The sequence below is a fragment of the Zingiber officinale genome, chromosome 8B, assembly GCF_018446385.1.
Source record: "Zingiber officinale cultivar Zhangliang chromosome 8B, Zo_v1.1, whole genome shotgun sequence".
NCBI lineage: Eukaryota > Viridiplantae > Streptophyta > Magnoliopsida > Zingiberales > Zingiberaceae > Zingiber > Zingiber officinale.
The window spans coordinates 104,599,090-104,670,819 of record NC_056001.1 but is presented as its reverse complement, the minus strand read 5'-3'; the positions used below and the strand labels follow the sequence as shown (position 1 = coordinate 104,670,819).

Sequence of the window (71,730 nt, the reverse complement as noted above, 5' to 3'; positions counted from 1 at the left end):
TGAAAGCAAATTAATTGTTCTATAACATAAGTATAGGATTGTTATATCAAAAAATTCATGCTAAAAAAATTTAGTAAAAAATATTTATGGACTCAGTGCATCTTTTTTTAACTAATAAATTGTAAAATAGTTTCCTTGTTTCCCATTCTTTAGGTTATCCTTTGATTGTTACTGCTTCATGGCATCATGAATGTTTTGTTTGGTCTATTAAGTTGTTTGGCTGTGGTTAATTTCAGCTCCTGTTTGAAACAAGAAAATGGTTTTGGTGCTGAGTGAATAGGAGAAATACTAATATACATGTATCCTAATTATATTTGCCCCTTTCATGGAAATTACTATATATTTCTTGTTCCTATTTAACTTTTACAATTCATTTCTGATTATTTTTCATTGTGCGTTGTATTTGTTTGCCTAGTTCCTGTTTGCTACTTTGTAGACAAGTTTCAATTCTTAATCAGGATCGGACAGGATGTGCTGCATGATGTATTTAAAAGGATACTTCTTTCATAACTAGCATTTGGTTTCTAATTGAGTTTGGTTAGTTTTATTATATTTAGTATATCCCAACTGAGTTGCATTTAAATTATTTGTATAAAAGTTGATTTCCATTGATAATTAGCTAAAACATTTAAATAGTTTTTAAAATTATAATTAAAATAAATAATAATAATAATAATAAATTATATTGAACTAAATTTTAATTTGTCGTAAAAAATACAATAGCCTGGCTTCGTCACTGTTACATAATTGCTTCCTATTATGTACTTTGATTGGACAAGGAAAGTCTCCCATTTATAGTGTTTACTTAGAGGTACTTGGTTGCATGGTATGAAAAGAGCAATAGGAAAAAAAAATGGAATAACGGTGCTTGATTTGAGTAAGTAGTGATGGATCCAGCAGAATCAATCTTCCAAATATGGGATTACTTAGCAAAATGGGGTATAAAAATCTTTCTATTCTCATTTCACACTTCTATTATTCTTATTTTTATTACCATTCATATTCTTAGGACGGATTAACAGGGACACTGAGAATGAACATATTCATCTTTTACCATAATCATTTTCATTACCATTCATATTCCTTTCCAGAAAACAAGCGCACCCTTACCCTTCTCACAAATCATGGAAGCAACGTGATGTCAAATGGCATGGTTCAAATCCATTATTTAAAAGGCTCTCCATTGACTTGTTAAGGATCTGGTAAGTATTTTCTCGCCAATGGCATGTTGAGACCAGCTCGTCAAAATTGATGTCTAAGTTATTTACATCTCAATTCTATGCTTTTAATCTAAATGAAGAATTACGACAACATTTGGAGGTCAGTTAATAGTTATGGTGTTTGGCAACCATATTTATGATGATGATGATAGCATCTTGTTCTGCAGATTGATGCTCATATAGGCAGTGTTAATGACATTGCCTTTTCCTATCCCAAGATGACTCTCTCGATCATCACTTGCGGCGATGACAAGGCAATTAAAGTGAGTAAAACCATGTGGTTGATCAGTCAGAAGATTGTACAAGAAGAATTGTATGTTCTTAACAGGTTCCGTTGCATGATGAATTGGTGTGGGATGCTTCAACTGGACAGAAACAGTATACTGGACAGAAACATAATTATATATTTCTAGTGTTTCATTATTTCTATCTGTGAAGTTTTTCTTCTCAACTTCAACTGATGGTAAAATCAAAGCACTTGGTTCCAATGCAGTTTTTCTTCTGGATGCAGTTTACTAGCACTTGGTTCCAATGCAGTGCATAAACTCTGGCAGTGGCTGTGCGATGAACGAAATCCATCGGGCAAGGTCAGAAAGAAACAGTTGTAAGAAATTATCTATTTGCTATAAGCCTAGTGCTGATTGTTTGCTTTGCTTGTTCAGTCAACTGCATCTGTTGCTCCTCAGCTTCGTCAGCCACCAAATGGTATTCTTATGACCAATGAAAGGAGTGATAACAATCCAGAAGAAGCAATTGCTTGTATTGCTTTATCTAAGAATGACTCTTATGCAACGTCTGCATCAGGTGGAAAAGTTTCTCTGTTAAATATGAGGACTTTTAAGGTGCGTAGCCATGAATTGATTTTACTCTTGCTACCAAAAATGGAGAAACCAAACCGACTAAACCGACCAAATCGAAACATATCTTTCAGGTTATAACCACTTTTATGCCAACCCCACCGGCAGCCACGTCTTTAGCATTTCATCCTGAAGATAATAACATGATTGCTGCTGGAATGGAAGATTCTAGTATTTTGATCTATAATATTCGGATTGATGAGGTTCATAATCTCGTGCTTTCTATTTGTCAAACTATGTCGATTCATGATGCCTTCTATAGTTTGTATTGCTTTTGAAATTCAATAGGTAACTTCCTCTTTTGCATTACTTTGAAATCATTGTCTATAATGTCACTTTCTTTCAGATATTTTGAAGGTAAATGGATGTATTCAAGAACTCCAACTAAACAATTCAGGTATTGGAGATGAGGTTGTTTAATTTTACTTGTTGCAAGTTCCGGTTGTTTGTTTCTTGAGGAAGAAAATGATTCTTGATTCTGGTAAAGTCTGAATGCTAAATATGTTATGTAGGGTGCAAGGGTTATTGCAGATATGCTGAAAGAAAATCAAACTTTACGTGTACTGGAACTTAACAATAATATGATTGAATATTCTGTATGACCTTATTCTTGGGCAATCTTTCATGTTTTTTTATGAAATTCCTAGATCTTTTACACTTTGTTTCTGGTGTCCTTACTCCTTATTTCCATGTGAAATTTTATAGGGTTTTGCAAGTCTTGCTGGAGCACTAGTTGAGAATAAGGCAATTCGATCTATACATCTCAAGCTAATAAGACTTACACACACTTAGATTTTCTATCCATGCAGTTCTTTCTTGCAGATTTAATTTCTTCATCAGATCTGTTGGCTTTCCAGTATTTATTGATTGTACTACTTCTCAGCAATTATGTAAAACTATATTTCTTCTTGTTTAGGAAAAATAACACTTCTAGATATTGGCAACAATGAGATTGGTCCCAAAGGCGCCTTTAGCATCGCTGAGTTTGTTAAGAAAACTAAGTCCTTGCTATGGCTGAATCTTTACATGAATGACATTGGCGATGCGGTGTGGTTATTGACTATTGTTGCTTTATGCTCTGTTGCTTCACTTCTGAAACATAAATTATCATCTAAGATGCATATATATATCTCATTGGAAATCATATAAATGAATTGATGTTACTCATCTTTATTGCTACTGAGGAATTTATTTACTTTCCATGTACTCTTAGTGATAAAAGTGAATTTATTATTTGCAAACTAAAAGTGAATTTATTTACTTTTGATGTACTCTTAGTGGTAAACAGTTATGTCATTTGGGCCGACTACTAATGAATTGAATTTGAAAGATTAAATTACTGTTTATGTAGTTAGATTAAAATTTTTGGTTTGGATTATATTAAGTTCCCAGGAATGATAGATCTATCACTATATGATGTGGTTGAGATAAATGATGAATGTTTTTCTTTTTAAGCATTCCAATTAGTTATCTTGTTACCTGGTGCTCTTACTACTTTTTCAACTATGATTTTTAGTCTTGGTTTACTAATATATTATTTATGTGTTTTTACAGTTTACAAATCTCAAGTACTCCAGAGTTGAAATTGATGAAGTGCGGTTCGAGTGGGCTGAATGCATGCTAGATTACATTTGAAGTGCGGTTCTACCTTGATGTGTTATTAAAAGAATGTTCTACCTTGATTTTGATATCTATTAGCTAGCTTTTGATGTAAAAAGAATGTTTGGGTATTTTATGGATATTTTTGTAAGAAGATTATTTATATAATTTGTGAATATTTGTGTATTTTATGGATATTGTTGAATGAAGAATATTTGTATAATTTGTGAATATTTGTGTTTTTTTTATTATTGTCGGTTTTTCATTGTTTCGGAAATCAAATTTGTGCTGTTAAAAAATATACATATTACATCGGTTTTCCACCGCTGCAAAACTGATGTTATTAACTAATATTACATCGGTCATTTACCGCTGCCAAAACTGGTGTTATTAACATACAATATTACATCGGTTTTACACCGTTGATGAAACGGTGTCATTAAGTGATACTACACCGGTTAATAACCGATTCGAAGATCGGTGTCGTTAAGTGATACTACACCGGTTTTAACCCGATGTCTAAAATGGCAGACTTTTAACATCGGCTTCATAGACATCGGTCGAAAATGAAATAGACACCGGTGGAAAACCGATGTCTATGAAGGTTTTTGTTGTAGTGTTATCACAGCCTTGGATGGAACACGGTTGAGTATGAAGGCTGTTGTGTCCAGAGCATAGCCCCAAAGAGATATAGGAAGATCTGTGTGACTCATCATAGACCGTACCATATCTAATAGGGTACGATTCCTCCTTTCATATACACCATTCCACTGTGGTGTTCCAGGAGGAGTGCGCTGGGATAGAATCTCACACTCAGCTAGATAGTCACGAAACTCATGGCTAAGGTATTCTCCACCTCTATCTGATCGAAGCATCTTAATACTCTTGCCAAGCTAGTTTTGTACTTCATTCTTGAATGCTTTGAACTTTTCAAAGGATTCTGACTTATGTGTCATCAAATACACATAACCATATCTACTGAAGTCATCAGTAAATGTAATGAAGTACCTATAACCACCCCTGGCATCGACATTGCAAGGGTCACATACATCACTATGTATAAGTCCTAACAAGTCAGTCGTTCTCTCGCTGTGTCCACTAAAGGGAGTCTTGGTCATCTTGCCTAGTAGGCATGACTCGCATGTCTCATATGATGAAAATCAAATGAGTCCAGCAAACCATCTTTATGGAGCTGGGATAAGCGTTTGTCATTTATATGACCTAAGCGACAGTGCCAAAGATAGGTTTAGTTCATTTCATTTGATTTGAACCTTTTGGTATTTATGTTATAGATAGGGTTCTCTAAGTCTAGAATATAGAGTCCGTTCATCAGAGGTGCACTACAATAGAACATATCGTTTAAATTGACGGAACTGTAGGACCGTGAACGTTCGATAGAGGGGGGGTGAATATCGATTCGAGAATATCGAGTATAAGCACAGCGGAAAAGTAAAGTAGACACAGTGTTTTTTACTTCGTTCGGAGCCTGTGACGACTCCTACTCGAAGGCCCGTACTCCGTGAGTACTTTCGTTGGGCAATCACTATCAATTCGAATATTACAAAGTTAAGTACAAGAATTGACAGATAAAGAAAATACCGACAATAGAATTAAAACAGAACCAGCACTGAGTCGGAGAGCTTTTCGTGGCGTCGCAAGAGCACAGAGCAGCAGATCTTGGATTCTAAGTTCATATCGAAGCTCTACCCTTGCCCCTTCTTTTATATGAAGCTCAGGGTGCCCCGGATCCCTTCCAGGCGCCCTGGTGAGACGTGGCAGGTCCAACCAGTGAGCTCCACATGGCGACGCGCAATCAGGATAAAGTTTGCCTCCCGGGCGCCCGGACCTCCGGGCGCCTGGATTCCTTCCGGGCGCCCGGACCCTGTTTTCCCGCAGAATCCGTCCTGCAAGACAAACGTTAGTCCGGAGGCAAATATATATCCTGTAAAACAGATTGTTAGTACAATTAAAGTTCAACAAAGTAATAGCAAAAAGTATGACTTAGATTCCGTCTTTCCGAGACCGGAATCTAGTCACGATCTCGACTTAGATATCCGAAATAGATCTAAGCCGGATCGACGCCTAATGTTCCCTTCCCGGGAATGTGTCCTCGCAGTCACTCCCCTCCAGTGACTTACCTTACTTACCTGTCAGACGTCCGGTCAGCCCTTCGACCCGTCTGGACTTCTCGCCAGCTATCCGGTCAGCCCGTCGACCTAGCTGGACTTCTCGCCAAGGGTCCGGTCATCCCGTCGACCCGCTTGGACTTCTCGCCAGCTATCCGGTCAGCCCGTCGACCTAGCTGGACTTCTCACCAAGCGTCCGGTCAGCCCGTCGACCCGCTTGGACTTCTCGCCAGCTATCCGGTCAGCCCGTCGACCTAGCTGGGCTTCGTGCCAGACATCCGGTCAGCCCGTCGACCTGTCTGGACTTCTTCTGCACACTCGATCAGAGTGTTAGACAATAACAGACTAACTTAACCTGATTTGTCATTCATCAAAACCTGGGTTAAATCGTTAGTGCTAACCGCACCAACAATCTCCCCCTTTTTGATGGAATGACAACCTGGTTAAGTTAGTGAAAACATATGCAAGAGAAAAAAAAACAAGCATTTAAAGGGTTTTTAAGTTAGTTTGTATTTTCAATTCTGGTTTAGCTAACTTAACCACCTAACCCTCCCCCTTTGACATTCATCAAAAATAAGCATGGATTGAGTAAGCATAGACTTCAGACAAAGAAAAAATGTCAAGATAATCTGAGGGAGTTTAAACTTTTTGAAAACTTGTTTGAAGCATTAGCTTTTAGCTTTTAGAAAAACAACTTTCAAACATAAGTGTATAAGTTCTAAATTTCAAGATCAAGTTTTAAATTTTCAAGACACGTTTCAACTTTGAAACGCTTTTTAAACATAAGTTTTCAAAATCAAAATTCCAAAACTAAGTTTGAAAAATCCAGTTTTCAAAATTGATTGAAATTAATTTTTCAACACTAAGTTTGTAAAAGATTCAATTTTCAAAATTAAGGAAAATGATTTTGAACTTTACTTTTGGTTTTCAAAAATAATTTTGTAGAATTCTTTTTCCAAAATCAAATTTTCAAAGTTCAAAAGTACTAGTTTCAAAACCATGGTTTAAAATACTAGAAAAGTTCAGTTTTCAAGGACTAAGTAAAAAAGATAAAAAGTTTGTGATTTAAAACAAACAATTGTGAGTTGATTTAAGAAATTTTTCACAATTTTAAACAGGTTGATTTTGAAAATTAATTTTTAAACTTTGATTTTCAAAATTAAGTTTAAAATTCGATTTGAAAAACTGAATTAGTTTTATTTCTCCCCCTGAACCTGACATAAAATTTTAAAAATATTTGCTAAATGTATTCAAAGTAGAAAAAAATTGAGGTAGAATTTTCTAGAGAGATTTTAAAGAGAAGATTAAAAAATAACACTTAAGGAGATAATTAAAAACCTCCCCCTGAATTTGATACTCCTTTAATTTATTAATCCTCCTTATTTATTACTCCCCCTTAATATAAAATTTTACAACCGTAACATATTTTCGTACCTAAGTGTTTTAGGCGATTGTATAATTATCTTTATAAAATTGTTCATTTAAATTTGACTAAACGTAATTAACGTTAGATTCAATTGAAATGAGTTAACCTTTAGTGTAATGTTAAGTAAGATAAGTTGTTATTAATTTAATAATTAATCAATATTAATAATTTATTGATTAAATTTTTCTTGATTCAATAATTTAATATAATCTAAATTTTGTATTAAATTGATTAAATTTTGCTTGATTCAATAATTTAATATAATCTAAATTTTGTATTAATTGATGAAGGTGTTAGTTATAATTTAACTTTTCATTTACTTCCTTTTAAGTTGGATTAACTTAGTTTAAAGTTGGTAGTAATTTGAAGTTTAACTCGTTATTAAACAAGATTAAGTAAGGTTCAATTTAAGTCAAACTTTAATTATGTTTTCAAAAATAATTAATATTTTAAAGGTTGATAAAAAAATGACTTAGAGTAATTTTAATATTTTTACTAAGGTTAAACCTAGGTTCTAATCAAATCAAGCTTAGTTCTCGAATAAAGTTAAACTTAAATAGTTAAGTTCTACTTATTAATTACATAATTAAGTTTAAAGTTAAAGTTAAAGTTAACGGAATTTAAGTTTTTAAGTTAGGTGTCTAAGTTTTAAATGAATTTAAAAGAATTATAATTATTATTATTTTTAAGGGATTTCTAACAGGATTTTAAAATGATTTTGATAATTATTTAATGACAATTAATATACGTTCAATTCAGTTTTGATTTTAGATTAAAATTAATATCAGTGATTAATTTAGGTTTAAGTTTTAAGTTTAAGTTAAATTTTTAAGTTTTAATTTAAGTTTTAATTTTCAGTTACGTTAAATTAAGTTGAAAAGTAATGTTTAAATTAAGTTTTAATGAGTTTTAATTTAAGATCTAATTTTCAGTTAAGTTAAATTAAAAAATAGTTTTAAGGTTAAAATGATGTTTAAGATTAAAAATGAGTTTAAAGTCAAAATAATAATTTTTAAAGTGAAAATAGTCTATAGAAATAATTTATTATTATTACTATTTTTTTAAGTTAAAATAATTTTATTATAGTGGAAAAATAAGAAGAATTTTTCAAAATGATACATAATTTTTAAAATAGTTTTTTAAATGATTTTTAAAATAGTTTTTAAATGATTTTTAAAAGTTTTTAAAATAATTTTTAAGTTAAAATAAAAATATAATAAAAAATAATTTTTAAGTTAAAATAATTTTTAAAAGGTTTTAAAAGAATTTTTAAAGTTTTTAAATGATTTTTAAAAGAGTTTTTTTTTCAAAAAAAAAATAATTTTTAAAATGTTTTAAAATAATTTTTAAAAGAATTTTTTAAAGTTTTTAAAATGATTTTTAAAAGAGTTTTTAAAATAATTTTAAAATGTTTTAAAATAATTTTTAAAACAATTTTTTTTTAAAGTTTTTAAAATAATTTTTGAAAGAATTTTTAAAAGTTTTTAAAATGATTTTTAAAAGAGTTTTTAAAAAAAATTTAAAAGAAAAAAAATGATTTTTAAAAGAGTTTTTAAAATAATTTTTAAAAGAGTTTTTAAAATAATTTTTAAAAGAAATTTTTAAAGTTTTTAAAATGATTTTTAAAAGAGTTTTTAAAATAATTTTTAAAATGTTTTAAAATAATTTTTTAAAGTTTTTAAAATGATTTTTAAAAGAGTTTTTAAAAGAATTTTTTAAAGTTTTTAAAATGATTTTTAAAAGAGTTTTTAAAATAATTTTTAAAAGAAGATTTTAAAATGATTTTTAAAAGAGTTTTTAAAAGAAATTTTTAAAGTTTTTAAAATGATTTTTAAAAGAGTTTTTAAAATAATTTTTAAAAGAAGTTTTTAAAATGATTTTTAAAAGAGTTTTTAAAATAAATTTTTTGAAAAAATTTGAAAATAATTTTTAAGTTTAGAATAAAATTTTTAAGTTAAATTTAAAAATATTTTTTAAAGTTAATTTAATTTTTAAAGTTAATTTAATATTAATTTTTTTTTAAAATTAATTTAGTTTTAATTCGAAATTTAATTTTTAATTAATTCAAAATTTAATTTTAATTTGAAATTCAAATTTTGATTTTAATTAATTTAATTTAATTTAATTTAATTTTAATTTGAAATTCAATTTGAAATTTGAAATTTAATTTTAATTTGAAATTCAATTTAAAATTCGAAATCTAATTTTAATTAATTTTAATTAATTTTAATTTAATTTGAAAATTAATTTGATCCTTATTTATCTCACCCGATCTAGATTATCAATCAGGGAATTCTATAATTTTGTGAGATGAATTAGATTTAATTACATAGTTTGGTTTAACTTGTGTTAGATTCAGGTTTAGCTTTGATCTCAACAAATAGGCATTCTTCGGATAAACTTCTAAGCTTGGTGAGTCACATGGACGTCATTAGAAGTAACCAACCTTTCGAGATTTTCCGAATAGTCCTATCCACGGAGCTTAGTACTAAACCTTGGTCTAACTAGTTAGGATCCATTTAAAGGTAGCTTCGGTTGGTTCCACTTGGCCAAATGCACCAGATTGAAGCCATATCTTTCTAGACATGCGATGCCCAAGCTTCCCCAACGTACTATCATCAAAAAACTTCACCAGTACCATGATTCAAGTTAAACTTGAACCCTCTTTAACTAGTCCTAATTACCCTGTCGGGTAGGTTGGTTGGGGTTACCCTTTTCGGGTAGGTTGGTTATGGTTACCCTGTCGGGTAGGTTAGTTTTGGAGGTGCCAGCTATTCTGGAACCTCCCCCTGAATTATTGGCCATTAATTTAGTTTTTAGTTCTGGGTTTATTATAGTTAAGTTTTGGTTAAAATCTAATGTTTAATTTGTAATTTAGATTCAAGTTTTTAATTTTGAAATAATTAAATTAGTCAAATTATCTTTCTTTAAGAGAATGTATTTAATATTTAAATTTTCTTTCAATTTCACTTTTATTAGGTTAATTGAATTATCTTTCTTTAATAGCTTATTTTTAAAGTTTAAGTTTTTATTCATTTTTAACTTTGAATTAATTAAATTGTTTGAATTATGTTTCCTTAAAGGTTTATCTTTTAACCTTTTATTAATTGTTAATTTTGAATTTTTTGGATTATCTTTATTTAATATGTTATTTTTAACATTTAATTTTAATTTTGTTAAATTTAGTTTTGATTTTATCAAAGTGTTTGATTTTATTCTTATATTTTCTTTATTTTTTAAGTTGATATAATTAGTGGAATTTATTAGATTATTCTTATCGTTAAAATTTAATTTTTTATTAATTAAATTATCTTGGGTTTGGATAGGATTTTCTAGATTAATATTGTCTAGATTATTAAATAATTTATTAATTTTATCTAGATCAATATTGACTTTGTCATCTCTATCATTTGAGTTTTCAGATTTGTTTAGGTTTAAGTTTGAATTTTTTAAATTAATTGGATTTGTTTTATCAGATAATATCCTAGGGGTAATTTTGTAATTATTGTCAACTACATTATTTTCACATATATTTTCAGAAATAACCAGATCAATGCTCATATTTTTTAAACTACTATTAGTAGGGGTATTTTGGTAAATATCACTAACCTTTAGCGCAACCCCTAATTCAGTAGGCTTTTCGATTGGATCTAACCCGAGTTCGGATTCAATTTTTACTTGATCCTCGAGCTCCATCGGCTCCTCGTGAAGTTTGATCAATTGGGTCCAAAGCTCATGTGCATCTTTGTACTTTTCTAGTCTGCATAAAACATTGTTAGGTAAAACATTACAAATGATTTTACTTACATTTGTGTTTAGTTCTGAGTTCTGAGAAGGTTTTCTCAATATCAGCCAATAATCAAAATTTACGCTTCCTAAGAAACATTCCATTAATCGCTTCCAATAGTTGAAATCTTGATCGTATGGTGGTGGTTCATGGGGGTTCCGTCCTTCTTGAAGAGTCATTATTCTTGCACACAGAGAAACAGAAAAAAAATCCCAAGACTTGGTCTTGGATTAGCAGTGCTGGAAAAAATAATATTTCACTATTTTCGAAAAAAATAATAAAATATTATTAAAATATTAATAAAATATTTTAAAAAATATTATTTCAAAATTTTGAAAATGTAATATTTTTTAAATACTAAACAATGGTGAAAAGATGGCGATGTATTTTTCAAAAACCGTTTTGGAGGGAAAAAATGAAAGGCGTATAAGAGCAGTACCTGCTTGCCTGATTGGACAAACGATATCTAATTTTTCTTTAAAAAAGTCCCCCCTTTGCCTGATTGGTGGTTGCACCAAATCAGAGCGGTACCTGCTCTGATACCACTTGTAGGACCGTGAACGTTCGATAGAGGGGGGGTGAATATCGATTCGAGAATATCGAGTATAAGCGCAGCGGAAAAGTAAAGTAGACACAGTGTTTTTTACTTCGTTCGGAGCCTGTGACGACTCCTACTCGAAGGCCCGTACTCCGTGAGTACTTTCGTTGGGCAATCACTATCAATTCGAATATTACAAAGTTAAGTACAAGAATTGACAGATAAAGAAAATACCGACAATAGAATTAAAACAGAACCAGCACTGAGTCGGAGAGCTTTTCGTGGCGTCGCAAGAGCACAGAGCAGCAGATCTTGGATTCTAAGTTCATATCGAAGCTCTACCCTTGCCCCTTCTTTTATATGAAGCTCAGGGTGCCCCGGATCCCTTCCAGGCGCCCTGGTGAGACGTGGCAGGTCCAACTAGTGAGCTCCACGTGGCGACGCGCAATTAGGATAAAGTTTGCCTCCCGGGCGCCCGGATCCCTTCCGGGCGCCCGGACCTCCGGGCGCCTGGATTCCTTCCGGGCGCCCGGACCCTGTTTTCCCGCAGAATCCGTCCTGCAAGATAAACGTTAGTCCGGAGGCAAATATATATCCTGTAAAACAGATTGTTAGTACAATTAAAGTTCAACAAAGTAATAGCAAAGAGTATGACTTAGATTCCGTCTTTCCGAGACCGGAATCTAGTCACGATCTCGACTTAGATATCCGAAATGGATCTAAGCCGGATCGACGCCTAATGTTCCCTTCCCGGGAACGCGTCCTCGCAGTCACTCCCCTCCAGTGACTTACCTTACTCACCTGCCCGTCGACCTGTCTGGACTTCTCGTCAGCTATCCGGTCAGCCCGTCGACCTAGCTGGACTTCTCGCCAAACGTCCGGTCAGCCCGTCGACCCGCTTGGACTTCTCGCCAGCTATCCGGTCAGCCCGTCGACCTAGCTGGACTTCTCACCAATAGTCCGGTCAGCCCGTCGACCCGCTTGGACTTCTCGCCAGCTATCCGGTCAGCCCATCGACCTAGCTGGGCTTCGTGCCAGACATCCGGTCAGCCCGTCGACCTGTCTGGACTTCTTCTGCACACTCGATCAGAGTGTTAGACAACAACAGACTAACTTAACCTGATTTATCATTCATCAAAACATGGGTTAAATCGTTAGTGCTAACCGCACCAACAGGAACAACATTTGTTCTTTATGATAAACGAAAAGTCTTTCTTGTCCAAACAAGAAACTGAAATTATGTTCTTAGTAAGAGCAGGCACATAACAACATTCATCTAATTCTAGTACAAGCCCAGAGGGCAGAGATAGATAGTAAGTCCCTACAGCAACAGCAGGAACCCGTGCTCCATTGCCTACTCGTAGGTCCACCTCGCCCTTCGTCGATGCCCTGCTATTTCTCAATACCTGCACATTAGTACAAATGTGAGAATCACATCCGGTATCTAATATCCATGATGAAGAAATAGATAGATTGACTTCGATAACATATATACCTGAAGTAGAAGTCTCACTTCTCTTCTTCTTAAGATCTTCCAGGTAGACTTTGCAGTTCCTCTTCCAGTGCCCGGTCTGACCGCAGTAGAAGCAGGTAGCATCCTTGGCGACCCCTCCTTTGGGTTTCAGTGTCTTGCCTTTGCCCTTGGCTTGGGACTTTCCCTTACCTTTAGGCTTGCCCTTGCCTTTGCCCTTTTGCACCATCAAAATGGAGTTGGGCTTAACCTTCTTAAGGTTAAGCTCAACAGTTCTCAACATCCTAAGCAGCTCGGGCAGTGACTTGTCAATTTCGTTCATGTTGTAATTCATGGCAAATTGACTATAGCTCTCCGGCAAGGATTGCAAGATCAAGTCAGTGGTCAGCTCTTGGCCAAGGGGAAATCCCAACCTCTGTAGGTTTTCTATGTACCCAATCATCTTGAGTACATATGGACCTACGGGAGTCCTGTCTTGCATCTTGCACTAAAATAGTGCCTTAGAGATCTCGAATCTCTCGTGTCTAACTTGTCCTTGATATAGTTGACAAAGATGTTCAACCATATCATAAGTACCCATCAACTAGTGTTGCTTCTGAAGCTCAAAGTTCATGGTCGCGAGTATGAGACAGGACACATCTAATGCGTCATCTTGATGCTTCTTATAAGCATCACGATCAGCTCGCGTGGCAGTGGCAGAAGGTGCCTCGGGAATGGGCTGCTCCAGGACGTACAATTTTCGTTCCTGTGTGAGAACAATTCTCAAGTTCCTGTACCAGTCCAGGAAGTTAGCTCCATTGAGCTTGTCCTTATCAAGGACAGAACGCAGGGAGAAGGTGTTCGTGTTTGACGACATGACAATCTACAACAGAAAAATACAGAAAATAAATACCATATTCCATTTAATCATTTAATTAGGCATTTAACTAAATGATGCTCCCACTGAATTCTGTAATTCATGTGGGACAAGATTCACATCATACTACTCCTTGAGTTAGCTTTGGCTAAATCGCCCAAGACTTAGTATGATCGGTAGGTAACTAATTACCAATTACATCTCTATGCAACTCTTGTTTATAGGATCAAGATCCGCATGTATATTAAAACTTGAGTTAGCTTTGGCTAAATCACCTAAGAGTTAATATAAATGTGATTTTGACTTATCTACCAACTATTGGAAAATGTCTATAGTTAAACCCGATCCAATTGAGTTTAACTAGTTTTACTCAATCTGATTGAGTTTATACTCACCCAGGCGTTGATAGGCGGGACCAAAATTGTCCCTCCTCACCCTACCAAGATAATATGTGTTGCTCTGCTTTGGCAAATTCAACAACAACATGTAATCGAGGTAGTGATGGGTATCACGGCATGGTAGGCATTTTGAGTTGATGTGATTAAGATCTAATCTAATCGTTGATGTGTATCATATACACGATTTAGATCTAATCTAATCGTGGTGCATCATATACGCAGTTTAGATCTAATCTAATTGTTAAGGCACTAATTAATTACTCTACTCTAGCATGCATCACATACACACACAAGCAATTAATTAAATTATGATTAATCATGACCCTACTACGATCTTCTCAAGCCAATGAGAAGATCGGATGGTCAACCTAGGGTCAACAGCTTCTCCAAGCTACTCCTTTTGACCGCCATGTGTTGCTCGCACCCTCCTTGTAACTCCTCCTCGAGTGGACCTTCCACAGCTCCATTTTGTACATTACAAAGATGAAACTCAAGTTACATTCGAGTCTAAACTATTTTACAACAGGAAATAAAATAGAAAGGCACGACGCGCAGGTCGCGTATCAAATATACAACACGCACAATCACACAAAAATAGCGCGTAGGCCATATTATGAATTACAACACATGTATCCAATCCAATTGGGGTTTTTGGGCCATGACCATCACAAATACATACATAATTCTAAATTATGTATTTTATATAAATTTCTACAATTTTACTACTATTTTTACAATTTTATGAGTTACAATTTCCCGGTGGTCCCGTTTAGCGATTTTCGGGGGCGATCGCGGGACAATTCCCCTTGCGGGGTTAGGGGCAGCACCCCTTCTCGTGAAATGAGTCTCACGAGTGTCCCACGATCATCTTACAGCACCCTAAGCCGCTGTCCCAAAACAGTTTGGGCGAGACCTTGCCGTTTCGGAAGGTGTTTCTCGGTAGTCGAAGTCTACAAGTGACCAAACACTTGTTGCTTCGCTTCTACGAGAAAAATACCCATAAAATTCATAAAAACAGTAAAAATACAGAAACTTACAGATCTGTAGTTTTTCATAAAAACCAAAATAAAACACGTACATGCTTCGCACGTGGCTCTGATACCACTGTTGGGATTTTCGAGCCGCAAAAATCGCTTTTGCGTTACGAAAACCCCGAAATCCCATGCCACCAGATCCGTGAGAATATTAAATTTTACATGTACAAGTTTTCTAATCCTAGATCTACACTAGATCTACATGGTAGAGAAGTTATACCTTTGATGCGAAGCCCTTCGCTTATCTCGCTCGTCCAAGATTCGTCGGATCTCAAGGGTGTCAAGTGAACACCTCTCTATGTGTATCCACACGAACAAAATGATGGAGAAGAAACCTTAGAGTGTGCTAGCACTCTTGAAGGTTTCGGCCAAGGTGGAGGAGAGGGAGAGAAGAAGAAACAAGGAGGAAGAAGATGAAGCCTTGAATGAGTTCTCACAATTGTAACTCATGGAATCATGTGGCCGGCCACTTTAGAGGTTTTTAAACTCTATGGAATACCAAGAGTCACAACTCTTGATCTCCCTCATGAGGTGACACATACATGTACTATCCTTGATGATGTGGAACATCATCATTAGCCCACTCTATGCCAACTCACAAATGAGGTGGCATTGGTCAAGTCAAACTTGACCTTTCATCTTCCCTTCTCAAGTCAAGTCAAACTTGACCTCTTCTCTCCCATGGTTGATCAAATCTAACCATTTGATTCAAATCAATTTAATTTAATGAATCTATATCCATTGAATTAAATTGACTCAATGAATCCAAATCTAATTAGACTCATTTAAACCATGAACCAAATTGAGTCCAACTCAATTAGCTTAATTAGGATTACTCTTAATCCAATTTGGTTCATCATATGAACCTAATCCTCTTGGTTCATCATATGAACCTAATCTCCATCTAATTGCTCTTTGTGTGTGACCCTATAGGTTCTTGTAACGTTGGCAATGCTCCTAAACCCATTTAGAAGCATAAGTAATGAGCGGTATCTAGCAACACATCACTACTACCCAAATTACAAGAATGTTGAGATCCAATATCACCTTGTGACTACTAATTGTGACTCTTCACAATATATGATAATGTCCTTCTATCCTTGACATCTAGATTGATCAATTTGAGGCATAAACGGTGTCATCCTCTGATCAATTTAAATCTTGAACTCCAAGTAGACTCACTATAATCAAATGAGCTCAATATCTCATATTGGCTTATTTGGGCATGACCATGCACTTAGTGGTCTCACTCTATCAAGAATAACGATGTTACTCCCGTTATATAGGAGGGATAGATCTCATCTACATCACTCACATCGCTCTGCATAATTTGTTACATACCCAGTAATCGCCTTTATAGTCCACTCAGTTACGGGTGAAGTTTGACGAAGTCAAAGTATGCAACTCCTTACACTCACATCCCTCTGCATAATTTGTTACATACCCAGTAATCGCCTTTATAGTCCACCCAGTTACGGGTAACGTTTGACGAAGCCAAAGTATGCAACTCCTTATGTAGGGAACCATGGTGACTTCAGGTCCAAGGACTAATAGTCATACTAATAGCACATGAGAAAGTATATGACACTCATATAACGATCCATGATACTTTCTCATGGCGGGTCATTCAGTATACATTCTCCAATGCATACCCATGTGTCAACTTGATATCTCTATATCCATGACTTGTGAGATCAAGTCATCGAGTTGACCTACATGCTAGTCTCATCGCATTAACATTGTCCCTGAATGTTAATACTTGATTAGGAATGATTAAGAGTAGTGTTCTCTATATCATCTCACTATCGATTCAACTAATCGATGATATAGATAAGAACCTTCTACTCAAAGATATTATTATACTTAGTTATTTGTCACCAATACAAGTAAGTATAATAACCAAAAAAGAAATGTCTTTATATACATAGGAATATGATACAATGAATTCATACAACAATCATCATATGATTGACTCTAGGGCTCTAACTAACAGACTTTACTGCTCATCAATCGTGTAGTTAAATAATGTGAAAGGACACCTACTTCGATGCGCCAGGTCTCAGCACAAGGAATTGATGAATGTCCATTTTCTTGTGATAAACAAGTCAATACCGACTACCATATCATTTCCCATTCAGATTGCCGCAAGGAAGGTAATATACAATGCCACCGACAAAACTCCTTTCCACTCTATTTGATTGTTTCAGGATGCAATTAAGGTATTTCCCACTACACTTCCTCGTATAAGAATAGCTCATATCGTAGTGTCTGCTAGACCAAGAATTCTCGAAAAATAGAACAATGTGCTCCTATCACAAGGAAACTTAACAAATGATATAACATTATTGAGCACCCACCTATGGTTGGCCTCGGACCAGGAATGCAACGAACATAGTGGAATTGGTTTATTTATTTATTTATTTCAGTAAATTACTTAACCTCATAATCAAAGTTGTCCAATATTTAAATCATGTAGGTAATTTTGAAATTATCAAATCACATATCAAATTCCAATTTTATCCCTCCGCATTCACTCATGCCTACTCAAAGTATAGCAATCGATTCCGATATTATTCATCAGCACAATAATCTCCTAAATTGATTGCTATACAGTAGCAATCGATTTAAAAAAATTTGATTCATGTTTAAAAATTATTATTCTCAATATAGTGTATTGAAATGATATTTAAGAATATAAATATAAACAGAAAAATTAGATAAAAAAATAAAATCTGATTCTATATCATTCTGAGTTCTCTATATTCATCTACTAATTTTTAATTATATTTATATCCTTAAATATTATTTTTACAAGTCATTTGAGAGTAGTAATTGTTTAAACATAAATGTGTTCGAAAAATATAATTACCGTTTAAAAAATTATTGCTCTCAATATGAAGTATAGAAATGATGTTTGGAGTCAAAATCAACTAATAAACCTAAAGAGTTCAGAATGATTTTAATTTATTCGTCTAGTTCTTATGATTATATACTTATATGCATGTCCTTTATAGGAACCAATTCAGAATATTACTGTGCTTATGAACGGTGTCTAAATAGATTGTTATCATAGGGCAAAAGCAAAATTAGATATGTAATTTAATAATTTTAAAATATATCTACATAATTTGGATATTCAACAACTTTAGTTAGATGGTTCATTAGTTTGTCGATATTTTTTTTTTATTTTAGTTGTTTGATTAGTGGAAGAAAATGAGATGATTGATTCTTATTTCTATGCTTGATTTATCCAAGTCCTGTGGATAATAAACAAAGAATGATTTGCAAAACTAAAACATTCATCGAAATAGCATTTTGTTCAGCCTGGTTGCTCTGCCAGGTTCAGTACACTTATCTCGAACCATTTAGCTTGCATGGTTCGTCAAGTTTTATTTGGCTCATTCAACTTGCTCTATTCATTAGTTTAAGTTTCCCAAAAATTGAAAATCTAAACATTGAAAATAATAAATAAATATTTCTTGCTTATAACTAAAAAATAAATATACAAAGGATTTGTAAATTAATAAATTATAATTAAATAATGATATCATAAATATGCACTATTTTTTAGCTAATCAAGATCTACAAGTGTAGTTTGGATTGAAAATTTTAACGAAACAATTACGTTTTCAAATTTTTCCTGATGATAAAAAAAAATTTAAGATCAAATTGATCTTCTTCAAAATTAATCGATTCGAAAAAAACTTATACAAATTTGAAAGGAAAAAATACCAAAATTATGAACAAAATATGAATAATCAAAATTTCCTCTTCCCTCCCCTGCAAACAGACCGCAATTCTTTGCTTCAGAAAAACAAGTCATCAACGGCCAAAAAGCAGTAATGCAACATACATGAACTTTTTAATAGCACAAACTTCCAGTCTTCCATCAACACTTACCAATCTGCACAAAATATTAGCTTACTCCATTCCGTACTCAAAGCAGCTAAGAAATCAACACGCAAATACGAATTAAAAACGCAAGACATTCATCACAAACTTTTATTATTATTTTACGAATAGCATTCATACAAACTAGATCAACACGATTAATGTGCAATCAATCTTCAGCACTTCGACTATCTTTCAATCAATCAACATGCAAGTAATGGAAAAGGAAGATGCAACACGCACGAGTCTAAGAGATTTACATCTTACGCATTGAGAAGCTCCTTGATCTGCATCTCAAGCTTGTCCTTCTGCACGCCAACGATCCTGCCAACCTCCTTCCCACCTTTCACTAAAACGAACGTTGGCATTGCCAGCACCTTCCACTGCTTTGACACTTCCTATAACATTATTTTTTTTTTTTTCTGGATCAGTATTCCGAGGCTAAAATCCCTAAATCAGGAACTGCATATATAATGAGCAATAAATTCCACACAGAAAAAAAAAATGATCCAAGTGCCTGTCCAATTGGCAGGTGAACATTTCCAGGAAAAGTAGAATATTCAGGAGGCCAGCAGAAACCGTTAGTCATTCAGGTTCGAGAATCCAACATGAATATTTCTAAATATGTTTTACCAATCATCAATAGGATATCAGATGCCACCCAATTGCCTTGCTAGGACCAACATCTCCGAGTAAAATGTAACCCAGAACATTATTATCATCATCGTCAAAACTATTCACTTTAATTTTGATTACTGGTAACTGACTCAAACAAGGATGCCGTGATGTAAGGGGCACTACCTCTTATTTTCACCTCAAACGACAACTAGCCTAGACAGGAAGCAAGCTTCATGTCAACTTTACCAGTTTTTGCTGTAATGCGAGATTTGTTACATGTCAGCTTTAGGACAATTGCCCCAACGAATGATGCTAAAGTTATGTTAAAAAATCTAAAGCTTTATAAAGCTTTATAATTAGGGCCAACCATTTGTCACATGACACACTATCTTTACCCACTCCAGCTCCTCAAGAGTCTTCTCACCCTTTATGAGCCTTTATAGGCATAAAGCATATAAATCAAGTTCAGTCTCAACGAGTCAAAAACTTGATTTCAGTACTTAAGACATTTATTCAGTTGGCGATGATCTTAATGGCTAAACTTCCACACACCTCACTCCTGGATCCAACTTTGCTTAGGAAATCAAGCATGACAACACCAGAAGCCTTCATCAGGATATCCTGGTAAATGTGGCCTTCAACAATTGTCAGACTTCCTCCACCTCACCAATGATGAAATCTTGGTAACCCTAAGAGAACCTCATGACACTACACTGAGGGCTAGTCAAAGCCTAAACTTCAATCAAGGGATGGAAGTACATGGCACTCATCCACTAACACTTACCTCAACTATGTTGGCCACACCAACCACCAATGGCACAACAACCTAACTGACTATAAACCTGATGATGTGGAGGAATCCTAATCCTACAACAAGCCAAAAATAGTCAAACAAGAACAATGTGTCACAAACAAGAAATTATAAAAAGATAGTTAAACAGTTCAAGTCAATAAAAACACCAAACTGCTCTACCCACGTGTCAGAACTTTTTACTCTAGACAGAGGGAAGGAGAGCCCATACTAATCATCTTCTCAATGTCCATGGTACAATCTTAAAATGGAACAATGAATCACTGATCATATAGAAGCCCTACATAGTTGAAACGTCCCTCTTCAAATTCTGCTCAAGTCTCCATCCCCACATTTGATACTTGGAGTTTCACTAGAAAATTGAGTTTTGCAAATCGGATAACTCAGTGTCGTAACTAGTCTAAAGCCAGCAATAAAAAAGGAAGGATTGAGCTACCAATCCCTGGTAAAAATGGCAACAAGGTCCAAGTGTCCAAAAGATGCCATACATACTCACTTCAATCTCTGAACAAGGGTGCAATTGAGATTGAAAAGAATGGATTCCTCAAGACACTGCACCCAAGGAAAACACTGAGAACACTAAACATAAAGGACAAGACAAATTACTCCCTTGGAAAGTTGTGACCACAACACTGAAAAATGTTTAGGATTAACAAAACAAATATAATAATTCACTAAGAGAAGTCCAATCTCCCTCCAATACCCTCAATCCATGCTATGAACTAATGAACACAAACTAGCCTAGAAAGGGGAGCAGATGCAGTAGGATCATAAATAGAACCACATTCTGCAAGGTCAACACCACAAGGAACAAAATACCCAAGCGAAGGAAAATTATATTCAAATCGTTTATTCAATTTAGCATCACGGAGAAAATACCCAAAAATGAGGTGTATAACCCCAAAAGTGATTTTTTTTTCAACAAAATTAGCATCAGGGAACACAATTTACAAACAAAAAACTATCGAAACCTCGAATCGGATTATTTCATCCAATTTAGGAAGGACTGGTAGACAAACAAATTTAAAAAATAAAAATAAAAAAAAAGTACCACGAGACCGGAAAAATGAAGAGAACAGAAGGGGAAAAAAAGGAGGAACAAGAAGATGCATCACCGGCAGTTCGTCAACATCGATCTTAAGGAAGACAGCGTCAGTATACTGGTTGGACATCTCCCGGAATACCGGCTCAATCATGCGGCACGGTCCGCACCAGGACGCCGAAAAGTCGATCACCATCTATCATCGAGACAGGAAACAAAACAGCATCCGGGGAATAATCAACCTCGGTCAAAGGATACTATCGATGAATCCATAGATCAGCTAAAGAAAGCGATTGACGATTTAGGGCCATTTACCAGTTTGTTGGTTTGGGAGTGGGCTTGCCAGTTCTGGGTCCATTCGCCAGCAGAGTGGACGGCAACAACAGCGGATTCGCCTTCTTCGGAGGCAGCGGCCGCCGGGACAGAGAAGAGAGAGCCCATTCCTTTTTCTCCTGGCTGAGCTTTTGCTTGACAAACGTTTAGCAGATATAAAGACGAAGAAGGGGGCAGGGCTGGGTTGGTACGTTTTCACTTGCTTAAAAAGTTGAGTAAATTACCATTAATGCCTCGATAAATTTCCTTACAATATTTTGAAATAGGTATTCGTGTGGTAAAAGGATTTTTCATCTTAGTGCACCCGCTAATTCATCAATAAGTCAATAAAAAAAAAATCATAAATGGTTACTGACCATAAACGGCTACTAGTCATTAGTATATATATTTATTTTAAATTATTTTAAATAGATCAAAATCATTTTAAAATAATTATATATGCCCTTAGAATTGATCCCATTAATATAGAGAAAGATAAATTTAGGTACACATATATGGAAGGTAGACTATCATAGATAGTTACGAGATTGACCCCTACTCAATTCGGACATACTATTATATAAGGGTGCAAACGAATTGAATCGAGTCGAATATACAGAAAAATCTAAAGCTCGAATTCGGTTCGAAATAGGTATATTCGAGTTCGAACTCGATTCATAGTTCGAAAAATTTAAAATTTTTAGTTCGAGTTTGGTCCAAATTAGGACTCGGGTTCGAGTTCAATTCAAAAGATTCAAACATGTTTACGAACTATTCGAATCATTACTCCAAAATAACTACTTGAAAGACTCAAAATTTATTTATTTAATATATATTTAATTTATATTAATAAAATATTAAAATTCGCCAAACAATATAATTTGAGTTCGAGTTTGGCTCGAAAAAGTTTGAACGTGTTCGAGTTCAGTTCGAATTCGATAAATTCGAACACGAATCAAATATTTTTTAACTAATTTGAAAAGTGCACGAACCGACTCGATTCGTTTACATCCCTACTACTGTAAACTCATCATTTGTGCTACACCTAAGGACTATTGTATAATTATAAACGCCTTATACGATTGAAGAAATTACTTAGGCAAGATAGTTGATATATAATTATTATTAAACTCAAAACTTTAAAAACCTTAAATATTACCTTCTAAACTAAAATTATTTTAAATTTTTCAAAATTATTTTAAATTAATTATAATATAAAAGTACTTAATTATTGTTATAATATTATAATAGTATTGTATTAATTGTAGAGGCTACAATAACACTAAAAATATATTATGAAACAACGTTATAGTAATTATGACTAACTACTAATAATATATAACTACTTTACAACTACTATAATGACATTGAAAGTAGTCTCCTCGAGACGATCTAATAATTAGCATATAAGGTATTATCATCATGAGATTTGATATTCGAATCTTGACCCTGAGACAAATTGACGGAGATATTGAGACGAACGTAGTCACCTTTTGCCACCATAATTGCATTAAAAGTAAAATAAGTATGGCAATTTACCAAAAGACGTATCCAAGTTTTTGAATTTACCAAAAGGCACATGTTACTTTGTTATTTACTAAAGAATGTACCTTTTGATAGTGTTTTCCCCATTCTACCCTCCCGATTACTTTTCTTTTTATTTTTTCTATCATTTCTCTCTCTTTTCTCTTTCCTTCTATGCATAATGTTTCTTCTCTTTCCTCTCCCCTTTTTTCTTCTCTTTTACACGTCGATTCTTCTAAAAATATTTAACACCTCTGAGAAATCGAAATAAACAATAGATAGCATATTTAAACTCTTTGCAACCCCAGATATCCACAGGAACTGAAATGGGTGCAATTGGAGCTCTCTAGGTCCATCAGTGAATTTTAGTCGAAACCCACTGATAGACCTAAAGAACTTCGATTTCATTCATTTCAGTTCCTGTAGATTTCTGGGTTATAAGGAGTTCAAATATACTATCTATTGTTTATTTCAACTTCTCAGAGGTGTTAAAATGTAATAAGGAAGAATCGTCAAAGTTCTTCACGTTGGACATGATATGGAATCATATCGAGCCCAACGTGGGGAATTTTGGCGATTCTTTTTTATTTCATTTTAACACCTCTGAGAAGTCGAAATAAACAATGGATAGCATATTTGAACTCCTTGCAACCTCAGAAATCCACCAAAACTGAAATGGGTGCAATCGGAACTCTCTAGGTCCATCAATGGATTTTGGTTGAAACCACGGATGGACCTCAAGAGTTCCGATTGCACCCATTTCAGTTTCTATGAATTTCTGAGGTTGCAAAGAGTTCAAATATGCTATCCATTGTTTATTTTGACTTCTCATAGGTGTTAAAATGCAATAAGGAAGAATCGTCAAAATTCTCCACATTTGGCCTGATATCATTCTATATCAGAGCCATATTGGGCCTTATCCGATTCCCTATCTGGCCTAACGTGGAGAATTTTGGTGGTTCTTACTTATTACATTTTAACACCTCTGAGAAGTTAAAATAAACAATGGATAACATATTTGAACTCCTTCCAACCCCAGAAATCCACAGGAACTGAAATAGGTACAATCGAAGCTCTCTAGGTCCATAAGTAAGTTTTGGTCAAAACTCATTGATGGACCTAAAGAGCTCCGATTGCACCCATTTCAGTTCCTTTGGATTTCTGAGGTTACAAGGAGTTCAAATATGCTATCAATTATTTATTTTGGTTTCTCAAATTTGTTAAAATATTTTTAGAAGAATTGACGTAGAAAAGAAAAAAAAAAAAAAAAAGGAAAGAGAAAAATATTACATGCATAGAAGGAAAGAGATGAGAGAGAGAAATGACCATATAAAAAAGTGCATTCTTTAGTAAATGTAGGTGTCTTTTAATAAATTTGAAAATCTGAATATGTCTTTGGTAAATTGTTGAAAAAAAGTATTCTGTAGAATAAAACATTCAATTGAGGGCCTTTTGATTTAAAATATATATATTTTTTAATGATTTACATGATTTAGGTGAGCCTTTGATCATAATCAATAGCTCAATATACTACCATTTTTAATATTTTTTTTGAAAAAAAAATGATTTCTAATTGGTATTGATCATGTCCGAGAGTCGAAATGACGGACGCTGGGATGTGGCGCTCCTGCTGACCGTGTGGGGACCTCCGATGAGACTAACTTACAAGCACCAGAGCGTCAGTGCCAAGCCAGGGAATGGTTCCCCGGCGATGACCCTCCGACGCTCAAGTTAGATCTCTAGAGAAAGCAACAAGCAAGCAAAGAAATAAAAGTGGCAGCGTAACTGTAGCTACAGTAGAATGAGCATACCTTCGTCGAAGCTTGGGGTCCTTTATATAAGGCTCCCACGGGTGCACGTGCATGCTCCTCGAGGCGTGCACGCATCTCAAAGCTTTCCCTGATAGGACATGTCAGGAAAGTGTACCTGACACCATACCTCAACAGCCTGAGCATATTCTGACAAGACAGTGGAAACTTCCGTCATACGATTCTCTGTCTGACCATGTCGCCGACCATGCTGTCTGTCTACGGCACGGGTCTCAAGGAGGATATCAGTCGATCCTGCCTTTGTCTACTAGTGGGTCGAGCGAGTGGGCCGCTCGACCAGCTTTTGTCTACTAGTGGGCCTAGCGGGGTGGCTGCTCGACTACTTCCACTGTCTAGGCTTGTTGGGTCATGTTTCCGTTTCGTTGGTTGTGATATGATCTTTGGCCGATTGGGATGTCCGCCTGGCACATGTCCCGCCGCTCGGCACATGACTTACCGGTCGGCGCCTACTTTGGTGATAGTCTTTTGAAGGTTGGAAGCTCGGTGCGAGACCGAACTGTAATAACGTCGGACCGGCCATTCTTTAGTTCGACCGGCTGATGGGGTCGCCCGGTCGAACGCTAACCTGGGGGCATTGACCATCTTGACTTTGACCTTCCACGTGGCGCTGACCTCCTGCGGGGTGGGGCCCTACCTTACCACCGAATCACGTGCCTCCCCCTCGAGTCTAGTCGAAGAAAGCTGCAAGTCCAACTAACTGAACAAGGTAATCTGGTGATTGGTTGGCCGATCGGCCAGTATGCTGGTTGGACCCCGACCAGTCTATGTAGGACCGATATTCAAGGCCGCTCGGCGTTATGAGGGTTTGCACTTGGAAGATTCTTCCTTCAGCGTCTTTGGATGAGTGCGAGACGCGCGGTCAATGTTGACATAATCTGAATCTCTTCGGGATTTGTGCAAATCATTCCCATTAAGGTCGAGCGCGCGCCCATGTCTAATGATGGCACCCATTAAATGCCGCCTTATGAGAGCGTGCTACGTATCGCCGCCACAGTCGCCACACATCTGAGGCAACAGACGCCGATGTCACGTTTGGTGATTTGAATTCAACGGCTAGATCTGTACTCCGATTCCCGTGACCTAGATCGGACAGCTCTGATCGCCCGAGCCCAACCCTTATAAGGCCGCGACACCGCCTTTGTCCCCCACTTTGCGTCTCCTTTCCCGACGGTTGTCGACGACCTCGGGTGCCTAGTGCTCCGGCGATCCTGTGCTCCTCAGCGGCAATCCACTGTTCTCTGCGTCCCCCTTTCTCTTCCCTGTAAGCCTCCCCACACCTTTCTGTCGTTGGTCTTTCACTATTCTTTCTCCGCCACGCCATTGTTCCGGCAATCGTTTTGCGCTTTTCCTTCCTTCCTCCGTCGAGCTTTCTGTCTTTCGATTTTTCGACGATGGCGAGCTCTTCTCAACGGTCCGACCCTGCTCCCGGTCTCTGGTACCACACCATGGAGACTAGGTTCGATGCGGGCGACGCTGCGAGCCTCGTAAATGCCTTTGACCTTCCTTCTAGCCACGAGCTAATCCTGGCCTCCCCGTCCGATTAGCCCCATGACCCGTCAATCGACACTGTCTGTTTTTTCCGAGACCAGTTCGTGGCCGGTCTTCGATTCCCCATCCATCCTTTTATAATTAAGGTTTGTAACTATTTTCGCGTCCCTTTAGTGCAGCTCGTCCCCAATTCCTTTCGCCTCTTGTGCGGCGTGGTCGTGTTGTTCAAGGTGCACCTTCTTGGGTATGGGATCATCCATCACTTCCTAGACAAAGTCTTTCAAAGAAATCGAATATTTAACTTCTTACTGTAAACTAGGTTTAACTACAGAGAACTCAATAGAAGCACAATATCGAAACATGAAATCGAAAAATAAAATCGATAACAAAACGATAACTTAAAATCGATAGCCTCTTGTGTTTGGTTTTTCAAGATCTATACATTATCCCAAGCAATCCGAGTTGGGCACCTACTTATTCCAGTCTCAGGTCGGTTTGGTCTTTTTCGACAAAATGTCATCTTCCAATAAACATTGGAAAGATTATTTTTTCTACTTGTGACTCCCCGAGCGGCCGAGCTTCCGCACCAGGTGGCAGGTCGGACTCCCACCTCAACTAGACTTGAAAAAGTATCGGGGCCGGCCAGACTACCTTCACACGGCTAACATGCTAGCCGGCCAAAAGTTCGACATTCACAAACTACTGCTAGAGGGGGTGCTATATATGTTCGGGTTGAGCCCCATCCGAACAAAGCTCCCGAGCAGCCTAGGTATGGAATTTCTTAGCCTTCTTCTCTTGAGTCTAACTGATTGATTCTTTCTTTTGCAGCTGACATAATGATGCGTGCTCGGGCAGCCGGTCTGATGAAGCTGAAAAATGCTGAGATAGAGGCGGCAGCAGCGAAAGAGATGGCGAGCCTCAGCCTGACTCCGGTCGGCTCTCACGAGGGTGAGAGCGAGGCAATGCCGACCGGACACCCCATACCGAACCAATGGCGGACCCACTCCTACCTGAGACACAGGCTGCCACCTCGCCCGAAGACTCGGGGTCCTCTGGCGATGAAGTTCCCCTCTTCAAGTGCAACAAGCGTCGCATGACCATCTCGTCACGTTCCGCTGCCTCGGTCGTACGTTCTTCCGAGTGGGGAGGCACTTCCTCTCCGACTGCTCCTGAGACAGTGAAGCCATTTCTTCCGATCGGACCCCCTCGCTGGCTAATCTACCGTCGGGCCCGATCGCAGCCCAGCCGATCGCGTCTCTTCATCCAGCTCGGCGCAAGATTCTGCGATCCAGCATTCTTCCGGTTTCAGCCGATCAGTCCTTTGGTCCCACGGCGTCGGCTCAATCGGCCCTGAGCGGCCGCCAATCCGTGATAGCCATTCTCCACCTCCCAACGGAGGAGTTCTTGGCGGTCGACGATCAACCGCTAACTCCCAAACATCAGATACTCATTTGCGGACTGCTTGCTAAGGTTTGGGAGGAGGCCAGAGCACGCGCCGCAACAATGCCCCCGGGGCTGCTCGCCAACAGCCACCTGCAAATGTCCACCGGGGTATGTATGCAATGATCAATTCGTTGTTTTACCTTTGTTCAGTATTAACGTTTTTCAGTATGGCAGCAGTACTAGGTTGAGAGCGTGGTGATGTGCCGGCGCCTGGCGCTTATGGAAGATGAGCTCAAGAAGCTCAAGATTTTTGGTGGGGCATCATCATCCCAGGGGCCCTCGATTGCTGAACTGCAGGCTGATCTGGAGAAGGCCAATAAACTTCTGGAGGCCGAGCGGAAGAAGTTTGTCGATCATCATGTTGGGTAGGCTCGAGACTCAGGAGAAAACCTACGACAAGAAGATCGAGCATGCTACCAACAGGAAGAACCGAGCCATAGCTGACCTGGAGTTGAAGAATCAGGAGGCTCGAAAGTTAGATGCGAAGCTCAAGGAGGCGGAAAACTTTCTGATCGCCGAACGGGACATCCGTTCGACTAGGGAGGTAGATCTTCAAGGGAAAGTGAGGACCCTTGAAGATGCTCTGAAGTCTTCCAGCGCTACCCTGAAGACTTACCAGGACGCCGAACCGAGCCGCTTCGAGACCATGAAGCAAGAATACCTCCGCTCGAAGAAATTTACTGACAAAGTTGTTAATCGGGTCGTCCGGAGTTTCGAGCTAGCCATAACTGGGGCGTTCAACCAGTTGCAAGCAAAACGGACATATCTCAGGCTCTCTGATTGACGGCGCCATCGATCGGGCTCAGCTAAATGACTCGATCCCGGATGAAGTCTTTAACTATCTTGAGTGAGGAAGGATTTTGTAACCTTTGAATGTTTGACTGCCACTCGGTAGCTTTTGGCTTGTTATTAATGAAATTATCATGCAGTTCTTCCTCACATGTTTACTTGTCTATGACAAAGCTCTTGACTATATAGCCCTGAACTACCGTCATGTTTGCATTTTAATGATAAATTCATCGGCGTATGTCGCCTCGGACGTGCGGCGACTACGGCGACAACATGTGGCATGCTCTCAAAGGGCGACATTTAATGGGTGCCATCATTAGACGTGGGCGCACGCTCGACCTTAATGGGGATGATTTACACGAATCCCGAAGAGATTCGGATTATGTCAGCATTGACCGCGCGACTCACACTCATCCAAAGGCGCCGAAGGAAGAATCTTCCAGGTGCAAACCCTCAGAACGTCAAGCAGCCTTGAATATCGGTCCTACATAGATTGGTCGGGGTCCAACCAGCACACTGACCGATCGGCCAACCAATCACCAAACTACCTTGTCCAGTCAGTCGGACTTGCAGCCTCCTTCGACTAGACTCGAGGGGGAGGCACGTGATCCGGTGATAAGGTAGGGCCCCGCCCCGCAGGAGGTCAGTGCCACATAGAAGGTCAAAGTCAAGGCGGTCAATGCCCCCAGGTTAGCGTCCAACGGGGCGACCCCATCAGCCGATCGGACTAAGGAATGGTCGGTCCGACGTTATTACAACTCGGTCTCACACCGAGCTTCCGACGTTCAAAAGACTATCACCAAAGCAGACGTCGACCGACAAGTCATGTGCCGAGCAGCAGGACATGTGCCAGACGGACATCCCGATCGCCCAAAGATCATATCACAACCAACGAAACGAAAACACTACCTGGCAAGCCTAGACAGTGGAAGTACCCGAGCGACCACCCCGCTCGGCCCACTAGCAAACAAAAGCTGGCCGAGCGACCCACTCACTTGACCCACTAGTAGACAAAGACAGGATCGACTGATATCCTCCTCGAGACCCGTGTCGTAGACATACAGCATGGTCGGCGGCATGGTTAGGCAGAGAATCGTACGATGAAAGTTTTCACTGTCTTGTCAGGATATGCTCGGGCTGTTGAGGTATGGTGTCAGGTACACTTTTCTAACACGTCCTATCAGGGAAAGCTTTGAAATGCATGCATATCTCGAGGAGCGTGCACGTGCACTCTTGGGAGCCATTTATAAAGGACCCCAAGATTCGATGAAGGTATGCTCATTCCACTGTAGTTACAGTTACGCTGTTACTTTCATTTCTTTGCTTGCTTGCTTGCTGCTTTCTCCGGAGATTTGACTTGAACGTCGGAGGACCAGTGTCGGGGAACCACTCCCTGGCTCGACACTGACGCTTTAGTGCTTGCAGGCTAGTCTCATCGGAGGTCCCCGAACGATTAACAGGAGCACCACATCCTCAGCGTCCGTCACCTCGACTCTCAGACAGATCAGGTATAACATTTTAATATTATATTAAATGATCATCGTACTACTGTAATAATTCGAAGATAATTAATTTTTTAAAAGTAATTTTAATTAAATTTAATAATATTGATCAAATTAATATATATATATATATATATATATATATATATATATATATATATATATATATATATAGATAATATTTTATATATACATATTTTTGATTAAGTTTAATTGGTTTATTTAAATTTCAATATATTTTTTTTATAAAAGAGGTGTTATTTTAACTATTTAAAAAAGACAGGCATCGTGTTCACTAATTAGGATTATTTTATTTTTTATTTCCTAAATTATATCTACTAAAATTATACACAAATGTTATAATTTAGATCCTTTTATTCTAACCCTCATGTTTAAGTCATCGTTAACAAAGCAACCTCCCCAATTAAATCCAATTTAATTTTTCAAACGACTGAATTTCGTAGAGAGAGAGAGAGAGAGAGAGAGAGAGTGGTGGCTTAGTTTCCAGATCCGGCGATGAAGGCGGCCTTCAACTCCGTGCACGGCCGGCAGGCGGCGGTGGCGGCGGACCGGAAGTGGATCGCCCCGCTGGCCATTGGCGCCACCGTCTCCCTGGTGCTTCTCCTCTTCCTCACCACACTCTCCTCCCCGGACTTCCCGCTCGCCCTCCTCCCCCTCTCGCTCCTCCCCTCCGCTCTACTCTCCCACCCATCTAACCCTTTCGCCGCCCTCTACGCCCCCGTGTTTGTCGAGTCCAAGCTCCGTCCCGCCCCTCCCGCGTCCCTCCTTGGCAACGACCGGCCACCGCCCCGCCTCGCATACCTTATCTCTGGCACCGTCGGCGACGGAAACATGATCAGACGCGTCCTCCTCGCCCTCTACCACCCCGCCAATCGCTACGTGGTCCACCTCGATCTGGAGGCTTCCGCCGAGGAACGCGATAAATTAAGGGATTACGTTGCTAGCCATCCGCTCTTTGCATCCGTGGGGAACGTCAGGATGATCACAAAGGCCAATCTTGTCACGTACCGGGGGCCGACCATGGTGGCGAATACTCTCCATGCCGCGGCTATATTGCTAAAGGAGGGTGGGGATTGGGATTGGTTCATCAATCTCAGTGCTTCAGATTACCCCCTTGTCACCCAGGATGGTAATCGAGTTTCTTTGTCATTTTATTGTATTGAATAATTTTCTCTCTTTTCATGGATTATGAAGTGAAGGCTGATATTTTTGTGTTTGATTAGATCTGTTGCATACATTTTCATATTTGCCGAGGGATCTCAACTTCATCGATCATACAAGTAACATTGGGTGGAAGGAGTACGCTATTTTCTATTGCATGTCTTCTAACTTGTTAGGATCGCAAGATGTTCAGAGCAATTTTGTTCATTTTCTATAGGTTCCAGAGGGCGAAACCAGTAATTATAGATCCAGGGTTGTATTTGACTAAGAAAGCTGATGTCTTTTGGATTCCACAGAGGAGGAGTGTGCCCACTGCCTTCAAACTATTCACAGGTAAATGTCTCAAACCATTTGTTATTATTTCTGATTGTATTCTACAAGGACTATTCAGATTCAGAGGGAATCGACTCCAAGCTTAAAATTTTGAGCCAGATGTGAATCTAGAAAATGACCTTCTAGACTAACTATACATCTTCAGCTCCTCGCCACATGTAGAGTTTCACACCGTTTATAGACATCATGAACAAACTAGATGTGAAAAATACATGGTTCAATAATTTTCTGTAGTTGATTAACTAGGGATCCATTGAACCACTTGAATTTCTATTATGACCTCTGTTGTGCCTTGTTCTGAGAGGTAAATATTTATTGTAATGGACACCATCTTGTCTATAAGAACTCAAATGTTCTTATTATACCTTCAGTTTTTGTTATAGCCAAACAGTTGTTCTTGACATATGTTAGATTTGCACGTTTTAGGTAGGTTGGTTAGTATAATTTGCTATGGCTTGTTAAACGCTGATGATTAAATCCTTTTGGTTACTTCAGTTGTCATTTGCTGGAGAACTTGCTACGGATTTTTAAATACTGAGTTTTACTTATGGTGGCGTTTGTGTACATGATGGGATAGTCATGTTGATTTGGAACCAAGGATGACAGAACTATCATTCACCATGGTGATTCAATTTTAATCGTGTGATTAGTAGGTGCCAAAATCCTTCAGGTGGGAATTTAGGTTCAAATCCATCTAGGTCTTTGCCTCAACTTAGGCAATAGGTAACTAGGCTTTCGCTTAGTAGGAATTAATTGTTAATGGAATAATGAAAGCGAAAAATCAAGAAAAAGGGGAAAGAGAGGCTATAAGTTCATAACCCAGTTGGTGCCAGCTAAGAAAGCAAAAAAAAAATGTTCATTGTTTCCTGCTGTAGCTTGGAAGATCTACCTAAAGGGTAAGATAGCATTGAATACCACAGACTGGGATTGTTTCCACTGCAATTTGATTATTCTCATCATCTCTACCAATAGAGACAACAGAGCGAAGCATCCCATAGTTGCAAGGAGAGAAAGGTGTGCTACTACTACTTGATGTTGCGGCGTCTTCACTCTACCTTCACTACTGAAATAGAAGAGGTAAGTAGCAAGCGATACTTGGTGATTACAAGAAGATTAGGTTAAATAATCGCTATGATTTTTTTTTTTGATATTAGTCTATATCAATCGTTATGCTTTTTGCAAGAGGTTGTTTCCAGGATTTGAACCCGTGACCTTTTGGTAAAGTTGTTGCTTTGTGGCCAAAAGGTCACGGGTTCAAATCCTGGAAACAACCTCTTGCAAAAAGCAGGGTAAGGCTGCGTACAATGTGTTTGTGCAATATCCGTTAGGTCAAGGTTGACTTAGTTGACCAAGCTTGAGTCTTGGTCAGTGTTTCGATGTTTGACAATACAGGTAGACACATGGACAATGCAGTTGGTCATGTGGGGGAAATTCTGATCAGGGATTGATCAGTGTGGATGAAGAAGAGTCAAGTACGTCAAGGTTGACTGGATACTTGACGGGGAAAGTCCTAGTGAGTGAAGCTAGGTGAAAATCCTGGTGAGTGAAGCCAGGCAGAAGAAAAGTACTGGTGAGTGAAGCCAGGCAGTTAGAAGTCCTAGTGAGTGAAGCTAGGCAGTATGAAAGTCCTGGTGAGTGAAGTCAGGCAAGGGAAATCCAGATGGGTCAAGGTTGACCAGACATTTGGTGAAAAGTCCAAGTAGGTCAAAGAGATTGACCGGATACTCGACATAAGGAGAGAAGTCCAAGTAGGTCAAAGGAAGTGACCGGATACTTGGCACGAAGAGAAAAGTCCAAGTGGGTCAAAGGGATTGACCGGACACTTGGTGAGAGAGTCCTAGCTGGTCAAGGGTGACCGGATGCTAGGTTTTATATACCAACAAGTCATGGTTGACCGGATGTTGGTTTGGGAGATTTGGGACTTGGTTTTGGGTAAAAACCAAGAGCTGGATCGATCAGTGGATCGATCCAGGCTTTTCCCAGTGAACAGAAAGCCTCTGGATCGATCAGTGGATCGATCCAGGCTTTTCCCAGCGAACAGAAAGCCTCTGGATCGATCAGTGGATCGATTGGGACGCTGCTGCTTCGCACGATAAGAGCTGGATCGATCCAGACATTTTTCCAGAGCACAGAGGCGCTCTGGATCGATCCGTGGATCGATCCAAAGCCTCCCCGATCGATTGGGAACAATCGAATCGATTGGGATCTGACCGTTGCGTCGTATTTAGCTGCAGGCGAGCATCTCCTTCAGTAACAACTTCACAGATTCTTCTCCAGCGAGCACAGCATCTTCACAGCAACTTCTCCACCACTCTCACGCCAGTTCTTGAAGGTTCTTGGAGGCACATCCAAGTCAAGAGGCGAGGTACAACAAGAAGAAGAAGCTAGGGTTAGGGTTTTCTTGTGTAAATCTAGTAAGCTTTCCCTTGTATTTGCTTCTCCTTGTTTCTTGTTGTATTGAGAGTATTGTAAGGCTTCTCCGCCTTCGGTAGTTACCGTAAAGGAGTGTTTATTAATGGAGGTGTGTGTGTGTGCGTGGATCCTTGGACTAGTCACCTCTTGTGAGGTGGATACCAAGTAAAATCCTATTGTTAGCATTGTTGTAGTTTGTTTCTTTGTATTCCGCTGCGCATCACTTTGAAGAAACAAGCAACGAAGCACGACGAGCACACGCCCCCCCTCTAGCTACTTTTCGGTCCTAACACAATGGATCCTTCTCCGGGACCCCGCATGGCGGGAGCTTCGTGCACCGGGCTGCCCTTTTTAGTTTTTATTAATAGATATATGTATTCTTTAAGGAAAAAATTTAAGGAGAGCTAAGCCCCTTGCTTTACATGCAGAAGTGCTCATTGCCTTGGTTAATAGAAGATATAAAGGCCATTTGGTTGAAAACAATCCAGCAAGTTTCCTATTAGGAACTAAATAAACTTAGCTTGAAAATAGAATAAATCTGATGATGTAATTTTACTGTACATGTGGAAATGGGAGCAACATGAACATGTTATGGTCCCGAGTGCAAGATCGAATCAGAGGTCTAAATCTGGATCCATACTTGGTCATGCAACACATAAGGGGGAAGGGAGGGAGAAAGAGTCGTCCTAGGCATAGTCCAATTACTCAATTTTTCTTCTCCCCTTTATTAATAATAACACTCCTTATATAAGGAGTCAAATATGACACGATTCAGGAAAGATCAACCCATAAAGGAAACCAGAAATCAAAAATAAAAAAGCTAATTAGGTCATTATTTGTTTCTACTATAGTGGTAATTAAATTAGGTCATTATTTGTTTTCTACTAATTAAGCAATAGCTAATTTATTTCTACCATAGCATTAGCTAATTTGCTTCCAACTATAGTGGCGTCCAACAAAGGCATCCACCTCGGCGCCCACATCATCACTCCCCCCTCGATGCTGAGCTTGTCCTCAAGCTCGAAAGTGGAGTATAACGCCACTATGGAGGAAAATTTCTGAATCCACTTCCCCTCTTCCTCACCTTCCCTGTCATCATCAGACACTTCAATCCAAAATAGGCGCTTACACTTGTGACCCGTGGAGTAGGACTAATCACAGTTAAAACAGAGGCCCTTAGTTTTCCATTCTGCCATCTCGGCGCGAGCTAGACGCTTAAAGAATGAAGCAGGTGGAGTCTCCTTGTTGATGTCTCTCGTTGTCTTGATCTTCGCCAAAGGAGGGCCTCTACGTGTTGAGCTTGATTGTGGTCCCGCCCCAATTTATGCGCAGCAGCCCCCCGCCTTGATGGAAGCACTGCTTCCGTTCTAATGTCCTGGCCATATTCATTGCAATGCAGGCTTCTATAGTTTGATGTCGATACGGAGATCTTCGACTAGCCCTGTAGTGAACAAGTCAATCTGTTGTTGTGGTCGGAGGTCCGGGCGAGGTGGGACTGGAACTATTGCTGATAGTCTTCTACCGAGCATGTCTGCTTCAGATTTGCTAGCTCTCCCAAAGTTGTTGCTTATAAGCAGCCCAAAGCGGATATGACAATAGTTTATGAATTGCTTCCAAATCATATCTGACTCTTCTTCTTGTTCCATCTGATCAAATCAAAGTTGGGCTTCCCCTACCAAGTGGAAGGCAGCAAGGCCAACCTTGTCAGCTTCTGTGGTCCTTTGGTTGGAAAAGAATTTTTTGCACCTTTTAATCCAGCCCAGTGAATCCCCTTCTTTTGAATAGGTGGGGAACTTCATCTTCAAGTACCGCGGAATCAGGGTGCCGCTGATTAGCGATTCAAGTCTAACCTCTGAGGCTTTGGAAGGGTCACACTCCACGCTAGTAGAATTGTTTGCGGCGGGCACCGACCATCGTCTCGTCTCTTGAACAGTATGTGTTTGCTCGGCCATTTGCTCCTCTAGTCCTCGCTAGCGGGAGGCGATCTGCTCCATGAAAATTTGCTGTTGCGAGGTCAATCTTTTCGTGAAGGTATCAAGTTTGGATGTGATAGGATCCGTGTCACCCATGATCAGCTCTAATACGGTAATACCAAGTTGTTATGGTCCCGAATGCAAGATCGAGTCACAGGTCGAGATCCGGATCCGTACTTGGTCATACAACACGTAAGGGGTTAGGGAGGGAGAAAGACTCGTCCTAAACAAAGTCCAATTACTCAATTTTTCTTCTCCCCTTTATTAATAATGACACTCCTTATAGAAGGAGTCAAATATGACACAGAAAAGACCAACCCATAAAGGAAACAAGGAATCAAAAATAGAAAAACTAATTAGGTCATTATTTGTTTCTACTATAGCAGTAGTTAAATTTGGTCATTATTTATTTTCTACTAATTAGGCAATAGCTAATTTATTTCTACTATAACAGTAGCTAAGTAGGCAGTAGCTAATTTGCTTCCAACTATAGTGGCGTCTAACAAAGGCGTCCACCTCGGCGTCCACATCAGAACAATTTACAGATTTATATCCACTAAGCAGAAGAATTTCTTATGAAGTTGATATTTTAGGAGATTATTTTTGCAAGAGTAGCCTGATTAAAGTTGAATTTACAGTTTCATAAGGGTGTCCTAAGAAGATAAAGAATCAATGATGTACGGGTACTACATTTGTTAAACTGACCTTATATTGTTTCCATGCTATTTGTATCATAGAGAAAATACCTTCATCAACTAGATATAAACCTAAATCAATAGATGATTGTATTATGAACCATATTGTGACAATTTATGATGCCCTAGCAGTTGTTGCGGAACATATGAATTTGACAAGGAAAGTTATCTGTGTTTGATATGGTAAGAAGGAAAAAGCTGAGATGTATGTGGAAATCATGGGAGTTTATTTCATAAATACTTTAGCCATGTGCTCACAGCATGGTGGATAGCTTGTTGAAGTAAAGTACTCAAACCAAGCTTTCTCTGGGTTATTATTGACAGATTCCTTGATAAACCAAGCTTTCTATTGGTCATCATTGACAGATTCCTTGATAAACATCCATAACCTGTTGAAGTCACATAAACTCTGAATTTCTTATGAATATAAGTGTGTTAGTTTTTTTGCATTCTGAAATAGAAGTTGGACATGCCCATGCTATTATAGAACTCAAAAGGACTAACCAGAGGATTTTAAGTAATTTGAACTTGATAGTTTTTGTTCCATCACTGTAAGTCTGGATAAAGATTTGAGACCCACCACAAGCTGTTTGTTAGTTAAGTAGGTTAGTAAGTTCTTTTAATAGTTTGCTATGCTTGTGTGATTTTGTATTTGAGTTGGAACCATTCGTGTGGTTATATTTACTCGCTTTAAGCATATGGAATCACAATGCGCTATCGTAGACTATTGCCAATCATTTCACAAATCCTACTGTCAAGATATTACCATATAAAAATTTGATTCAGATTGGAAACCTGGTCAAACAATAATGTCTTTTCCTTTTAATATATTGTTTAAACGATTTGTTTCTGTCAAGGCCTATTGGTCCTTGTCTACTAATATTGTGTTGTGAAAGAAAACCAACACTTTGATCCAGTGTTAGGCTGTTAGTGATGACACCTTTTGCCTTTGATCTCTTCTATTGCTTGTTTTCAGTATAATCTTTTAATTCTTTTATTTTGTATATACCATGTTATCTGCCATAGGATATCGGCTCATGCTTGTCTGTTAATATTGTGTTGAGGGAGATAACCAATACATTGAATCAGTGGTAGATTGCTAGTGATGGTACCCTTTGCCTTTGCTCCCTTTTATTGCTTGTGTTCAATATAATCTTTAATTTTCATTTTTCTTTTGTATACCATGTATCTGCCACAGGATATCGGCTCATGCTTGTCTGTTGATTTTGTGTTGAGAGAGAGAATCAATACATTGGACCAATAAGAGATTGTTAGTGCTGACACCCTTTGCCTTTACTCCCTTTTGTTGATTGTGCTGTATATTCCTTGTTATCTGCCATAGGATATTGGTTCATGCATCATACATACTGAAAGTGATGCAACACCAGGTTTCAAGGAGACAAAGCACAATGCTTTCCCTATGAATTTCATCAATTAGAGAATTTTATTAACTGAAAAGATGAGGGAGAGGGTTGGACTCTTTTTAGAGGCTCCAACCTAACCGAAATTAGAAAATAAAATTAAGCAAAAGGGGTAAGAAATAACTTTGAAAATAAATTCCTTTCAACCTAAAACTCTCTCTCTTGAATTGGAGAGACTGCCTAACTAAAATATACTTATTTAACTCTAACCAAATTGAAAGGTATTATTTATTCAGTTTAATTGCAACAGAACGTTCTACATGCTTGTGATTGAAAGTTTCTTATACATATCTGTCTCATACGTAAAAATTGTTCTTTTCTTCCTTCGCTCTTTAGTAGTGGTACCCAAAATTGTTCAGTTGCATCGCCAAGTGTAACTATGCAACTTTCACATTGGTTCTTTTGCAGGTTCGGCATGGATGGCTCTCTCCCATTCTTTCATTGACTATTGCATATGGGGCTGGGACAACCTTCCACGAACTGTCTTCATGTACTATGCCAACTTCATCTCCTCACCAGAAGGTTACTTCCATACTGTCATATGCAATGCACAAGAATTTCGCAATACCACTGTCAACCATGACCTCCACTTCATTTCATGGGACAATCCACCGAAGCAGCACCCACACTACCTCAACCTTAATGACATGGCACGCTCGGTAGCTAGCAATGCGCCATTTGCACGCAAGTTCCGGAGGGATCATCCTATACTCGACAAGATAGACACTGAGCTCTTACTTCGTAGGCCCAACATGATCGTTCCAGGAGGCTGGTGTGCAGGCAGTGGAGAAAACGGCAGTGACCCTTGCATGGTTGTGGGAAATACAACCTTTCTTCGACCCGGTCCTGGTGCAACCAGGCTGGAGCAACTTATGCAGTCACTTCTATCGAACGAAAAGTTCCACCCAAGGCAGTGCAAGTAATCACATTGAAGTCGTTTCTAGTTAACCAAAAGTGTACCTCGTTCAATCCAATTTGTAGGTTGTAAAATTTAATGTACGCACATTGGTTAGCTCCATCTCAAAGTATAGAAGTTTGTTTCTATGTTTACATCACATCCAGAAGCGTCCACGTAGGATTGCATCAAATGTCACTGGATTTGGGTGTAGCCTTCATGTTTGAGTCTCACATTAGACTATAGCACTTCACTCTGTGTTCTTACATTTTTCAAATACAGCAGAGGTGGTTTCTTTCACTAATTGAACTTGTTCTACTTGAAGATTCTAAAATCTTTGGTGCAAGTTGGAAAGTTTTTAATCCACAAGATTATTATTCAAAGTAATGTTTTTTTTATTTTTTCCATTTTGTTATTCTTTTTCAGTAAGATCTAGAGTTGCAGGACACCATTTTGTTATTCAAAGTAATGTCCATCCACCATTTGAAATCTGTATATTGGCGGTCAGGTAGGTGCAATTGGTAGCTCCTAGCAGCTGCAACCGGTGAGTCCCTCTTTCGTGAGCTGTTTATCCCAATAATAATAATTGTCTTTCAATAAAAAAAATTATTGAACTAGGTAATATCGAATTTGGGATGACCGATCTAAATCAAAGAAGTTTTTCATCGGCTACAATGATAAATTAAAAAGTGCTTTCAATGAACAACCCATAAACTTTAGAAACACTTAGGTGGGTGGAGGATATAAGGAACAATTAATTTTTAAACTTTAGAAACACTTTTAAAACTATAAACAAATAAAGAGCAGTTCGATACATAAAATTTCCATCAATATATATCAGAAAAAATTAAATCACATTAGACCTATTATAATTAAATCATATTGGATCTATTATAGTCTACTTTATATTTTGTAAAAAACTATTTTCACAATTTGAACCGATTCAAAATCACATAACAACTTCATAAAGCTCCTCTTATCTGTACCCATATTGTACCTTAAAATAACATATCTTTAAAGTAATTTTACTCAAAGTTACTATAATTTTAATTAAAATTATTCTACATTGTATAATTTTGATCAAAGTTATCTATGTAGCAAAATAATCATCAAACTATTCTACCTGGATGGGGTCGGATGATCAAAGTTATCTAAGATAGAACATAAAAGAGTATTTTAGATATTAAATTCTCTAAGGTAGAACAATTGATCAAAACTGTTCTAAAATAGTATAATTTTTACCAAAATTATGCCAAGATGAAGTACAAAAGTGTATTTTGAATTTTAGAATATGCGTGGAGTGCTCTTAGATGATGTAACTTTGATCAAAATAACTTTTACACTTTTTTCCGGTACCCAATAAATCACGAAAGTGCTATAATAAATTATCGACATTGGACTCTCGTGATCTTTATTGTCCTTATAAGACTGTCCAATACTAAATTGATACTTCATTTGTGAAGATAAACTCGTTGACTTTTCCATCGACGAGTACTTTGACTCACAATCGTCCAACTTAAAATTTTCTACTAAATTTAACGCCAACACATGTCCTAACAGATGATGACACTCTGTTTTAACTCTACTATGCCTTCGTCACTATGTCATACCCGTGGGGGCTCGCTTCTACGCTTGGAACAACATACCTTCATGATTGAACAATTTTGATTAAAATTATTTTAAAATGGTGTAACTTTCTTTAAAATGGCTCTAAAATGGAGTATAAATGAATATTTCATATATTAAATTAAGAGTGAAGCGTTATTTTAATAAAGAGAAGCACTAATATGAATAATTAAGAGTGTTTTTTTTTTTTGCTAAAATAAACAACCCCACTTAATTAGATGATTATTTTTTTTAGCCTAAAAAAATCACATAATTCAGTTGAGAAGCAGCGTTCCTTCCGTATTCCCTCTTTAAAAGGCTTTGCCGGTGAGAGGGAGGCAGCAAAAGTGGAACGTCTCTTCTCTTTGCAGCTTTGCTTCTTCTTTCTCCCTTTGAGCTTGCTTCCCAGATCTGGCGTTAGGGTTTCCTCCTGGGGGTGCTAGGAGTTGGGATGGGACAGCAGACGCTCATTTACAGCTTCGTTGCGCGGGGGACGGTGATCCTGTCGGAGTACACGGAATTCACCGGAAATTTCACTACCATTGCCTCCCAGTGCCTCCAGAAGCTCCCCGCGGCCAACAACAAGTTCACCTACGACTGCGACGGCCACACATTCAACTACCTCGTCGAGGACGGCTACAGTGAGTCCCTGCCCTTGCGTTCAATTCTGTGGTTATTATGACTTAAAAGTTCGGAGCGTGATCTGATCTATTCTTGTTTGACCGCTTATGCCATTTTGTGTTTGTCGTGGGTCTTTGGATTGGCTTCCTAGAGAGATTCAGCTGATTTGTGGTGGATTTGGAGGAATTAGGTTTCTAGTTACATTCTTTTGGTATTTGGGGAAGAAGGATGATACGTTGTTGCTTCCTTTAGATCTGAACTGAAGTCCTTTGAGTGGTAGGATTAGGTGGACGGAGAAACAATTGATCCTAAGATGTATGTCAACGTAATGAAGAGTAGCCTTTGTTATTTATTGTTAGTCATTTCGAAGAAAAAATTGGATGAGATGTTCATCTTTGGCCTTGTTTTTCACTTTGGATTGAAGTTAATTGTTTTCCTTCTTCTGTAGCAGAGAAACAATCATCAACCTATCTGATCTGGTGATGTGCGTGTGCTCTGTATCATTTTAGTGTAAAATCGTGCGATTTATATCTACCTTTGTTTTACAAGTAATCTATGTGATTACTCTATGTACGAAGTGCTTTGGTGCATTGCATATGCATATGCAGTCATTAATTTAATACCAATGGCTTGTAGACTCAGTTAATTTTGACAAAGTGATAAAGAAAGAGATCTCTAGGCTGGAAATGATATTATGTGTGAACAACTGTTGTTGAATGGTTTTTGGAAAGAAAAGAAGACTTTCATTGGAATTTGATGTGCATCCAGCTACAAATCTTCATGGATTGACAACTAATGAGAGGCATCTTAAACAAGGTTGAACTTCGTGTTTAAGTTGTCCATCCAATAAGATGCTTATTATGGATCATTATGAATAATTTTCTAGGATCTAATAAGGAAATTTTAGTGATCTTAAGAAGAGATTTATTACATGAAATCATGTCATTATCATAGTCATTACTGGTTCCTCAAGTCGTTAGAACTGTTCATACTCTCTTCATTTAAATCAAGTTGTTCAATCAGTTAGTCGCTATCACATGTAAAAGAAAGAAATTATACCTCAAGCTCTCTTAATTCTTCTACAACAAGGTTTCACATGAAGCTCAATCCCATTGCAGTCTTTCTTGTTTTAAATACTCAGTTGATTGTTTGGCATTTGTTCTAGCACATGTAAGGGATGTTGCCCCTGTCACTTTGTTGATGCTTTGTATATGCATTAAAAAAGATATATAAAAAGTAGATAATTTGTCATGTTCATGCATAATGTTTTCATCAACATAATATATTTATTTGAATCTAATAAATTTGAATAATCTAGATGAACTGAAAAGTTGAACAGAACTTTGTGAATTATGTACAATGCAGTTCTTATATGCATATACATTGCATCTATAGCTCCGCTGCATGATAAATCCACTTATGGTATATGCAATGCCATGCACTACAGCGTATACAAATTTGTCCCCATAAGCCACCTGTGGGAAACAATGAAGATCATGCTTCCTCCCTCCAATACGTATCCTAAAATGCTTTTTGAAACATTACAGATTGTATTTTAAACTGCTTTTTTCAACATTACAGATTGTATTTCAGGTTCCCAAACCCATCCTGGATTTGTTTTTATGAACTATGTTAGTATTACAAGGATGATTACAACGAATTTAGAAAATCTAGAAGTAATTATAATTTAAGTTAATCATTGACTTGTTACGAGAATTGGTTCTGACTATGTATAGTTGCCAAAACAATAAATACTTTCTCAAACAAGCAGATCATATTCCATTTTCCAGTACTCATCCTAACTGTTTTTTCTTAGCTATGTTATGGACAAGGAGTGTTGGGTATAGAGAGATAATATAGTTAATTGCTATTGAGAAACTTGGATTTGAATATAAATATACATATAAATAGTTGGAGACATAGTGCAAATAAATATGAATATGATGAGAACTTCATGACTGATTATTGAAAGCAAATTTTGTTGCATAAACAGGTAAATATCAGGTATTTGGTCATCTATCAGTGGCCAGAACCGTCCAGACAAAATGACATCATTTCTTTATCAGCTAAATTTCTTTATTCAGCCTTTTTTATTATAATCTGATTATACTGATGCTGTCTTTTTGTTAGCTAAATTTACATTGATCCTTTCCTAGTGGTAACTAATTTAAAATGTTGTTAATTCTTAGTTAAATTTCTCTATCTGGTATTAGCAATGTTGACTTGTATTTGATGGACTAGGATATGTCCATTTCAATGGATCTTAGGAACAAACAATGACAATTTTCCCTCATCTGTGCCATACTAGCTAGTCCCTTTCTGATGAACCATTAATCCTTTTATCCAACTATGTCAAATCAAACACTACTTGGTTTACCAAGTCATTCTTTTATTCACTGACCTGTCTAATTGTACTTGACATTGGTGTGTGTTTGCTTTGAATTGTCCATTAGCCTAATAGGACCTGATATTGTACATCAATTTTGCAGCATACTGTGTAGTTGCAGTTGAGGCAGCTGGAAGGCAGATCCCCAGTGCATTCCTTGAGAGAGTGAAGGAGGACTTCACCAAAAGATATGGAGGAGGAAAAGCTGCAACAGCTGCAGCCAACAGTTTAAACCGAGAGTTCGGGTGCCATTTTTGACTATCCAACTAATTATCAGCATTTTGCTCCATAATAGTTAACTAGAATTATTAACTTCTATTTACATCTCCAGGTCCAAACTTAAAGAGCACATGCAGTACTGTGTCAACAACCCTGAGGAAATCAGCAAGCTGGCCAAAGTGAAAGCTCAAGTTTCTGAAGTAAAAGGAGTCATGATGGAGAACATCGAGAAGGTAGGTAATCTTGCCATTCAACACTCCAAACCGATTGCATAAATTAAATATCCCAAGTTGCCTTAATTTTCTAAATTTTTATTACGGCTTCCACTGATCATAGGTGCTTGATCGTGGAGAGAAAATTGAGCTACTTGTGGATAAAACCGAAAATCTTCGCTCTCAGGTAATGATTTGCATTTTGCAGCAATTGTTATTTGTTTTGATATTCCAGCACTTCTTTCCCCATGATTTTGATTCTATTTAATCTGTGATTTGTGTTCAGGCTCAAGATTTCAGGCAGCAAGGAACAAACTTGAGAAGGAAAATGTGGCTACAGAACATGAAGATTAAACTGATTGTTTTGGCCATCATTATCGCTCTAATCATGATCATTGTCCTGTCTGTTTGCCATGGCTTCAAATGCTGATGGGTGCTACTAATGCCCATATTACTCAATGGAGAATACTAATACCAATTGCTGCTCAAATGGAAATGTTGAATTGATGAAGATGAATGATTCAGGGCATCATGTTATAGGAGAGAATTTTACTCAAAATTTCTTTGGAAATGAGGTGAGATTGACTACATACTACTTGATGATATATTTCAATGCGTTTCTTGTTGCCACTTTAAGAAATAGTATTCTATAGGATTGATGCTGGAATAATACGAATCATTTTTCAACATTAGTACTAATTAACATCATGCTTTTACATTGGTGTTAACACGATGATAACAATAGTTAACATAAATGGAAAAAAAAAATAAATAGAAGAAAAATTAAGGAGTCAATCTGAATGGAGTAGGAGGTTTCCAAGGAATGATAGGATTTTACAAACTTGATAGTCTCAAACCTAAAATGCTAAATCTTCAGTTGCATTTTACACAAATACTATGGCACACAATCTGATGTTTCTGGGTTACCAGATCTCACAACCGAAATGGTGTATTTAAAATTATATACTGAGATTGCGCCTTGAACTGGATGATGCAAGTTTGAATAGAACAGTTTTAAATCTGTGTTGGATAACATCAGGGAATGGTTAACTATAAAGATATTCTGCATTTAACCGTATATGTATATTCGCATGACTGCATGTATAACCGACAAACTATTAGCATTCATTAACGAGACAACGTTGAGTCATTTTGAGATATTCCATCATTTGTTACTAGGGATTATACATCAACATTGTCCCTGGAACCAACATTGTCTTTGCTGCCCTAAGATTGATCGACTCCTACTCATCCAAAACCCTGAATATTAATGTCAGAACTAGTAGAATAGAGTAAAACACAAGTAAAAGCATAAGTCTCACACTATTCGCCGAACTAATTGAAACCAATTACTTCAGGAATGAAGGTTCTTATTTCATCCACCTTTCTTAGTTGGAAGAATGAATGGTTGTAGCCATTCCCACCAATCTTTCTTATCAAGATAATTGGACTGTTCAATAAGTCCTTTGGATCTGTCATATAGTTCTTGGTGAACATAAACATCACATATTTACTACCGTGGAACAGGAATTAAATCCCGACCGACGCATGTCCTCGAGAAAAAATTCCTTCCATCCAGTAATCAGTCGGTTATAAATCGATCATATGATTGATGTACATAATCTAAGGATGTGAGGGGAGCATGGGAGAGCTTAATCATTTTTTTTATTACAATTGGTTAACATAAACATCAGTTGCACAATAAAGTTAAAATCTGTCTGAATATTTATTCAAGCTATGATAGCCAATCGAATCTGACCATTTTTACAGTATAAAATATACTATAATTGTCTCACAGAACCTCTCTAAGTTCAGTAAAAAGACAAAATCTATCATATCCTATCATTCACAAGAATCTGTCTTCTCTTATCAACAATCATTTACCTATCTACAAATTAGTACTATTAATTTTTGGCAAATACTGTTTTCCATTCAACCTTTGTTCAGTGGATATCATGACAACCAATAAAACTAAGCCTAATTCAAGTTTCATTTCAACATAACTTAGATAATGTAAAACAATAATGATAATATTTTTTTTATAAATTTTATTGTTTTCTTTCATGAAGGTGGAGACGCTAAGTCTGTTTGGTATGCATGATAGGATAGGATTGGATTGATTAGGATAAGATTAAAGGTAAGATAAATAATTCTCCTTGAGGCCAAGGGATTATGAATCCTATCCTTAATCATCTATAATCCTATCTCTAATCAACTCTACCAAACGCTTGATTAAAATTTTTTTGAAAATATAATCTTATCCTATCATGCAATCAAACGGAGCCTTAGTGCAATAGTAAAGTTGTCTCCGTGTGACTAATCACGAGTTTGAGTCATAGATACGATTTCTTGTAATACAAAATAAGATTACGTACAATAGATTCTTCTCTGAGACTCTGCATTAACGGAGTTTCATGCATCGGAATATCTTTTTTTATTTTTCCTTAGTAATTAACTCACATATCTAGAAAATGACAGTTAGACATGTTATATTATATGGTGTTGAATATTTTATTATTTCAAGCACAAAAGTAAAAGATGAGAATTACATAGAGAAAAATATTAAGATGGATATGTAAACATATGTCTAATAACAAGTCCGGCTTAAGGCATAGACCTTTAAGGTCTATGCTTAGGGCCCAAATAAAATTGGAGCCATTATTATTACAAAATTTTTTAAATGTATGAGTATTTTCATTAAATTTTTAATGACTAAACATCATAATATTGCATCAGGCTATCAATTAATTCTATATTAATTAGATTCTCCTAAAATTCTATATACAGTTGGAATATAAGACCCAATTTAATTTTTTTTCATCCAATTTTGTAATACGGTAGTCCATCAAATCATCTCATTCTCTCATCAGTTCATTCTCTCATCAGTGTGCTCTGTATTTTTCCTTCCTCGTCAATGATTCGGTCATAAAGTTCATATCGTTTGTTTTAATCATAATATCACTTGGAGAAATAAAATCAAAATATATAAGTCATTATTGTAAAAACTAATTACTAATTTTTACACGGTCGAATGATCAGAATATTTTAGACAGTTCCTACTAACTGGGGTGCCCATTGACTTCAATTAAAAATGAAAGGCTCATAAGAGGATTTTGCAAATGACTAGCGCCCTCTTCATTTTTGCCCTATAACCCTATCTTCTTTGCTCTCAGAATATAATATGGGTACTTGAAAATTAGTTACTATTTTAAGTAAATATACACACAACAAAACTATACAAATTTTAAACATTATTTAGTAGATGAGGAAAAACATGGACCCATTGTAAAAAAAAAAAAACATAGACAGATCAAAAAAATCTGTCCATAGATCATTTTTGTGGTATGTTCTTTGTCTGCAAGATTTTGGGCAGAACGAACTTTCTTTCCCGCTCAGTCAATCCGTCCTCAACATCTTGAATCTCCTCACAGTAGCACCGCGAGCTCGCAGCCGGCCGCGAGTGACTCACAGCAGAGCTGCCGCAAAACGACTCTGCAAGATCAATTGTTGTGGCCTTGAGCAACCTTGCAGCCACCTTGTGAAGGCCGCAAGGTTCCACAAGATGGTTGTGAAGTTGCTCGTGCCAAAACTGCCACAAATGGCCGCAACCTCACTGCTGCAAGACGCAGTCATTTGAGACACCATTGTAATTTGGGGAAAGATCACATTCAGAACAAGCTTTGTTCGTATTGAAGAGGACCAAACACTTCCCATTTTATTGGAGTACAAAAAGACTTTTCTTGGAAATACTAGGATTGCATCGATACTGGTTCATACAAACGCGGGAATCGGTTAGTCTTCAAAGCTACATAATCTAAGATATCACACATTTTACATCCATCAAACAACAATTAGACGATGAACTTGGAGGAGCATCAGCCTGACAGTTTATTATTCGCATTACTCATTTTACATTTACTACTAGATTAATTTAGCTGCACATTGTATTTCACCTGGACATCGTCGATTCGCGAGGCCGTTTTCCCTCCATGGCATCTTTCTTTCTCCGGCAATCATGGCAAAGGTAGGGACCCTCCCATGCTTTCGATGTTGCAGAAAATGAATCGCTGGAATCGATTAATAGATCATCATCCAACACTCGATCTGTCTGGCAGATAGCACATCGAAGAGTCCCTGAGTCCTCCGTCGGCGAGAAATTTTTTCCCAGTCTGTATACAGAATGTCATTGGCAAAGATCAAGCTATGTCTAAATTGCATCTCTTGCTATTTTTATTTCTGAGCTGGCTTCCTTCAGAACAAAAGTCAACAGTAATTGGAAGCGATAAGAGATGAACAACTAATGATGCTCCTTCCTAAATCCTACAAGATCCTTTTCGAAAATGAAACAATTATAAACATCTAACTGGAAAACAGTACTAAAAACATATTTAATCTCTTGGTAATATTCTAGACACATCTTAAATCAGGATATTTAAATGACCCAAGCGGTCTGTGGTCGACTAACGGCATAGCACATGCTATTAAAAAGGATCGAGTTATCGTATAAACTACAAATCTTGCTATTTTCGTATCACATACATGGCTTCATTCAGATAAGATTGGCAGTAAAGTGTCTGAGAGGCGAACAGCAATAGAAATGATGCCCACTACTAAATCTTATAGGATCTTTTCGAAAATGAACAATTATTAGCATTTAAACTACAGTACTAGAAACACATTCAACCTCTTAGTGTGATAGTATAGACACTTAAAACCAAGATTCTATAGCATATATTTGTGTGGGAAAGGGCATATTGCAATAGGTATTTTTTTTAAAAAATATTGATAAAAAATAACTAACAGATGTGCAACAGAGCATATTAATCAATCCATCTAAAATTGTATCATGTCTGCATCACAACTTTCGACCTGTTTATTAAATAAATCATGTTCAGATTAAAGTTACTTTATCGTGGATCAAGAAAACATGTCCTATTCGCAGTCCATTGACTTGAACTTGCGCAATAGACTTTCCCTTCATCTCTTCATCCAGGCCATCATAACCAAGAACCAAGTTCACAAGGGAAACAAGATTAGCACCACACTCTTCCTAGATCGTGAACCCTAATGCAATCTACTGTTGCGACCAGATCCAATCACCTGTATGGTTGTTGGAGTTGAGGAGCCCACAGTATTAGTGGTTGGCAGTTGTGGGCGTTGATTGTAGGTACACGTGCTGCCTGATGGACCAAGCAATCCTTGATGGAGATCTAGTGGCCAAGTATGGTGAAGGGAGATGCAAGCCCTGAATGAGCCTAGTGTACTTTCCCTCCTTGGTTCACCGCAGCTCAACAACTATATGCACAAGGTTAAATGACACAAGGATGAGCTTCCCTCGTCACTAAATTAAGAGTTTCACCATTGAGCATCTTATCAATGATAACCCAACAGAGAAAATGTCCTAAAGTGTCACAAGAAGTTTGATGGTTTTTTAAGATGACATTGGAAAACCGACAAGCCAACAACAAAGGAAAGTATTCACCGAGAGTCCGCTAAGCATCCAAACATGTTTCATATTGGCACATATCTGAATCATTTAATAGAGATCAAAGTCCGGCAATGATTCTTCATATGCCGACCCCTTTTTTGTTGCTTTGCTGTTCCTTAGCTCGTGGCCTTTGTGTCAGTTCAAGTAGCTCAAGATAATTCAGTGTTATATGTGGCAAAGGAAGTCAACAATTCTACATGTCCGAGGGTCAACTAGATATTGGTGCTACAATCCCACAATATTAAATATTAACTGCAACCTGCAACAACTTAATCCTCTAAGCTACGCTAGACACAATTAAATTTGATTGGATGATTTCTTGTACCAAAGTTGAAGCTATTAAGAAAAGACCAGATCAAGATTCTCTATACTTAATACTCCCTCCCCTCTTTGTGGGTGAATGTGGGTGGTGATCCTGTGGCCCACAGACAATACGTGGATATTTAACTAAGGCTATTTTATTATAAGAAAAATGTTGGCATAAGAGTGATCCAAATACAAGGCTTGCTGCATGTTGCCTCCATCTAGACATTTATTTTTGTAATAGACACTACTCACATTAGCTACACTGATATGTCAGTAACAAGATTCCTACAAACAGGGTAAGCTACCTAATTCCATATGTATTGATATGATGCTTGGTTGTTGTTCCAGTTGATACTAGCATCTGAAAAGTTGATGAGAAGGGAAGGCTAAATTTTTATCAACTACTTTCAATTAACAATAGTGCATATCAACTTTTTGAGCTTTTTGCATATGCAACACATTGTTTTTAATAAGCAAGAACTAGAAGAATAGAACATGCTTTTCACCATTCAACAGATGGTAAATATTTTTTTTTTCCTTAATAATTTTAAGATTGACCCAAATCTTAGCACAAATATAAATCATATTTTATGATATCATTGATTAGATATTGACTAATAATTAATAAGTTTTCATCAATAGTCCTTCTAGCAATCTTAGGTTCTTGCCATGTCTTCAGTTTGAAGGGGATGTTATTAAGGAAACTGCTCTTAAAACAGATCAAATGATGCCTTTAGTCTGAAGCATGACACCACCAAGTCTCTAATTTGTTGGCTAGCTATATACTGAGCATGATCAATATGTGCAGCAAACATCTTGGTAGGACTTATGATGCAAGACTCATGATGCGTATTAATTAGGAAGTTTAATAAACATGAAAATCTTAGTTCTAAATTGAAAGTGAAGTTCTACATTTTTATGGCTCATTGAACTTTTTAGAATATGTAAGATTTTATTTTGGTTGTCATTGCAAAATTGAAAAAGTTCACTATTATTTAAGGGACTAACTTATTTTAAGGAAAAATTATTCATTTACCAAGTTTGTAAGATTAGGTTATTTATTACTGAGTTTTAGTTGGAGCTTTTAAAAGAGACCCCACTTCCTCTTGTTAATTTCATCATTTAGTTAATAAAATTTGAATTCTCTTCATGAGTTTTGGTTTTCCTCTTCATGATTTTTGTTCGTCTCATGGCTACATAAAGTGATATCAAAGCTGAATTCCTAGTTTAGCTGTGTTGTGATTTACCTTCAGCCACAACTCATCCTCTCCACCACGTCTGTCTTTCCATTTCCATCTGCTATTGCATCCAATTCACATTAATCAGTTGTGTCCATCCTTCTAACCATCCTCACATTGCGCATCTCTCCACAAATCCAACCAAATCCACATGTTGTAACAACCACTCCACAGATCATGTCCTCCACACTTCCCCTAGGTGGGTCTTGCTGCCTCGTGCAGAACCCGACACCAAAACTCCAAGAGGTTCAGTAATAATAAAAAAAAGGCACTCCTAATTTATTTGCATCGATCTGTTTGGAATGTGTAATGAGTTGAGCTGCACAATTGATATTATTTTCTAACTTGAGAGGGACTGTTAGATTGATTCCAGATTAAACTAGAACTATCTCTATACTTATCTTTACCATTTTACCAACACCTCTATACCAAAGGGTTCTAATTTATAATATTCAACAATTAGGACCTACTTCACTATGCTTAAAGTTTATTTAAGAGAAATAAACACCAAAATTTTAAGTTTTAGACTAATACATATAAAATTAAATTTTGAAGTGGTGAACTTAAAAAATCCTATATTTTTTAAATATATGTGAAGTTTTTCCTTATTAGTCTACATGAAGCCTGATACAAGTTGACCTCTATTTTGTGCTAAGCTGCTAACCGCATTCCAGTACACATCATATTATTTTTAACTAACTTCTCCTCTTCTAAATCTGTTATATTTGAAGTAACAATATCGCATCTGGTCTATTCCTAAACATATACATCAAGCTCATATAATAAGCAAACTTGAGGACAAGCCTCAAAATATTTTATTCCAACCCCTTGGGCTAACCAAATTACTAGAACACTTATATGCACAACATACTTATCTGGCAAAAACTGGAAGGGGCGTCGTCTATATCCAAAAGGAAATGAATGAGTTTTGGATTACCCAGCACTGGATAACAAGTAATACAAGGACAATGACAACAATCAAATCTTATCCCACTAGGATTACTGGATAGCAAGTAATGAAGTATAAAAAAAACATCAGAGCCTGACTGGTCAAGTAAAAAACCAATGGCAGATGATCATAGTAAAGTCACAATAGTACCTTTCTTCCAGCATAGCCGACCCCTCCTCAAATAACTCCTCCACAGCTCCAACAGAAGACAATTTGGTAGGTTTTCCAACACCATTCTTTGACTTCTTCCCGAAAATAAGAGATCTGAATTTGTTTTGCTGCTTTATTGTTGGAGATTGTACAAATGTATGTTCTGGTGGAATTATATCAACAACTAGGCAAGTTGTATCATCTTTTAGGCCACTTTTTCGCAAAGCTTCCTGACCAAGTTGATCATACAAGAATTCTTTAAGTGAACAAAATGGAAGTTCTGAGAAAGAAATATGTAATCAAATCAATAAAGACAAATTGGCTAACACTTTGATCACCTTCACCACAAGCTTTGCAGCAAGTTCTGCAGGAAGTCCTCGGCAAGCTTTGGCAGCTAGCTCAGATGGAAGAGCATCCCATATGCCATCAGAAGCAATTATCAACCGTCCTCCAGCAGCAGAAAGCTGACCACCCAACAACAAACTAGTTCAAAAAACAGGATCACTATGAATAACTAAGCTCAGCAACTTTCACCTTCACTTGCTTCACGTGAGGAATTGGGACGATGAACTCGCCTACATCTGTATCTCCAATTGACCTGGAGAGGCATAGCCCACCAGGCCAGCATCTAAGTGGCCCAACCTGAGAAGCAGCAGGAGATAGATCAGATAATAGGCAGCACAAGTCTTCGCTAGTATTGTGGCGTTGCAATTTTCTGCTGATGCCTAACCTCTTTCCCTCCGCAAAGGTTAAGTCTTCCAACCTCCCCACCACTAGCAGTGACACGCTCTCTCTCCTCAACATTCTCTTCCAGTCTATGGTCGACTGTAAGCAACGAAACTACGCCATCCTGTGAGTCTAGTATGCAGCGCGAATCGCCAACAGATGCAACTGTCACAGTCCAACCGTCAATGACAACGAGTGTTGCTGTCGTCCCGGAAGTCTCCCCTGAAAGAGCATACAAAGCTCAGTTTAAGTTTGGCCTAGAGCGCAGAATTAAGAGCCTAGATGAACAAAATCTTGCCTTTTCGCTGGAAATCGGTGTCTGCCTTAACAAAACCAGCGACAAGCGCCCGGGGAAGGGCTTCAAGCCACTCTTCTCTACTAATTCCCTGTGGAATTACGCTCATGACGTGGTCCAAAAGGTGTTCTTTTGCGAATACAGCAGCTGAAGCTCCATTGTGCCCATCAAAGATCTGCCAACTAGCGGCTGTCAAATGAAAGGAAACTGCAGAGAAACAGAATGCATAGTGGAAGCTCAAACCGAAAGGGGGAAAGGATACCGCGAAGACCGAGAACAAGGAGGTGGCGTCGCCTGGAACCCGGAAGCAGTCGGGCCTCACAAGGAAGTAATCTTCGCCCCTCTTAGCGAAGGCGGCGTTGCCGTACTTAATGGAGGGCTTCTCAGACTTGCCGCCTCGGATCTCCAGGCCGATGAGGGTTGCGAGGGGGACCATGGGAGACTGAATGCTCGGATCTCGTGGCCGTACGTCGGTTGCCATCGTTCGCCGGCGAGGCGGTCACCCAAGGAACCCTAATACATTTTGCTCCGGTTAAAAACGCATTCACTTTCTCCTCTTTCACTTACCCTCGTCCGAGCAACGCACATTGCCAATCGAAGCCGAGGACGAATAAACAAAGATCGATTCTTTGACCAAGAACTGGCTCTGACGACTGACGATAGGAGCCCGAAGAATCAGCTGCACAAATCGATCTCCAAGATCGAGACGAGACAAGTGTACGGCGTCAGATTTAGACGGAAAGAAATAGAAACCCCAAATTGGGCGAACAAATCGAGATGCGAAGATAAAACAGAAAAACGGAAATGCTCCCTCACCCAAGATCAATCAACGTAACCTGCAAGCTGCAAAGCAGAGAAGAATTAGGGGAAAAAGCGAGATTTTTATCAGTGCAGAGAGAGAGAGAGGAAGAAAGGCAAGAAAAGCAGTACTTTTATGTGTCATCCAGTTGTTTTCGCTTTCCATCTTCTTTCCCGTCAAAGCTCTGGATTCGACTGGGATGTAGCTGTAGGCCTCTTGTGCGTGGACTGGGACTGGGCGCATGTGGTACGCAGCAGCAGCAGCATGATGCATGGACCACCGCCCATCATCGCAAAGCCTCAGGACTGGAATCGAAGGTCAATCCGATTGGATTGAAGAAAAAAAACAATAGGAACATCTCCGACAAGCTGATTCAGCCAGATGAGTTAGGATCCGTGACCTAAAATAATTCAACCTTCAGCATAACTTTCAAACGAAAGTTTTTCATGCCAATTTCTTGTAATATTTTTAAAATTTAAAAAATTATTTAATTTATTAAATTTAGATCATCATTTCTAAATACACATTATATCAGCTGCATTAAAATTTTTATTATCTTTATTTTCAAATTATTTTTATCTTGATCTCTTTCAATTTTTTATTATTTTTTTCTCTTCCTAAACCCTAAGAGTATCCACAGTGGGAACTCACGTGGCTCCAACGAAGAGCTCCTTTGTTGATAACGAGGCATGGAGCCATTTATTCATTGTTTTTTTTTTATTATTATTAAATATTTTTATTTTTTATTTTAAAAATTAAAATATTAAAATATTAAAAAAACTAGGAAATGTTAATTTTTAGATTAATAATTTGTGAATTTAAATTTTATTAAAATTTAATTATATATAATGTAGAATGGAGAGGTGAGAGAAATATATTTAACAAAATGTATGGGAAGGAATTGTTGGAAGATTTTTTTATAATGTAAAAATATATATGAGATTTTTTACTTTTAACATGGTGCGAATGTAGTAACAAAGAAGTTCATGGAGAGGTTTCATGACTGTGGATGCCCTAATATCTAGGTTTCATTACCAATGCATTCCTTTTATTTTTTTTCTCTTTCCTAAATTAAATAATATATTAATATTTAAGAAATGAATTTCATTTCTTAAATTAAAAAAAAAATATTATTAATGAAATCTAGATTTAGATAATGGATAGTGATACGGTAAGAGATAAGAGGGAAGGACATTTCAGACATTGGACATGAAATTAGATTTGGTTTAAGTGGAAGCACGATTCACCCTTGAGAAGAGGTCGGGTTCCTTGGGAGGCGGCGGCCACGAAACGGAGGAGGCAGGGGGATTTTCTTGGTAGGGGGAATCTGCTCCCTCCTTGGTCGCCATCCTCGAGCGTCGGTTGCCGGTCACAACCCTCCTTCTTCCTCCTCCTCTCCTGCTACTCACCGACTCCATCACCGGCCGCCACTGTTTTCACCGCCTCTGTCACAACATGCATAACCCGCAGCTGGTGGCTTCCTCACGAGCTGCGCCGCCGCCTCACGCACGCAGTCGCTTTCCTTCTCCTCTCTCCCTTCTACACACCAGTCTCACCCAGGAGCACAACCGCGGCCTCTTGTAGCCGCCACCGACGCCCCCGGCGGTCGGCATCGTTCTCTGTGGCCATAGCCGCCTCTTCTCGCGTCGAGCGACTCCTACAGCGGCCACCGTCGCTTACAGGGTCCGCCGCCGCCTCTCCCAGCCGCTGCCGCCTCTTCCGACGGTTCTACAGCCGACTTCGATGGCTGTACATTTGTTGTCTCCCCTACTTTTGGCGTAGATTCAGCCCACCGTTATATTTCCGGGCATCTGTTGTGTTTTCCGGCCATCGAGCCGTCAGTGCGTGTTGTATTCCGGCCTGCGAGCCGAGGACATATTCTGGCTTCATGTCGCTTTGTGGATACAGGGTACACCGAATTCCACATCGCTGCTCCTAGATCCGACTCCTCTGTTGACTCACACTCATCCATCCGTCAGGGTCGCGACGATTCGATCACCACCGCGATCAGCTCACCGAGCCATCCGAGGGCGCCCCCCGGGGCCAGGGTACGTTCTCGTACTCGTTGCTTATTTCATTGTGCCACCATTTATTCGACTGCTTATGTATTCGTGGGATACGCCTCGAGCACCGAGGTACCAGAGACCAGGGCAACCTAGTTGCTGGCTGCAGGTACGGTTGACCGGAGGATTTCTGACGACTCGGTCAACACAGGAGACAGTTTTTCAGGCGAGTCATGTGGATGCGGTCAACCTTCCAGACACGTCGTTCCGACGGGTCCGTCTTCTCAGCTTCCCGACAGGATCAAATTGGCGTCGTCTGTGGGAACGCACCTGGTCTGGAACGTGAAGACGGATGACCCGGAAAGTTCCGCCATCCTCATGGCCTTGATGGGTTTCGACGAGTATATCATATCCTCCTCACTCCACGGGCATTCGGGAGTCGAGAAATTGAGTCAAATCCTCTGCTGGTCGGCAGGTTAGTTTTTCAGCTATATTCTCTTTTGGTCATAGAATTTATCATGGTTTCTCGAGCGAGGACTCCCGTGCCGATCAACCGGGTTTCCATCATATCCGAGCCACGGGCTCGATGCCGAAGATCCCGTGCCGATCGGTCGAGCGTATATTATCCGAGCCACGGGCTCGATGGCGAAGACCCCGTGCTGATCGGTCGGGCGTATATTATCCGAGCCACGGGCTCGAGGCCGAAGACCCCGTGCTGATCGGCCGGGCATATATTATCCGAGTCACGGGCTCGAGGCCGAAGACCCCGTGCCGATCGGACGGGTGTGTATTATCTGAGCCACGGGCTCGATGCCGAAGACCCCGTGTCGATCGGCCGAGCGTATATTATCCGAGTCACGGGCTCAATGTCGGAGACCCCGTGTCGATCGGTCGGGCGTATATTATCCGAGCCACGGGCTCGATGCCGAAGACCCTGTGCCAATAGACCGGGCGTATATTATCCGAGCCACGGGCTCGATGCCGAAAACTCCGTGTCGATCGACCGGGCCTATATTATCCGAGCCACGGGTGATGTGCGTAGATTATATACTCTTTTATGCATATTTTTACGCACATTTACATACTTTGAGCATGCTTGATCTATGCATTTTTATACTTCCAGCTTTCCTTTTCGCATATTTACTCTTTTGGTTCGGAGATCTGCTTTTTGTGCATTTTCTGTACACAGGAGTCGAAATTGGTGAAGATTATGCGTCCTCGGACAAGCTTGGAAGGAATTGAAGGGAGAGAGCATCAGGCCGTGTACCACACACGGCCGTGTAGTTTTAACAGGAAGGGAAGAGGACATGGCCGTGTGAATCTCACACGGCCGTGTCTTGATTTTAAGAAATTAGAGCAGATGCCTTACATGGCCGTGTAGATCTACACGGCCGTGTGAGGTTTCCAGAGGCCAAGCCGTGTGTAGCATTTCCAGAGAACAGAAGGGTCCTGGCCGTGTGAGTCACACGGCCGTGCAGCTTTGGCAGAGAAGGAAGAGGACATGGCCGTGTGAATCTCACACGGCCGTGTCACGGGGCCGTGTGGCGCCCGATTTCCTCCTCTATTTAAACCCTCCTTCATGAATTGAAAGGGGATCTCTTTCCCTTTGGGAGAAGGCAAGATTTGGTGGTATCCTCCCATTCTTGGGAGGATTTCTGGGCGATTCGAGGGGAGTTCTTGACGATTTCGACTCCGGAGCGAGGATTGGATCCGAAGACGAGGCTTCTTCGTAGATAAGTTTTCTCTTTCCCCCTTTTCTTGGTTTCTTGGATTGGGGATTTAAGAAATGCTTGTAATCCTTATTTCTTCGGGTATTCTTCCTCGATTCATGGAGTAGATCTTGTATTCTAGGATTAAGGGAGTATTTGAATGATGGATTGATGTAATCTCTTATGGATTTGCCAATTTCTTATTTCAATGACATTGTCTTGCTTGTATCAATTAGATCTTGAATGATTAATTGTAATTTGTGCTTAATTCTCATTCTTGATTGATTGTTTGGATTTCTTGTGGACTTAGTAAAGATAAACTCTCACTCGATCATCCGAGGGATCCACGTGACAGGTGCAAGCCCGTGTAAGGACGTTTGAGAGATAATCTTGAAGAGGAAATAAGAATATTCAAGAGAGTAAGATGGATCTTGTGATTAGTTTCTTGTATCTTGATAGATTAATAAGTTGTGGGCTTCTATGTTGATATCCGAGGAAGGCATAGTAATAGGTGCACTTCTGTGTAAGGACAACGTAGGTTCACGTCTAATTGATCATATTTAGATACATTTCTCAGTCCTTAACCGGTTATCTATTGCAAGAGAGAACCGACAACTTTCTACAAGTGTTTGGCAATTGAGGGATAAGAATTGGTGAACCATTTACATTCAAGAAATCTTACAAAGAAACCGAAACTCCTAGAATCTCCCCTTATCATAACCCAAAACACTAAACTCTTGTTTGTTGATCTTTAATATTAGATTTGTTTACCTTCACTTTGTATTTGAAACAATTGGATAGTTGTTTAGCTAATTCGCATTGAGACATTTCTAGTGCTTATTCCAGTCTCTGTGGATACGATAATCTTTTATATTACTTGTGACATTTCCGTACACTTGCGGAGCGTAACAACGGGCTCGATGCCGGAGACCCCGTGCCGATCGGCCGGACGTATATTATCCGAGTCACGGGCTCGATGCCAAAGACCCCGTGCCGATCGGCCGGGCGTATATTATCCGAGCCACGAGCTAGATGCCGGAGACCCCGTGCCAATCGGCCGGGCGTATATTATCCGAGCCACGGGCTCGATGCCAAAGACCCCGTGCCGATCGGCCGGGTTTGAGTTATGTTTGAAGACCGTCAAGCGGTGACGTTAAACTCTAGAGTCGAACCGGCGACTATAAAGACCCCAACTTGACGACCGTCGAGCGGCGACGTTAAACTCTAGAGTCGAACTGGTGACTATAAAAACCACGGTTGGAAGACCGTCGAGCGGCGATGTTAAACTCTAGAGTCGAACCGGCGATTATAAAAACCCCGGCTTGAAGACCATCGAGCGGTGGCGTTAGACTCTAGAGTCGAACCGACGACTATAAAAACCCCGGCTTGAAGACCATCGAGCGGTGACGTTAGACTCTAGAGTCGAACCGACGACTATAAAATCCTGGCTTGAAGACCGTCGAGCGGCGACGTTAAACTCTAGAGTCGAACCGGCGAATATAAAAACCCCGGCTTGAAGACCGTCGAGCGGTGACGTTAAACTCTAAAGTCGAACCGGCGATTATAAAAACCCCGGCTTGAAGACCGTCGAGCGGCGACGTTAAACTCTAGAGTCGAACCGACGACTATAAAAATCCCGGCTTGAAGACCGTCGAGCGGCGACGTTAAACTCTAGAGTCGAACCGGCGACTATAAAAACCCTGGCTTGAAGACCGTCGAGCGGCGACGTTAAACCCTAGAGTCGAACCGACGACTATAAAAACCCCGGCTTGAAGACCACTTCATGGACCAATTCCTCGGATGTCCTTTCTCCCCCGTTCGGGGTCAAGCTTATCAGAGCATGTATCTCCCCCGTTCGAGGTGAGTGACCGACTTATCAGATATTTTATCTTCCCCGTTCGGGGTCGAGTGATTATCATTGATATCAGACCAGTTTCGGATCTTCTATCTCCCCCGTTCGGGGTCGAGCGATCGTCACTGATCTCGGACCAGCTTATCGGGTCTTCTATCTCCCCCGTTCGGGGTCGAGCGGTTGTCACTAGTCTCAAACCAGCTTATCAGATATCTTATCTCCCCCGTTTGGGGTCGAGCGATTATTACTGGTCTCAGACTAGCTTATCAGTTATTTAATCTCCCCCATTCGGGGTCGAGCGATTATTACTGGTCTCAGACCAGCTTCAGTTATTTCATCTCCCCTATTCGGGGTCAAGCTCATCAAAGTAGTTATCTCCCTTGTTTAGGGTCAAGCTTATCAGATATATTCTATCTCTCCTGTTCGGGGTTGAGCAGTCTTCACTGGTCTCGGACCAACTTATCAGATATATTCTATCTCCCCCGTTCGGGGTTGAGTGATCGTCACTAGGCTCGGGTCAGCTTATCAGATTTCTTATCTCACCCGTTCGGGGTCGAACATCTTTAATGATCGCGGGTGAGAGTAGGTTCACTGGTTTCGGACCAGGATATCTCACGGGCTCTATGCCCGCTCGGCTAAAGACTTTCGCGTCCGTGCGCCTCTATTTCCCAGGCTACGCTTCCGTTCAGTTCACGGGTGATGCGTCCGCTCGTCATTGTCCGCCCGACATCTATTCACCCGATCGATATTCTTCCGATCGCCCGGCCAACATTTTCTCGATCATGCGCTCAGCATCATTCGCCCGACGTATATCCACCTGATCGACATCCTTCCGATCGCCCGGTCGACACCTTCGTATTCGCGCGCTCAGCTTGCTTGTTATCTCATGTGTTGCTCGATCTACTAGCATTTTACTCGCCACTCGCTTGACGTTTCGCCGTTCACTCAGCATTGGCCCGGTTATCGACTTGGTATTATTTCTCGTAGTTCGTTCGGCATCGCTACCATCTCTCCCGCGACGCTCTCTCGATTACGTGGTTCACATTTTTTTTTGGTGGTTGCACGATCGGCATCTTCTCGATCATGCGCTCGGCTCGATCGCTCGTCTTTCTACCTGATCAACATTATCTCCGTTGCCTGGATAACACTATTACTCGTCACTCACTCGATACTACTTGAGTCACTTGCTCGGCGTCGTCGCAGCTACTCGTTCGATATGATAAGACTAGCCCAGTGATCTGATTTCGCGCGCGGCAACGATTCTATTTTGGACTTGGTCTAGTCAGTCGGACTTGCGCCTCCTTCGACAAGACTTGAAGGGGAGACTTGTGATACGGTAAGAGATAAGAGGGAAGGGCATTTCAGACATTGGACATGAAATTAGGTTTGGTTTAAGTGGAATCACTGTTCACCCTTGAGAAGAGGTCGGGTTCCTTGGGAGGCAGCGGCCACGAAACGGAGGAGATAGGGGGGTTTTCTTGGTAGGGGGAATCTGCTCCATCCTTGGCCGCCATCCTCGAGCGTCGGTTGCCGGTCACAGTCCTCTTTCTTCCTCCTCCTCTTCTGCTGCTCACCGACTCCATCACCGGCCCCCACTGTTTTCACTGTCTCTGTCACAGCGTACATAGCCCGTCGTTGGTGGCTTCCTCACGAGCTGCGCCGCCGCCTCACGCACGCAGTTGCTCCGGGCGTCGCTTTCCTTCTCCTCTCTCCCTTCTACACGTCAGTCTCACCCAGGAGCACAACCGCGGCCTCCTGTAGCCGCCACTGACGCCCCCGGTGGTCGACATCGCTCTCTACGGCCATAGCCGCCTCTTCTCGCGTCTGGCGCCTCCTACAGCGGCCACCGCCGCTTACAGGGTCTGCCGCCGCCTCTCCCAGTCACTGTTGCCTCTTCCGGCGATTCTACAGCCGACTTCGACGGCTGTACATTTGTTGTCTCCCCTACTTTTGGCGTAGATTTGGCCCACCGCTATATTTCCGGACATCTGTTGTGTTTTCCGGCCATCGAGCCGTGATGTTATGCTCTTTGTATTACCACTATGCTGGTGAGACATTTTACCAGCCGGCCTATGAGCCGTCAGTGCGTGTTGTATTCCGACCTGCGAGCCGAGGACATATTCTGGCTTCATGCCGCTTTGTGGATACAGGGTACACCGAATTCCACATCGCTGCTCCTAGATCCGGCTCCTCTGCTGACTCACACTCATCCATCCGTCAGGGTCGCGACGATTTGATCACCACCACAATCAGCTCACCGAGCCATCTGAGGGCGCCCGGGGTCAGGATACGCCTCGAGCACCGAGGTACCAGAGACCTGGGCAACCTGGTCACTGGCTGCAGGTACGGTTGACCGGAGGATTTCTGACGACTCGGTCAACACAGGAGACGACTCTTCAGCCGGGTCATGGGGAAGCGGTCAACCTTCCAGATATGTCGTTCCGACGGGTTCGTCTTCTCAGCTTCCCGACAGGATCAGATAGGATAGTTAATGCAAAGGATTCTTTTTATATAAACTATAAAATTTAAGGTAAATTCTGTGTTTAGAAAAGCTAATGTAGATGCTCTAATGGATGACAGAGTGAGATAAATAGTTGTTTGATCTATTGGAGATCGAAGGAGAATTTCATCTTCAAAGAACTCGTGCTTGCTTACTCTTACTCTACGTGAAGGATTTGTAGACGCAAAACAGGATCTGTTTGATTGTAACTTTTGTAATTGACAAAGTTTGACAGTTTCCACTTATAGTTGCCAAAGTTCTATTTACGATGACCTCCACATAATTAGACATTCAGATGGTAAAATTGCATCACATGAGTAAAATTTAAATCCAATAACGTTATTTACCTCCCTTTCACAAAGCCTTGGGGCGAACAATAGAGGAGTATTTGGAATAAGCATAATCACCTTTTGCATCACAAAGTTCTAGTTATAGTGGAGGAGGATATGACCAGAGACGGATTTAGGCATGGGCAGTCTTGGGCTATAGCCCAACCCAATTTATTATTTGTACATTAACAATTAAAGGATACATGAACACTGCATACTTTACTCCAATAACACCCACTGACAATGGAAGTAGGAAAGCACTTCGCCACTTCCTTCACCGTGACTCTCATCTGCCGATCTCATAGTTGATCGATGATCAAATTTTTATCTCGTGTAGTTAGTTGAATGAAGAGCATGATGCAAGGTAAAACTTACTGTTTCAGATATGAAGGTGGAGACGTAGAGTTGGGATCGTCGATGATGGTAGAGAGAGTCCCGTTGTAGTCTAAGAACATCACAATTTATGTTCCCTGATTGTGTTCATAAGCTATTTGAACTTGCTCAAATCAAATAGATGTTGAATATGCTCCATATTAAATCTGATTAGTTGTTCATAGATGTTGAATATGCTCCATATTAAATCTAATTAATTAATTGAACAATGGTTTTCGCAAGCATAGCTAGCTCTTCTTACCATCCAAGCAGAGTTATAGTATATCTCATACTGATGGCGAGGACGGACGTGGCTAGAGCAGTCGCCGCCTTTGCGTGGGCCGGAAGGAAGCCTTCATGGATTCCACAAACTTGTACGTCTAGTCCCCCCGCATGTTCAATCAGGGAGTAACATTTCTTCTTGATCAATCAAGGTTACAACTTAAGTTCAAGCTGTGTTCATATAGCTGTGGATTGAGATCCTGTCTAAGATGTTTGAGCACAGTCTCAAGTTGTATTTGTGGACGGTCACTACCTCATCATTGGTGGCATGCTTTCTAATGCTGATATGATTAGTGGTTAGGCCTTCTGCCATAATCCTCGAATTTTAACGTCTACAAACTAGATATTGATAAATTAACTTAATAATTTCATAAATAATAAAATAAATTCATTTAATATAAATTTAAAATTTAGTGAAATATAAAAAAAGTGTTGGTGCAATTTTGCTCCAGGCATTATTTATTTTTAATGTTTGGTTAAATAAATTTAAGTTAGACAATGTTAGTGATCTATCATAAATATTGCGTAAGCAGGTACAAAGGAAAGCTCAAGTATGAAGACTTGGCAAGGAAAGTCTAAGAAGATAGTCTTGGTGGATGAAGTCCCAGAGTATGGCTCTTTGCAGTAAAGTCCCGGAGTTGCGGCCTCTTGGCAAAAAAAAACTTAGCTGAAGGAAGCATTTGAAGGCAAGCGCAAGGATGAGGAGCCATGGGCTCAAAAGCACCCTAAGGGCATAGGGTTGATGGAAGATGCTTGAAGGTATAAATCTAGGCTAAGGGTATGGTTTAAGTATGAAAGGATCATGCTTAAATTGCTATACTCTCATATTAAGAAGTATCAGTCGACTGATGCTTGTACCAGTCTACTGATACCCGATCCTAAAACAAATAGAGAGTTGTGGTCGACTACGAATTGACTGGTACCAAACATCAGTCGATTGGTAAGTGACCGTTACATGCTAATGGCAGAAAATCTTGTAAAATCTTAAGTGTTGTTGAAGCCTATCAGTCGATAAATGTGGCCATCAGTCGACTGCTGTCGGGAAAAAATATGAAAGTTATTCTTGGAGCTTGGAGAGAACACACTTGCCATTCTAACCTTCAAAGCTCTCCAAGTAATCTCCAAGTCTACAAATTCTTAATCTCTTCCTCCCAAATTCATTCTTTTATCTTGTAAGAGGAAGAGCTCACTTTGTAAGGGTTTCTCCACCTTCATGTTTGATTCAAAAAGGAGAAGAGCATAGTGAAGCTTGATCGTGTGTGTGTGGACCCTTAGATTAGTCATCTTAAGGAGATAGAGACCAAGTAAATCACAAGGAATTAGCATTGTATTATTGTTTTCATTCTTGCCTTTCCTTTGCTTTTGCTTCCGCTAACAAGTTGTAGGTAAGAAATCTAAGAAATGCTATTCACCTCCTCTAGCCGAACACAAATATCCCAACAAGTGGTATCAGAGCAAGGTCAGCCTCGAAAGAACTCGTCGTCAACTGGACATCAAGATGACATTTCAAGAGGGATATAGCACCGCTAGAACACCATTCTTCGACGACAACGATTTCCCATATTGGAAAGGTAGAATGGAGTATTACTTAATGAATGATATTAAAAATTGATTTAGCATTGTAGATGGGTTAGAAAAACTATTGGATCTACTTAGAGGACCTTTTCCAACCAAAGATGGGACAAAAGAGATTTCAAAGAAGGCTCAAGTAAATGTAAAGGTCATAACAACCTTACAATGTGGACTCTCCAAGGAACAATTAAGCAAGGTTGGTCCTTTCAACTCCGCCAAAGAGCTTTGGGAAAAGCTTATTGAGTTGAATGAAGGATTAAGCGAATCAAGGAGAGCTAAGAAGGATCTCTTGGTAGGGCAACTTCAAACCTTCACGATGAAGACCAATGAAACTATGAGCCAAATGCACGGTAGATTCAAAGAGATAGTAAATAGGTTTCATGTAATAGGTGAGAAAATTAACAACCGAGATCTAGTAAGGTATGTTCTTCAAGCCTTCCCTATAAATACCATATGGGCATCAATGGTTGATGCATATAAGATTTCTAGAGATCTTTCCTTAGTTAAGATTAATGAATTATTTTACGAATTTAAACTTCATGAACAAGCTAACGTCTCTTCAAAAGTGAAAAGTATAACTCTTATTGTAGAGAAGGAGGAGGAAAAGAAGAAGAAAAAAGAAACAAAAAAGAAATAAAGAAAGAAAAGGAGGAATCCTTATCATCTGAATATGAGCTAGAGTCATCAGATAATGATGAAGAAATGTTGGTTGGTGAAGTGGCTCAGTATGTTAAGAAAATGATGGGAAGAACAAGAAGATTCAAAAGGAAGGATATGAAGAAAATATTCCAACCCTTAAAAGGTAAGAGTAGTCAAAGTTTAAGTTTTAACACTAATGTCATTTGTTATGAATGCAACAAGAAATGACACATTAAGCCAAATTGCTCGGAATTGAAGAAGAAAGAAGAAAAGGAGAAGAAGAAGGAGGAGGAGGAGGCCATGGTGGGTCAAGCTACTTGGGACACATCAAGTATTGACTCATCGAATGAAGAGGAGTTATGCCATGTCACCTCACACATGGCATTCATGGCTTTTGAAGATGACAAGGAAGCTTCAAGTGAGGAGGAAGCTTTAAGTGAGGAGGAGACATCAAGTGAAGAAGAATCAAGTGATGAATTATCCGGTAAAAGAATCTCCCAAAGTAGAACTTCTTTATAAAACCATTATTTATCTCAAGAATGCTTTAATTCAGTTACAATCTAGGGTTAAGGCCTTAAAGGTTGAAATTAAGTCAACTAGAATGATGCATGTATATCTAGTGAATCAAGCATGTTTAAAGAAGAAAATGATAATTTGAAGAATCAAGTGATTGAATTAAGAACATGCTTAGAGAAATTCACAAATAGATCAAAATATCTTGATATGATTCTTAATAGCCAAAGAGTCATTTATAATAAGGCCGGATTACGATATAGATCCAAGACTAAAGAGGTTGCATGTGTTTCTCTTATAGAAAGAAATGATACACCTAAAATGCTAATCCTTAAGGGCAAGACAAAACAAGCTTGGGTACCTAAGAAATATTTGCATGATATTACCGGATCAAGTGCACGAGTACCAAAGAGTTGTATTTTTCATGTTGTTTAGCTAGAAGAGAAGAAGAATTCGGGTATGTGGATTATGGATAGCGGTTGCTCAAGACATATGACCGGTGATGTAAACAAGTTCTGCACAATCAACTACATAAAGAAGGGAACAATATCTTTTGGAAATAGTGGGAAGCTCAAGATTATATATAGAAGTACAATTGAGGTATCACCCGCAATCATTATTCATAAGTCTTATTAATTAGGAATATGGAATTTAACTTTCTTAGTGTAAGTCAATTATACGATTCCGGGTACAATGTGGAGTTTCACTCTACTAAGTGTTTGGTTAAATATAATAGTCTAGAAAATTTCATGCTAGTTGGATATAGGAAAACAAACCTTTATTATGTTGATTTTTCCTATACTTCTAACATTTCTACTAAGTGTCTCATATCAAAAGAGAAGAAGGGTGGCTATGGTATAGAAGACTTGGACATATCTACATGAAGAACATAACCAAGGTAGCTAAAATGGAGTTTGTAAAAGGATTACCAAAGGTCAAGTATGTTAAGGACAAGTTGTGTGATGCATGCTAGCAAGGCAAGCAATCTAGGTCATTACACAAAGGTAAAACTCTAACTAGTACTTTATTATCGTTAGAATTATTACATTTAGATCTTTTCAATTGTCATAATACTCTTTCATTGATGGGTAACAAATATTGTTTAGTGATTGTTGATGATTTTCCTAGATATGCTTGGGTTTACTTCACGAGACATAAAGATGGAACTCTAGGAATAGTTATAGGATTTAGTAAAAGAGTAAAAAATGAAAAGAATCTGAAAATCAACTGGATTCGGAGTGATCATGATGGAGAATTTAAAAATTCTAACTTTTCTAGGTTTTGCTTAGAAAATAAGTATAAGCATGAGTTTTCCTGTTCAAGAACACCTCAACAAAATGGGATAGCGGAAAGAAAAAATTGAGCTCTACAAGAAACGACTAGGACTATGCTTAATACTTATTCTTTACCTAGTTATTTGTAGGCGGAAGTGGTTAATACCGTTTGCTATATCCAAAATCATGTCTTAATTCATAGGTTTTTAGGAAAAACATCTTTTGAACTATGGAGTGACAAAATTCCTACAATTTACTATTTTAAAATTTTTGGTTACAAGGTCTATATCCTAAATATCAAAGCTAGTTTAGGAAATTTTGAGTCTAAGACGGAGGAGGGAATCATAGTTGGATATTCATCTACTAGTAGAGGATATAGAGTATACACACAAGAGAACTCAAATGATCGAGAAATCATCTAATGTTGAATTTGATGAGTCAACTAGTACTTACCCTAGGGAATTCTCCATTAAAGAGAATATCAATGAAAGAAATCAAGACATTACTCAAGTGATTCAAAATTTAGAGTTAGGGGGGTAATGATCATTGGGGAGGAAGAAAAAATTTGGATGATGAAAAAAGCATGTAAACAATGATAATCGTGAATGTGATGAACCCACAATTTCTAGGACCTTAAGGCATCATCAAAATCATCCTATTAATCAAGTAGTTGGAGATATTACACAAGCAGTAAGGACTAGATCCTACTTTAGAGATCATACTAGTCAAATTACTCTAATATCTCAATTTGAACCAAAATCGATTGATGAAGCCTTAATTGATATGGATTGGATCCTAGCAATATAAGAAGAGTTGAACCAATTTGAGAGAAGTATGAGAGTTAGTTCCAAGACCGAATGATAGTACAATTGTTACAATAAAATGGGTGTTTAGGAATAAATTAGATGATCAAGATAGAGTCACTAGAAATAAGGCTAAGTTAGTGGCTAGAAGTTTCAATAAAGTTGAGAGATTTGATTATGATGAAACATATACTCTGGCAGCTCGGTTAAAGTCAATCTGGATCTTATTAGGATATGCCACTCACATGAGTTTTAAACTATATGATCGTTGTGCTAGAGGGGGAAGTGAATAATGCTCGTGGCTTTCACGTTGGTTTAAAAACTTTAGAGAGACAAACACAGTGAAATAAAGATAGAAATAAATAATGCTAACAAATCTAAGTTTTACTTAGTTCGAAGCCTGTGGCGACTCCTACTCTTAGATCCGCATGTGAAAGTACTTTTGATGAGCAATCACTAATCAAACGAAAGATTACAAGTACAATTTCAACTTAAGTACATGTAATTTGAAATGTAAACAATACCAACAACTTTGAGAATCAAATCTTTAGTGCAATCGTCGTCGAAGCAGCTTTCAGGCATCGTAGAGGCTTTATTGGAGCAGTGCGCAAAAGCGGAAGATGCTTAACTAGAATGATGTTGTTGAGGTGTTGGTCAAATCCTCCTTTTATAGTTTACTCCGGGAGCCTGGAATCTCCCCCGGGTGCCTACTGTTCCCTCTCCGGGAAACGCGTCCTCACCTACTCCTCTCAGAAAAGTTTACCTTTTACCAGACCGGTCCTCTAGATCATCTGGACTTTTACTCAACATCTAAGACTTCTGGATTTCATGTTGGACGTCTGATTCACGACCCGTTCAGTCTTCCATCTGGTGTTCGTGACCTTCAGGATTTTCACCTAGTGTCCTCGATCATAGTATTTTGCCCAAAGTCCTCGACCTGCCAAGACTTTGCCCAGTCCCCCGAACTAGGACATTGTCTAATCGTAACTAAGACTTTCCACTTGCCTAGCCTCAACTAGGATTTTCTTTTGCCTAAGATCACTTATGACTTTCCTACACACTCAATTCAACTTGTTAGACAAACAACACAACTTAACTTTAAACTTTTACCAATATCAAAACACAAGTTTGATTAGCTGGTGCTTCCAGTACCAACAATTTCTCCCTTTTTGATTTATGACAATATAATTCAAAGTTAAGTAAAAATATTCAAAATAGTAAGGTATGTAGAAGAAGTAAACATAAATTTTTAAGTAACATTTTTTCAATGTAAAATTTTTCAAGGTAAAAATCAAATGTTACTCACTCCCCATGAAATGTTACTTTTTTTCTTACTTTACTTTTAACATCTTTCTTCCCCTTTGACATATATAAAAAACTATTAAGTAGAGAGAAGTTGAAAAAAAAAACTTTAAATTTGAAAGGTTAACTTTTTATCTTTTCCCTTTAAGCTCCCCTTGAAAGAAGCACTTAACTTTTCTTTTTGAAAAAATGTGTTTAGCTTTAAAACAATTTTAGCTAAATATTTAGCTTTGAAAAAGATTTTTCTTGTAAAAATACTTAGCTAAATACTTAGTTTTGAAAAGAATTTCTTTGAATTGAAAAATATTTAGTTTTGAAAAGATTTTTTCTTTAAAAAAAACTTTGAAGAAGTAATCGATTTTGAAAGAGCTTAACTTATAATTTTTTTTTGAAAAATAGCTTAACTTTTGAAAATACTTAATTTTTGAAAATATTTCATTTTTAACTCCCTATTTCTCTACATTTTAAAAAGTTCAAGTAATTTGTAGGAGATAGTGAGCTTAAATAATTTAATTAATGCCTTGATTAATGATTATAACCCTAGAGTCCAAGCATGAAAAACTTAAGTTTAAAAGCATAGAAGTAATTATCTATTTTCTTGATTTTCTATCTCACGCAGTCTATATTATTAAACATGTTCAACTTATGAGTTTGTATGAGATGGAGTTAATTTAATTTTAAAGTTGATTTTAAATTTGAGAATATTATCTCTAACTTTGAAAAATATTTAAATTTAAATATTAAAAGATATTTAACTTTAGATTTTGAAATATATTTAAGTTTGAAAATTGTAAATATTTAAGATTAACTATTTGATATAATTAAGTTAAAATTTTAAAATTAATTAAAATTTAAAATTAATTATGAATTTAAAATAAGTAAGATTTTGAAATTAATTAAAATTTGAAAATTATTTATGAATTGAAAATAATTAAGATTTTAAAATTAATTAAATTTTGAAAATTAATTAAGATTTTAAAATTAATTAACATTTAAAAATTAATTAAGATTTAAAAATTAATTATGATTTGAAAATTAATTAAGATTTTAAAATTAATTAAGATTTTAAAATTAATTAATATTTAAAAATTAATTAAGATTTTAAAATTAATTAATATTTAAAAATAATTAACATTTGAGAAAGCACATTAAAGTGAAGTATCACTTCATTAGAGATCATGTGGTAAAAGAAGACATTGAACTAAATTATATTGAATGTAAGTATAATCTTGCCGACATATTACCAAGCCCCTACCCGAAGCGGAGTTCACCTCCCTTAGGAGAGAACTTGGTATGTGATTTGTAGAATAATGGGTATAGTCTTGCATGATCCCATAGACTAAAATTTAAGATAATACCTCGATATATCTCATAAAGGACCAAGGAAGTCTTGCTTGTGTATTTCTTCGCTTGGACATCATGTGAGATATTAGGTCGATGTGTTTGGTTCATCATGTTAGTTATAATGCATTACTTTGAGCCAAAATAACATCTAGAGACATGAATCCTTTATTGGACCAATCATTGGGAAGGCTTGTGCAAAATTAATATGCACATAGCTCCTTAAATATGATTAGAAATTTAAATCAGTGAAACAAGCTTCATGAATAAAAATATAAATTATGTCATATTGCATGAGAATTGGTTTGAGATGTATAGATACCATGTACACAAATGCAAGAAATGCATTATGGTTTAGTATAACTGGATACATCAAAAGGAAGCCAAAACTAGAACTTTAGGTCAAGGTTTAATTGAACAATTTAGAAAGTTTTGAATGTTGTGTCTATCTTGGGAGCCATGATGAATTCATTTTTAAGAATATTTTTCTCAAGTAGAAAATAGTAAAACAAACTCTGCTACAAAATTTGAGAATTTTTGAAGATCTAAAGAAATTCTGATGCATTTTTGAATTTGGCTCCAGGAATAGGCTAAATTTGTGTACCAATCAACTGCATCAGATATCAATCGACTAGTAACAATGATCTTTGCAAATAGAATGTTTCTGTATGTTTTTTTACTATAGCAGTTGACTGATGCATCCATTAGTCGACTAGTATCCGCCTTTTTATAAGAAACCTTGTGCGTAGGTGGCCAACTGAAAACCTTAGTTT

At 38.4% G+C, this 71,730-nt stretch overlaps 4 protein-coding genes and 1 long non-coding RNA gene across 8 annotated transcripts; 3 read left to right on the top strand and 2 right to left on the bottom strand.

The window, feature by feature from the left end:
• Positions 1 to 2,470: 2,470 nt before the first annotated feature.
• On the top strand, positions 2,471 to 3,147 carry LOC122017725. Its single transcript, XR_006121433.1, has 3 exons — positions 2,471 to 2,488; positions 2,590 to 2,673; positions 2,783 to 3,147. It is a non-coding gene; the product is annotated as an uncharacterized LOC122017725 (long non-coding RNA).
• A 16,153-nt stretch (positions 3,148 to 19,300) lies between these two features.
• On the bottom strand, positions 19,301 to 22,181 carry LOC122017789 (thioredoxin H2-1-like). Its single transcript, XM_042575480.1, has 3 exons — positions 21,990 to 22,181; positions 21,748 to 21,870; positions 19,301 to 19,601 (listed from the first exon to the last, which is right to left on the bottom strand). Exons 1-3 carry the CDS (start codon positions 22,113 to 22,115, stop codon positions 19,467 to 19,469), a joined length of 384 nt encoding a protein of 127 aa, XP_042431414.1. The 5' UTR covers positions 22,116 to 22,181; the 3' UTR covers positions 19,301 to 19,466.
• Positions 22,182 to 30,988: 8,807 nt separating this feature from the next.
• On the top strand, positions 30,989 to 39,776 carry LOC122016330 (beta-glucuronosyltransferase GlcAT14B-like). The gene is made up of 4 exons (XM_042573592.1): positions 30,989 to 31,711; positions 31,806 to 31,881; positions 31,961 to 32,076; positions 38,986 to 39,776. Exons 1-4 carry the CDS (start codon positions 31,078 to 31,080, stop codon positions 39,498 to 39,500), a joined length of 1,341 nt encoding a protein of 446 aa, XP_042429526.1. The 5' UTR covers positions 30,989 to 31,077; the 3' UTR covers positions 39,501 to 39,776.
• A 1,602-nt stretch (positions 39,777 to 41,378) lies between these two features.
• Positions 41,379 to 45,185, top strand: LOC122016331 (vesicle-associated membrane protein 721-like). Its single transcript, XM_042573593.1, has 5 exons — positions 41,379 to 41,718; positions 44,188 to 44,329; positions 44,416 to 44,536; positions 44,640 to 44,702; positions 44,802 to 45,185. The coding sequence occupies exons 1-5, from the start codon at positions 41,529 to 41,531 to the stop codon at positions 44,943 to 44,945; spliced, it is 660 nt and encodes a 219-aa protein (XP_042429527.1). The 5' UTR covers positions 41,379 to 41,528; the 3' UTR covers positions 44,946 to 45,185.
• Positions 45,186 to 48,250: 3,065 nt separating this feature from the next.
• On the bottom strand, positions 48,251 to 54,816 carry LOC122016329 (probable protein phosphatase 2C 33). 4 transcript variants are annotated; one of them, XM_042573591.1, is made up of 10 exons: positions 54,598 to 54,816; positions 54,484 to 54,510; positions 54,254 to 54,346; positions 53,930 to 54,180; positions 53,671 to 53,842; positions 53,377 to 53,594; positions 53,181 to 53,288; positions 52,985 to 53,110; positions 52,647 to 52,876; positions 48,251 to 48,684 (listed from the first exon to the last, which is right to left on the bottom strand). In XM_042573591.1, exons 4-10 carry the CDS (start codon positions 54,146 to 54,148, stop codon positions 48,465 to 48,467), a joined length of 1,293 nt encoding a protein of 430 aa, XP_042429525.1. In that variant the 5' UTR covers positions 54,149 to 54,180; positions 54,254 to 54,346; positions 54,484 to 54,510; positions 54,598 to 54,816; the 3' UTR covers positions 48,251 to 48,464. The 4 variants fall into 4 exon arrangements, with proteins under 4 accessions (XP_042429525.1, XP_042429524.1, XP_042429522.1 ...); XM_042573590.1 differs by having other exon boundaries at positions 54,254 to 54,360; positions 54,484 to 54,816; XM_042573588.1 differs by having other exon boundaries at positions 53,930 to 54,360; positions 54,598 to 54,814.
• Between the last annotated feature and the right edge of the window lie 16,914 nt (positions 54,817 to 71,730).

Coding starts and splice junctions, on each gene's coding strand:
- LOC122017789 (XM_042575480.1), bottom strand. CDS start 22,115: ATGGGCTCTCTCTTCTCTGTCCCGGCGGCCGCTGCCTCCGAAGAAGGC. Junction 21,871..21,989: donor ACTCCCAAACCAACAAACTG/GTAAATGGCCCT, acceptor TCTCGATGATAG/ATGGTGATCGACTTTTCGGC. Junction 19,602..21,747: donor TCGATGTTGACGAACTGCCG/GTGATGCATCTT, acceptor ATAATGTTATAG/GAAGTGTCAAAGCAGTGGAA.
- LOC122016330 (XM_042573592.1), top strand. CDS start 31,078: ATGAAGGCGGCCTTCAACTCCGTGCACGGCCGGCAGGCGGCGGTGGCG. Junction 31,882..31,960: donor AGTAACATTGGGTGGAAGGA/GTACGCTATTTT, acceptor CATTTTCTATAG/GTTCCAGAGGGCGAAACCAG. Junction 32,077..38,985: donor TGCCTTCAAACTATTCACAG/GTAAATGTCTCA, acceptor GTTCTTTTGCAG/GTTCGGCATGGATGGCTCTC.
- LOC122016331 (XM_042573593.1), top strand. CDS start 41,529: ATGGGACAGCAGACGCTCATTTACAGCTTCGTTGCGCGGGGGACGGTG. Junction 44,537..44,639: donor TGATGGAGAACATCGAGAAG/GTAGGTAATCTT, acceptor CACTGATCATAG/GTGCTTGATCGTGGAGAGAA. Junction 44,703..44,801: donor CCGAAAATCTTCGCTCTCAG/GTAATGATTTGC, acceptor ATTTGTGTTCAG/GCTCAAGATTTCAGGCAGCA.
- LOC122016329 (XM_042573590.1), bottom strand. CDS start 54,148: ATGGCAACCGACGTACGGCCACGAGATCCGAGCATTCAGTCTCCCATG. Junction 53,843..53,929: donor CCTTGTTCTCGGTCTTCGCG/GTATCCTTTCCC, acceptor GCTAGTTGGCAG/ATCTTTGATGGGCACAATGG. Junction 48,685..52,646: donor TCGGCTATGCTGGAAGAAAG/GTACTATTGTGA, acceptor TTCTGTATACAG/ACTGGGAAAAAATTTCTCGC.